Source organism: Solanum dulcamara, chromosome 12 (genome assembly GCF_947179165.1).
Source record: "Solanum dulcamara chromosome 12, daSolDulc1.2, whole genome shotgun sequence".
NCBI lineage: Eukaryota > Viridiplantae > Streptophyta > Magnoliopsida > Solanales > Solanaceae > Solanum > Solanum dulcamara.
Genome location: NC_077248.1, coordinates 27835491 through 27907579, shown reverse-complemented (window position 1 = coordinate 27907579; position 72089 = coordinate 27835491). Strand labels below are relative to the sequence as shown.

At 38.1% G+C, this 72089-nt stretch overlaps 1 protein-coding gene across 2 annotated transcripts; it reads right to left on the bottom strand.

Annotated features, from left to right (window-relative positions):
• Positions 1–14227: 14227 nt before the first annotated feature.
• Positions 14228–48400, bottom strand: LOC129877564 (dynamin-like protein ARC5). Of its 2 annotated transcripts, XM_055953084.1 has the most exons (18): positions 47878–48400; positions 47403–47567; positions 47199–47321; positions 46711–46932; positions 37699–37832; positions 37499–37591; positions 37269–37332; positions 37006–37054; positions 32917–32999; positions 32220–32377; positions 32046–32106; positions 26275–26337; positions 26052–26152; positions 24462–24519; positions 16385–16448; positions 16098–16270; positions 14760–14924; positions 14228–14671 (listed from the first exon to the last, which is right to left on the bottom strand). In XM_055953084.1, exons 1-18 carry the CDS (start codon positions 48226–48228, stop codon positions 14597–14599), a joined length of 2202 nt encoding a protein of 733 aa, XP_055809059.1. In that variant the 5' UTR covers positions 48229–48400; the 3' UTR covers positions 14228–14596. The 2 variants fall into 2 exon arrangements, with proteins under 2 accessions (XP_055809059.1, XP_055809058.1); XM_055953083.1 differs by having other exon boundaries at positions 16098–16448.
• Positions 48401–72089: the final 23689 nt, after the last annotated feature.

The window sequence follows — 72089 nt, the reverse complement described above, 5'->3', positions numbered from 1 at the left end:
AGATGGGTTTGTTATTTATTGTGATGCCGCATGTGTTGGTTTAGATTGTGTTTTGATGCAACATGGTAAACCTCACACCAATAAATAGAATATTGATTAGTACATAATCGATCGAACACTACTTAAAAATGGCTCTTCTGATCTGAAATGGACTGTTCCAAATGTTCCTGGAAATTTTTGCTCCCATTGTACCATTTGTATCTATATGCATTAAGATCTCGATTTATGGATCTCTCGGTTCGAGAAATCAAAATAAGAGGCTCGAACCATTTCTTATGACTCTTTTTTAAATTTGATTGTATATTTCATTATAGTTCTATGATTCAGATTATCCTTGTATTTTATTCCTTTGAATTCCATATTCGAATTTGCGATTGGATCTATTTATTAAAAAAAATTGATTCAATACATTTCTTATGTACCCATAGGTATTATATTGGATTTGAATCTGATTACGGATCTGACCTCTCGGGAGAATCGATGACTGCATCAAAGATATTAATGATGAGGAAGGCTTTTTTGTTATGCTACAAATACTTGCTCTACTATTTTGCCCAAGCCTGGTGGAGGAAGAGTTACAGGGTGTAAAACCAAAAATATGCCAATAAGGCATACAATTTTTAATGATTCCTCCATTCACGATAAATAAAAATATAAAAAGAAAAGCCATTCTATTTCGACAAAAGATCCACACCCATGATCCATAACTTTTGGTTCGCTATCCCGATCATGATTTTCCTACCCCAGAGGGAAAGGTACTTCCCATTTGGGCCAATTATAGGCGAGGAGGGATTCGAACCCCTAACATCGTGGTTTGTAGGCACGTGCTCTAATCCTCTGAGCTACAGACCCCACCCCATCTCCACTGGATCTATTCCCAGGAGTACCCTAAAAAAGGAACCTTTACTCTCCCTAGCCATTTCGGGTTAAGAAGATGTGTAAGAACATTTATCTCTATAAGTCTATAAGAAGGGTGCATTTCGAGGTGTGAGGTGGGAGAGAAAGGATGTCACCATTGGATTTTGAATAAAATGACCTTTTGATTTTTCATTTGTTTTTTCATTTTCATATTGAAAAAGTAATAAGAATGAGAGGTGTTAAGCTTTTTATCATCCTAGCGTTGAGCTATTTTTCCGCAGGATCTCCCGTACAGTATCGTCATCGTAGTATAATTTAACCACCAAGTTACAATGGGTATGCTAATCAGTAAGATTAATGAACTAACAATTAATACAAAAAAAAACCAATTAGTAAGCAAGAGTATGCTTTTAATCCTCCAAACTACCAACAAATGAACTATATACCATTTGATCCCTCTATAAGCCAAAAAATATTAATTGTGTTAAAATATGTCATCGAGGGATTTTACTTTATCATAAATCCACCAATTTTATATGACTTATTACTACTCCTCCTTTAGCACTTTATTCGTACATGGAGTGGGTTGGGGGAAAATGGAATTTTGTTTATTTCACAAATAGACATGCTAGATTATATATCTATACACAAATAGATAGATGGACCAGTAAATATGCACTGGAGATCTTTCTACAGATAGTGGGGGTATCCACCCCTATATCCATGTTCTATTCGGAGGAATAAAATAACAATAGTCTTTTATGGCTGAGTGGTTGATAGCCCCGGTCTTGAAAACCTGAATAGTTTTGAACAAAAAACTATCGAGGGTTCGAAACCATCTCTCTCTTTTTTTGCTAATTGAATAGATTTTTTTCTTTAGTATTTTTTCCCAATCTTCTATCCAAAGAAAAAGGGAATGGCTCGGCTATCCCACCTAGCCAAGCCAGAAAATTAGATTAGATATAAATTAGATAAAATAAATGAGCTGAAAAAAGAAGATAAAAGGAATATTTAAGTTGATTCCAAGATGGATAATTGAATAAAAGTACTTTTACTTTATTCAATCATTGAATCTCCTGTCTCATATCAATTAAAAGGGGTTAGGAAAAGAACAGGTTCTAAGTCACCATCAATTCCTTTTTAAAATCCTACTGCAGCTGCACGAGTCCTTCCTGCATGTAACAAATGACCTACAAAGAAGAAGAATCCTAGAACAAAATAAGAGGTAGCTAACTAATTTCTAAGAGAGACATAATTGATTGCATTAATCTCGATACAAGATAAATTTATGAGGGAGTGGTATCTCTTTAGGATCTACTCCTGTGTTTAGAAATTGGTTAATTGGTAAAGAGACATGTACTTGATGCCCGCTTAAGAGAGAGACCCAAGCCATAGTAGCCCTACCATATAGTGATTCACCATAGATTCTACATCTTGAAACCAAGCAAATTTTGGCATCACTTTATGATAATGAAACCAACCAGAAAAAAGCATTAATAATGCAAAGACCAATGCCCCAATTGCTGTACAATAGAGTTGTAATTCACTATTTATTCTAGATGCTCGCCAAAGCTAAAAAAAACTAGAGGTTATTAGTATTCCTTGGAAACCCCCGCCTACATCACCATTTAATATTTCTTGGACCACTATTGGCCAAACCACCTGGGCACTAGGCCCAATGTGAGTGGGATCACTTAGCCATAATTCATAATTAGAAAAAGAAACACCGTGGAAATACATGCCACTCAATCGAAGAAAGATGACAGAGAGTTGACCGAAATGTGCACTAAATACTTTTCAAGAGATCTCCTACAAATGCTATGAGCAACTTAAGGTTCATGAACAAAACTACCCAACCCATGATCTTGAACTTGATGCAGTTGTGTTTGCTTTGAAATTTGGCATCATTATAACCAATACACCTCTCTCTAATCAAGATACATCTTGGTGGATCTCGGATGAATCGAATAACGAAAACTATGGGTCTCATCCAATATCAACTCTCTTAGACCATCAACATTGGGTACATACAACCGTCCTTGATAATGAAGTACACCATCTCCCCCTTGGGAGAAAGCCTCAATGGTTTTTTCGACAACCGACTTCTTCAATTCAACCAACACAGGATCATTATCTTGCTTAGCTTTGACAACCTCCATAAGAGACAATTTCGAACCGTTTTGAAAAAGAATACCTCCATCATTGGAATCAACCAAACAAACACCTAAACGGGCCAATCTATACACATCCCTAACCAACTCTTTCTTACTTTCCTCAATGTCATGGCCCAAACTAGGGCCAACCTACGACACAGAGATCGGGATGTGAGGGACCCCAACCATAAGCCATCTTAGCATACATCGCATACATAAGGTATAGAAACATATTAAAAGTAAGCGGAAGAAATCAACTCCACAGATATCCAAGATGGACAACATGGTAAGCTGTCTAAACATGCCTCTAGTCTAGTCTTTGATGGGGGCTTATTCTCTTGTTATGTTTTGATCATTACCTATGAAAGACTAAATGAATGCTTAGAGGCTTGTTTGAATTATTTTTGGATTTCTCATTCGTCGTATCATGTCTAGGCCCTAGGCTTGAGTCGTGACACATAGACTCAGTTAAAAATCATACTTTTGGAAATATTGTAACTATTGGACGCAGAAAGAACCTATAAATTGTCACACATTTCAAAAGGGTTATGGATAAGAAAGACCAGCTGCAGATTTGCAAAATCATTCTTTCAAATACAAAAATAATCAAGGTCAATTGACGAAATATGCCATGAATGCAAATCATAATTCAATATCATTATTTAAACACATAATTGCTCAATTTAGGAAAGTAAATTACTAATTATTACAAACCAAATAGTTAGTCAAATAAGCAAACAAATCTAATGGCTAGAAGCTAATAAATCCTCAGCAGAGTTGTCATTTCTGTTTTGTGTCGTGACCTTGTAAAAAATCACTTTGAAATGTTCTAAGTACTTCTACACTTAAGAGAAAATACCTTGAAACTAGAGTCGCCAATTAATTTGTTTTTGAAGAAGTTAAGAAAACTTAATTTTTAAAGGTTTTAAAAGATAGACCTTTAAAAATTTAGAGAAAATCGGTAAGAGGTTCACATTTCCACTTTGAGAAGGTGTTAGCACTCAAAATATCCGCTAATATGTGATTTTTCAATGATTTGATAAAACATTGACTAACTTTGATAAAAATAATTAAAGAAAGTAAAGAAAGACAATCTGTGTTTTTTGAAAAAATAAAAGTTAATTTAAAATATTTAAAGCAATTTAAAAATGAATAAAACTTTGCCGAAAATGACTAAGTAAAAGAAAATAGTATCTTGTGAAGATCCTTCTTCGAATAGACTAAGGTATTAATATAAACTCCTAACCCCGAGGATCAATGGTTTGCCAAATGGTGTATACATCCTTCAAATTTAAACACATAAGTATGATCGTTCATTTAGGCCCTGGGCCGTTTTGGACTCAAGGCTTCATCTTAGGCCAATGCTCCTAAAAGAGATTTGGATTTAGCTCTATACTAGTTCACTATGAGTGGGCTTTCGAAAGACCGAAGAGTCAAGTGGACAACTACCCGAACAATAAGAAGAATTCAAAATGATAGCAACAAGAAATAAAGGCATTGTCCTCGATAAGATGAGGACTCACTAATTCTTAATATCTAATCAATTCTAGCCATGAATAGGATGGTCGTGAGTGTCGTCCTCTCCTACATTATGAGACAATGTAGTCAAACTATGAGTTGTCATATTTGAATGTACTAAGTATGTGAGGTATGCATGAAAAATTAAAGGAACGTAATCAATATTCCATAAGATGCATGACCAATCATAATGAGCATGAATAGAGCTTAAATGATTTGTAAACATATAAAACTCATGGTCAATGCATGTCATAAGACTTCATCATATAACTTATAGATCAACTTCAACTTGTGTGGGATAGAACCATTAATCGGCATCTTAAGACCATGCAAGCTATAACATGAAATCCGATGAAACCCTCAATGAGAAAGGGGAGGCTACCTTGCCAGGGTATTCTCCGTCATGTTATTCATCTCAACTCAACTCAATTGTGCTATATGTGGATACACATGATAGGCCATGAAGGCAATCATATGCAGGCAACGCAGTTTGGGACTTTAGGTTGCTACTAATTTTCCCTTGGGTAACTAACTGTATTACCAGACCGAACCCCACCTAGAAGTCCTCTCGGTGCTTAGTCAATATCCCAATGGAAACTCTTTAAAACATGATCATAACATAATAGAGAAAGATAGTAATTGCCTATCAATCCATATTTAAAACATATTAGGAGTAGCTCATTAACTTACTGATTCATAAGAATTCATAACTTCGGTGAGAATGTTACTTATCACCATATTTAACATGATTGTGTGAAAATTGGACTTATCACACCATAATAACTCCTTTGATCTTAATTATAAAATCATAAATCTCAACTTTTAATCATAGAAACTTTGATGAAAATCATTAAACTCATCATCAACTCATAAAGTCATCTTTAACTTTCATAATCATAACTTGAAAATAGCTTTATGCATGGGAATTCATAATTCATCTCAAAATCATGCAATTCATATGGAAACATGCATATAATGATCACTGATAACATCTAAAAACGGAATTGAATCAGTCTAATGCAATTCATCAAATCTAGGGTTCATAACTCATTTAAAATTGAAAGAAACTTTAAGAAAACCTTGGGACATCATGAGTGAAAGAAACCCATGAATCAATCCCCAGATACCTTGATTGATTTCACTTAGAATTGAGAAGAAACCTTAGAAGAAATATGAAACCCTAGCTTGAGCTTGAAGAAGAAGCCTTGAGAGAATTAAGAGTTCTTGCCTTAGGAAATTTAGGAGAATTAATATAATAGGAGGGAAATTTGAAGAATTGAATATACATAGACTTTGAACTTAGCCATAAAAGTGTTTAGGTTCATTGAACCGAACTTGGGAAAACACACAATTACCCATTATTTAAATCAGTAAAACGACTTTAAGAGACCCTATCTATGGGTTGTTGAAGAAATGACAAGTCATCTAAATGACTTATCCTGCAGATCTGAGGAAAAGCATGAAAATTGGAGTCTGATGTTTGAGAACGAGTCGTGTCGTAGACTACCCGTCAACTTATCTATGAGTCATCCTTGGGTCCCGTCCTGCAGTTCCAAAAACCTGCAAATTCTAAGGTTCTTTGAAGTTTCATCACGAGTCATTCTTACGACCCATAACAACTTTTACGACCCATCCTGACAAGTCATAGACTTGACCTTGAGGATCTCTGGACAAGACCTCTAAAGTCTTCCTACGGGTCATCGAAGGTATTACGGACCATAAACATGAGTCGCAAGACCTTCCTTTTAAGTTGGTCATGTTCAACTGCAAGGGTCACTCCTTGACTTGTGACTACGAGCCGTAGGACGCTCTATGAGTCATAGAGTGGCTCGTAAGGTTAGAGTCAGTCAAAATTTAGAGAATTTCTTTTGGGTTCCAACTCTCCGTCTTTTGGGGTGTTACACTCAACATGTGAAACACTATTCATGTACAACCTACTAAGTGCATCAGCAACCACATTTTCTTTACTCAAATGATACTATACACTCATATCGTACTCCTTCAAAAATTTAAGCCATCTTCTTTATCGAAAGTTCAAATTCTTTTGATTAAACACATATTGTAAACTCTTGTGATCAGTGAACACATCCACATGGAAACTGTAAAGATAGTGTCTCCAAATCTTCAAAGCAAACACAACTGGCGCTAGCTCTAAGTCATGAGTCGGATAATTTTTTTCATGCACCTTAAGTTTCCTAGAAGCATAGGCTATCACCTAACCATGTTGCATCAATACACAACCATGTCCAACCATTGAGGCATCACAATACACAACAAAACTATCGGACCCTTTCGATAAGGTCAAAATAGGAGCGATAGTAAGACGATCCTTCAACTCTTGGAAACTTTTCTCACAAGATTCCGACCATTAGAACTTCATTTTCTTTTGAGTGAACTTAGTCAAAGGCGAAGAGATTGATGAGGAACCTTCCAAAAATCTTCTATAATATCCAGCTAGGCCTAAGAAACTCCTAAAACCGAAGGAGACAATGGTCTAGGATAATTCTTCACCGCTTCCATTTTCTTTGGATCAACCTTAGTCCCATCACCGAACACCACATGACCGAGGAATGCAACTTCCCTTAGCCAAAACTTGCACTTATTGAACTTGGCAAATAATTGGCATGCTCCTCCTCGTTCCGAGAGTAAACCAAAATGTCATCAATAAACACAATTACGAACATGTCCAAATATTTCTTGAACACCCTATTCGTCAAGTTCATGAAGGCTGTGGGGGCATTGGTCAACCCAAATGACATAACTAAGAATTCATAATGGTCATACCTTGTTCGAAATGCCGTCTTGGGAATATCACACTCCCTCACCCTTATTTGGTGATAACTAGAATGAAGATCAATCTTAGAGAAGTAACTTTTCCCTTGCAATTGGTCAAACAAATTATTTATCCTCGAAATTAGATATTTATTCTTTATGGTCACTTTTTTCAATTACAAGTAGTCAATACACATACGAAGGGATTCATCCTTCTTTCTTACAAACAAAAGGGGAGCACCCCATAGGTATATACTTGGTCTAACGAAACCTTTGTCCAACATGTCTTTCAATTGGTCATTTAACTCTTTTGGTTCTACCGGATCCATTCGGTAAGGAGGAATAGAAATAGGCTGGGTGTCGGGGAGAAGGTCTATGCCAAAGTCAATTTCTCTCTTGGGAGGAACATCGGGTATATCATTGGGAAACACATCCGAAAACTCATTAAAAATGGGGACCGACTCCAGAGTAGGGGCTTCAGAATTAGTATCCCTAACCCTCACAAGATGGTAGATGCAACCCTTGAAAATCATTTTCTGAGCTTTAAGGCATGACATAAAGTAACCTTTAATTATGAAATTGCTACCCTTCCATTCTAGGATCGACTCATGAGGAAATTGAAACTTAACCACTCGGGTTCTACAATCAATAGAAGCATAACATGCATATAGCCAATCTATACCAAGGATAACATTGAAATCGGTTATATAAAGCTCAACTAGATCACATAAAAAAATTGTGGAAAACCAAAACTAGACAATTTCTATAAACCCTCTTAGCCATAACCGACTCACCTACGGGAGTATAAACGAAAAAAGGCTCCAATATTATTTTGGGGCTAACATCAACTCTCATGTCCATATCAGCAGTAACAAAAGACAAATTTGCACCCAGATCAAGTAAGGAGCCCTCGGTTCGGCAATCATGAATGGAGCATACTTTGACAAGTGGGTGAACTTGAGGGCATACTCCCTTACACTCATACTCTATTGCTCAAGGATGATGAACTCTTGTATCTTGGATTTTACACCCCGTACTTTGGTACCTTGGAACGCTTCGTAAGCTTCTTAAGTTTCTGGGAAGGCTCTTAAGTTTCTTAGAAGTTGTCATGTGAGTCGGATAATCTATAACACTATCAAATAATCCTAAGGAAAGGAGAAGGAGATACTCCATAAGAGAGAGGATTGGAAATAGGGGTACAAGAATCTGAAAGAATTTGGGGGCTAAGTAGTGAGTCGTAGGACTCGACGTACTTGTTAAAGCTATTACTTGGGACATTTTGCATACTAATCTACTTGATAACGCATCGAGCTTAAGTATCAAGGAATGCATAGGCTCTTGAAGTAAGACGAGATTACGGACCTACGGAAGGGAAATAAGGAAACGACGCACCTACTCGAAGCAAGTAGGTGATGGACCTACTTGAACAAGCAAGTGATGCACCTACTTAGGCTTAATTAGGTGATGCAGCAGCTGGGGTGGACCCCACTACCACATGGCAGCATGTGATTGGCCGTATGGGTTGAGGTGGCACTTTAGGAGGCTGTGATGTGTCACCCCTAGGGGAATGCCATGTGGCACCTTCTAAAGAGGTACATATATATGTCTTATGATTACTATTAACTCATTCTTCATCCAAAATTTCAGCAAACATATGAGAGGAAAAACATAGAGAGAAAAGAGAGCATCCACGGTTTAAGAGAAACTAAGGTAAGTTTCTAATTTTCTCTCCGTGAATTAATTATCTACGGTATTCCTCAACTACGTGGAGGTGTATATATGTATATTATGATGCCTACGGAATCATATTTTCAGTTCTACACTTGGAAAACTAAGAGAAGCTTAAAGAGAAAACCTACAGAGTCAAGGGGAGAGGGCTACGGGTTTGGCCTTGGAAGGTGAGTCTTCCGATTTTATTCTGTGAATTAATTATTTAAGGTATTCTACGGTGATATAACGGTGTTTAATAATGGAAATTTTGGATTTGGGGAAGCAAGAAGTAACGCAAACAGCCCCTTAATTTCAGCCGCGTCGAGGTGTTCCGAAGTTAATTTTCAGCAAGGTTGAAAAGCCAGTTGTTAAGGTATGGCTTGATTCTCTTCTCCCTGGTTTTGGTAAGGGTTTGTACATGCTATGAAGGTGTTATTAATGTAAATTTATGATTTGGAGCAGCACCAAAAAGATACAAACAGTCCGCTAAAGTTTCAGCATGTTAAGGAACTTTCGAGGCTAGGTTTTGGCTAGTTTTGGCCAATTTCGGGTAAGGTAAGGTTTCTCCTCTTAATTTGGAGTTTATGGTATTATTAATAAGTGCATTATATGTGGTTTAATTAGATGGAAATGTGAAAACATCATAGAGATGCTTGACGTTCGAAATAAACTAAATTGGAATCGCTATAGTTGAATTGTCGTCGAAGTAAAGTGTTGTGCTTGTGGTGTACTGCTGCTGCAGGTGTGTGGGGTTTTGTTGCAGGGCCTAAATGTGTTCTAAAAGGGGTGTGGTTGCTTCTTGTAACAGACACACGACCCCTCATTTCGTATAAATAAAGGCTTTGCGAAATAAGGACTAGAAACCCTATTTTGGTGTCGTAATTTTCAGCAAGTTGTTTGGATCTTGTGTTGCGTGATGTCGCCATGTTTTATATGTATATGCTGCAGTGTGTTGTTGTTGGTTGGCTGTAGTGATTAGGGATGTAATTGGAAATTCAGATAGGGCACTTTATAGGGGAAGTGCTGCGCAATTTTCGTTAACGCCTTAACTAATTAAAGAACTAGTCGAGGAGACGAATTAGGAAATAGGTTCCATGAATGCTAAGGTGCAACTGAGGGCACTGAAAATTTAAGATTGTTGATACTCGCATTTCTTCCATATTAAATAGGTTCGGAGGACAACGACGTGAACGTGATTAAGAGAAGTCCATACGAGGTATGTGAAGCTTTCTTTTGGCATGTTTTTGGCATAAGTATGTAAAGCTATTCCTTCTTTTGGCATGTTTTGGTATAAATATGTAAAGCCTATCTGTTCTTTCTTTTGGGCATGTCTTAGATCTAAGTGACAAGTGATATGTGTATGAATCTTGGGGTAACTCTATTCATGAGCTCTGAACATGGTTCATGATTCATAATTCATGTTCACAGTTGAATGTTAAGACTCTTAAAGTAGTTAAGCTTCCATTCCTCAAGTCTTCTATATGCTGAGAAGTAGTGTATGTAAAGTTATTCTTCCTCTCTTTTGGCATGACTTAGGTGTAAGTATTGTGTATATGAAGTTGAAGTTATTCCACTCTTAAAACTCTGAGTGTGAGTTAAGGCTCTTATTCACTTCTCGATATTAGAACTCCTGCAATAGTTGAGTTATGGACTTGTAAGTCTTCTACATAACTAACAGTAGTACACGTGAAGCCTATTCCTTCATTCTCTTGAAATGGCTTACTGTAAGTGAAACGATGTATGATATGAGTTAGAGACAGTTCCATTTATAGGCTCTGGATGTGACTCATGACTTGTACTCACTCTTGAATAATAAGGGTCTTAAAGTAGCTGAACTATGATCCTCGAGCCGTCTATAGGCTGAATAGTGAAGGAATGTGTAAGCTCCTATACCTAGGGGCTTTGGAACATATTTTATGGTGATACCTGAGGGATGTTTGACATGTTACCAAGTCTTATAGGCACATTTATGCATTGTTATGTGATATGTGGATCGGGCACATAAATTCCATGATTTTCAAGTCCATCTATCATGTATGCATGTTTTACCCTAAGTTACAAGTATAAGCTATGATCTTGAGCTCCAAGTTATATTCAACAAAAACTTTATGAATATTTGACAAGGTCTACAAATAAGTTTAAAGGTGCTTTTTGCAAAGAAGTTTTATGAATGATGATTCTATAATGTTTAGGCAAGTTAATGATAGGGTGAGTTAAGGCCCTAAAGATGTTTTACGAATAAAGATATGTAATGATGGAAGGTCTATACTCACATTACATGAAATAAAGTTAAGCAGCTATTCTATGATTATGTTCTTATGAAGAGTGGATGGGTAGTAGATATGGACCCTCCCACATGATGTTGACTTTATGCCTTATCGTTTGTCTATTCCGTTAAAGAGCTTACCTAGCACCGAGTGGACTTTGGGATAGGCATTCTCTCCCGTAGTAAAGGCAAGAGACCCGAGAAAGGTCCCATTGTCTCATAACTACATGCCACCATAGGATAAAGGATCACCCGTAGAAGAGGCTTGATTCATTTGAGGGTCACCCGTAGAAGAGGCTCGATCCTTCATATAGCTTAGTGGATCCACGTGGGCATATAGGAGTCTACCTTGGTAGGTAGTCTCCCCCTTTCCTCCAATGTATGGATAAAGATTGGGACTTCATGTTATAGCTCACGTGGTTTATGTCGGTTAACGGTTGCTCTCACAAAGGTAAAAAGTCTCTCTCACAAATGTTTAAGGTATTTCTTACTATGACTACAAATATCTTTCACATGTCCATGATCTCTCATAAGGTTAAAGGTCTTATCTCACAAGTTATATGAAATGAAGTAAGTTTTACTATGATGTTTATGATTCATTGACCACAAGTTTTAAATATGATTTCAAATGCTTTTCAAGCCTTATTCATGCTTTACATTACATTGGTCATGCATCCTATGTTCATATTGTTTATGGACTAAATCTATCGGTGGCCCCCTAAAATTGGCGCCAACTTTCACTTAGACATCTAGGCTTTATTCATTTTAGACATCTCATGTCATGCTCCACTGTGTCATTTTGACATTTTTTGCTGAGTTGGAAGAGTGCGTGTATTGCACTCATTTTGAGCGCGTGAAAAGCACTTTTTTGTGAAAAAATATATTTATTTTCCTTTTCTTCTTCTTCCATCTTTCTCCTTCCACCTTCAACCACCATTCATCAAATGACCACCACATTAATTTGGAAAAATCTTATAAAAGCATTGCAATGCTCTGATTTTGAACAAAATAAAAAAAATCACTACACTGATTTTAAAATTTCTCACAAGAATGTAAAAGAGTAAAACACAATAAACTTCACCGGAAAATTACTAACTACTCCAAATCAAATCTACAACTCGCCGAAAAAGATGGATATCCACCATTGTTGTCACTCTCTTTATCTCTTCCTTCCTCTCTTCCACCAAAACACATTTTATCTAAAATTAAAATTATTAACTCTAAAAATAAATATAAAAAGTCATTGGAGAAAAATCAGATCTAATCTAATAATTTTATCCGGTGAAACTTCATTTTTTTTCCGGTAAGGAGGAATTCCTGATGGTTGAGATGAATTTTCTAGAAAATCATTTTTTTAATTACTAAAATATTTTTAAAAAATAAGTTTAAATAGTTTTTCTTTCTTCTTCTTATAAAAAAAATGGTGAACCAAACTGACGTGCTCTCCTTTTATTAGTCAGCATGCCACGTCACCCGCAAGTGGATTACACATATTTTGTAATTTTAGCTGATTTGCAAAAATGTGTCAAAATGATACAACGGGACATGACATGAGGTGTCTAAAATGAACAAAACCTAGTTGAAGTATTTAAGTGAAAGTTGATGCCAACTTTAGGGGGGCACTGATGGATTCAGCCTTGTTTATGCCTTATTTCATTGTTCATACATATCTCACATACTTAGTACATTCAAAGTACTAACGCATACTTTTATTTGTCTACATTGTGTTATAATGTAGGGCTCGACGATCACCCTACACACTCTCGTGGCTAGATAGAAGATTTATTCACTTGATTTAGTAAATCCTCATTCTTCGGGGACTACCTATAGAGCTTTTATTTTCTTGTTACCTCTAGACTATGTTACTATTTTGAGACGTGTCTTTCTGGACTGGGAAGCTAGTAGCTTGTTCTATGCCCCCACCTATGTTAGTATGATTGAGGCATGTTTAGACATAGAGTTGATATAGTCCATTTGGATATATAAATTGAGATTTCGTTGTCATTTCTAGACTTCCATGTTTGAGATTATTCTTTCGATTGTTTTTATAATGTTTTATCTTACCTTATGAATGCGATGTATGCAAAGAGGCTTGGTTGGGATCATTCGGGTTCCCAATCACCGTGTCACAGCTAGGCCCTAGTCCGGATCGTGATATTAGCGCATCAAGTTGCCCTTTTTTTATAGGAGACATTGACAAAGTTCAGAGGACCAGATTGTCATAGCCACAGAAAAAAGAGCAATTTAGCAGAACCGGTTTGGAAGTTCTATAACATGTCCTCCTATCTTAACTAGAATACTGTAAACTACACCTTACCAGCATATTCTCATCAATAGTCTCTTAACTAGGTTTCTCTTTCCGGATAGTCTCTCAAACACCCTTAAAGTTAGGCTATGTAATGTGTCCAAGGTATGAGTGTGGTTTCCTCGAACCAAGTGTTAAAAGTAAAATTTAGAGGATTTCAGATTATAACTGAGAAAAAGATGATTACATGTTATCGATTAAGACATGATAATTGACACTGAATCTCGGCGTTTCCAGCCATTTTTTTTGCCAACTCTAGTTCATTACTTGCTTGTGACAACAATATTTAGTCAAGAGACATGACGTATGTTTCCAGCTACCTTTTGTTGGAAGCCGTTGAGTGCTCTTCCGGTCCCATTCCTCAGAGATCTCTAAGAGGTTTAATTTGCAAGAAATGATAAGAGTAACTCACAGTCGTATCAAGATAATTCAGAAACACAAGCATCGGCATCTTCTCATCTTTTATGTTTCTCCTCCCAAAGAAGATAACAAGAGCTGATACTATTGATGAAGGAGATTTTTTCCCAAGTACATACTGATAAAGAGAGCACAAGAGTTATGTTATGCTAAGAGGCTCTCACGAAAAATAGAACACGGACACAAAGAAAGTTATACATGTCAACAATAACAACAACAAATCCAGTGTAATCCCGCAAAGTAAAAGTTATGCATGTCCATTTGCTAAATTATACTGTTCAATGGATCATCATATAATATCATCTAGTGAGTAATAGATTATAGGATGAAGTCATTTTGCAGCCTTAACAAAATAAACGGCAAAAACCAATTGAAGTGCATAACTCAAGCAATTACCTAGTACATAGGTTTTGGTTAATCTAACAGTCTTCAGATGTGAATAAGGGAATCATAATAAAAGCTTCAATCGTGTACAGGATGTATTGTCATTTCTTCTTTCAATCTAATAAAATGAAGCATGCATTCAGAAGGCATAATGACAGAATATTAGTCTTGCATTTAGCACCCTTCAGGAAACATCAACATCTGATGACTTAGTTACTGCCCAAACATGGCCTGCTGTGAATTAAGTTGCTCGTGTATGTAGCGAAATTTCTCTTTAAGCTTTTGCACCTGCAAATTTTGTCAACTTTTAAAAAACCAAAAGGGAGAAAGAACTCCAAGATTGGCAATTACACAGGAAGGAGAATGGAATAGATACCCTTTTTAGCTCAATTTCAGTTTGCCGCTTGTCTTGCACTACTGAATGCTGCAGGGTCGTGATGTCAAAAACAGTATCTAAATCATCTTCAAAAGCAGATTCTAAGTCCTCACGAAGCATTGCAGGTAACTTGTCAACAACAGGCATGAGGAGAAAACAGTTGAACTGCAGATAACAACAATTTCTTAGAATACAAACAAAAGAAGAAAGTTGAAGCAACAAAACTTAATATGAAATGATTTTTGATTAAGTAAATGCTAAACACATAATTGAATTGCATTTTCTCCATACTGAAAGATGATGCAACCTCTACGGATAGGGTCCAAGCTGGTATCTGATACTTTGATTAGCAAATTAGTTATGATTCAGATTTACATATAACTACTAGAATTTTAAAAACAAGATATTATGAACAACACTTTATTTGGGATTAAGGCTTAAGGCCAGTTTTCTTTTAAAAGGATTAAATGGAGAAGGACCTAAAATGCCCCTGAAGTATGAGATTTGGTACAATATTGCCCTTTGTTTACCTTGCGGACCAAAAATACCCTTATTTCTAATGGCCCACACTCATAAGGTGGATGTAGGGCAATATTGTACCAAATCCCATAGTTCATGGGCATTTTAGGCCCTTCTCTGTTAAACTAATTCGAAATTATTTAATATGTGGCCTCATATGATTGGCCTAATTTTGAGTTCCATATTTAACATAACAACAAAAAGTTAGTCCTCTCTCTACACTCCCCCCCCCCCCCCCCCGCAGTTCTCTTTTTGCCCACCATTTACATTTTAATTTTTCTTTCAACTTACGACGAAACAGAAAAGGACGACCACATTTATATAGAAAAAATTTGTTATACATTCCCCCCATGATAATAATACAAATCAAAAGAATATGAACATGTAATGTAAGTTCATTCCGAGTTTGAGTCCCTAATATCCTTTTTTCGATAAAGGTAACTTTATATTCACATCAAAACTCAACAGCAAAACCTGGTGAGGTGGGATAGTCCCTAGTATCCTAAATAGGAAGAGATTAAAAACAAGGATGAACAAGACAATTAAACATTAGGTAACTGATAGCAAATTTTACATAAATAGAAAACAATATATTTTTTGATGGGGCAATCAGACCAAGCGGGTACGAATTTTAGTTGGATCCTGATTTATGAGTTGGGTTCTCATAAATTAGGGGTTTATTTAAAATAGACTAATAAACATTTAAGATTGTTTGTTTCCGCAACATATGAATGCATATTATTTCTATTATCATTCAGATCTCAAACCGTTAAATATCTTTGTAGCCATGAATATTTAGTTCTGCTCAGAAAAGTGTACCTTTAGTTCTGTTGATGCCAGGAAGTATTCTCTTATGCCATGAAATATTTGTTGAACCAATGCATAAACAATTCTTTCAGAAGAAGGAGCAAGCCTCCTATTCCAAAGTGTGCTATCTAAAAGGTCAGCCAATCTTGTCTCTGTTGTCTGAGTACTCATATTTGAATCATTCCCTGAAGCCAAATGACTAAGCTTTACATCTGTCCTGGGCTTAACATCCTGCTTGTTATCACTGGCTACAGATGCAGTTGACAAATCTTGAGAAAGACCAGTAGATGTGGAATTACCAATAATGGCAGACTGTTCAGATCCTCCAAATGAATCTAGGAATTGACGTAATCCGGCCCGATTCTGAAAAGATAACAGTACATATGCAGATAGATAAGACCAGTAAAGATTTATAAGAGGAAAACAACGAACGAGTTGTTACCAAAGCAAATAATGCATGTCAGCCACTAGGGACTCAGACCAGGCAGAGGGAAAAAAGAAATCAATAGACAGAGTATAATGACCCTCCAGGTCATTTTGTGTAAATGCCTTCATTTCGTCAATATATTTTGGCTTGTTTCCACTTATTCTCCTGTAATTTCTGTAAATTGTTTATTTCTGATTTAGTTTCTACCCTTAATCCCATTACTTGTAGTTTGGGGATACGGGTTGACTTACCTATTATGGGTTATAATAGGTGCCATCATGACTCGAGGGTTCGGATTGAGACAAGTTGGTATCAGAGCCCCAGGTTCACCGGTCTCACTTGTATAGAGCTAACATCTAGTAGAGTCCTGCGGATCGGTGTGGAGACGTCCATAAATTATCTTCGGAAGGCTACAGGATGTCGTTAGGAAGATTTCCTCTTTTTGTGTCGCTTTCATGCAGTGTGTGTCTAATTGGTTTCATGGAATCTCACTTGTTTTGTTCTTGCATAGGATAGCTCGCACACGTGGTGCAGGGACCGTGGGTGATGCACCCGAGCCTGCAGACAGAGCCCCAGCTAGGGGTAGAGGCCGACCTCAAGGTCGAGTGGGGGCTGCAGCACCGGCCCGAGATAGAGAGGACTCTGGAGCCGGAGGTGGAGCCTTAGGCAGCTTATGTGCCTCCACAGGCGGTGGGGCCGGGACCAGGCCACCACCCGCACCAGCTATAGCTCCCGACCTTCAGGCCGCCATTGCTCAGCTTCTGACTGTATTAAGGGGTATGCAGCAGGCTCCAGCCCCAGCTCCAGCTATGCCAGTACCGTAGGGTCAGCCTGCAATTGCAGCTCCAGAGGTTCAGCTGCCACTGACACCCGACGCCGCTTGGCCAAATATTATGGACGGAGTCACGCCTCTACAGGAGCAGAAGATGCTCAGGGTGTTTCTAAGATTGTCACCGCAGAGGTTTTCTGGGGCGATTGGGGAGGATGCCCACAAGTTTCTCACTACTTGCCGAGAGCAGCTACACAAGTTAGGTTTGGTGGAGTCATGAAGAGCCGACTTCACCTCTTATCAGCTTAATGGACCTTCCAGATAGTGGTGGCGTTCATACTTGTAGACCAGGCCAGCTGGGTCTCCACCAATGTCATAGACAGAGTTTTCGGAGGCCTTCTTGGGTCAAGTTCATCACGCAGAGCGCCTAGAGATCGGCTCCACGATCATTTCTCGAGGTTGGAGCGTGGCTCCATGGCTGTGTCTGAATACGAGGCTAGGTTCCACGAGCTCTCCCTTCATACTACTATGATTCCACCTACTAAGGAGTAGAGAGTTTGGTGCTTTGTCCGAGTCCAACTTCAGATTGAGACCCAGTCTATGGTTTTGGCAGGTCGTTCTTTTCTGGATGTAGTTGACCATGCTCGTACACTTGAGTTGCTCCGTCACGAAGCCCATGAGGGCCGCGACAAGAGGGATCAGCATGAGGGTAGCTACAGCGAGTCCCGTCCTAGGCCCAGGGACTCATATGATAGGCCCCGCCAGCGGTCTCAGCAGGGTCGGTCTAGTCGGCCTGTTCAAGACTCCCTACATGCTTCAGAGGGTTATCAGCACCATCAGGGTGGTTCTAGTGCCAACCTGAGTCAGAACTAAGGGGGTTCACAGTCGAGTGCTTTAGGTCGTGGTAGCCATTCATTTGTTATAGGCTGATCTTCATCAGGGTGCTATGATTGTGGGGTGTTGGTCCATTGATCTAGGGAGTTCCATATGTGTGGGATGTCTGCACCAGCTCCACATGGAGCTTGACCAGCCCTAATCGAAGCACCTCCAGCTATAGGCAGAGGCCAGGGTCAGCACTGTCAGGGTGGTCACCGAGGAGGCAGGTCAAGTGGTAGGGTTGATGCTCGAGGTAGAGGTGCTCAAGGCCATTTCTAAGCAGTCCGGCGAGGGCACAGGCTGAGGCATCGGACGATGTGATCACATGTATGATTCTTTTATGCCATCAGCCCGCCTTGGCTATATTTGACCTAGGCTCTACTTTTTCATATGTATATATGTATTGTGCTCCTCGGTTGGGTATGTGTTCTAAGCCATTGGCGATGTCATTGCGTGTTTCGACCCTAGTAGGTGAGTCTTTAGTAGTAGAGCAGGTATTTAGATTTTGCTTGGTGACTATTCAGGGGCGAGACACACGAGCTGACCTTATATTGCTTGATATGTTGGATTTTGATATGATTCTAGGCATGGACAGGTTATCGGCTCACCATGCGGTCTTGGATTGCTATGCTAAGACTATTACATTAGCCATGCCCAGTATTCCACCGGTAGAGTGGCACGGCTCTTGTAGTCACACACCGATTGGAGTTATCTCTTTTCTTTGAGCTCGGAGGTTAGTCGCTAGCGGATGTTTAGCTTGTTTGGCTTATGTGCAAGATGTGAGTAGGGAGGTCCCTTCTATTGATTCAATTCCTATTGTCCGCAAGTTTGGGGATGTGTTTCCTACATACCTACCAAGCCTTCCCATGGAGCATTATATTCGCTTTGCCATTGACTTAGAGCCTGACACTCACCTTATTTCAATTCCTTCTTATCGTATGGCCTTCACAAAGCTCAAGGAGCTCAGTGTTAAGCTTCGGTACCTCTTAGGTAAGGGGTTCATCTGGCCGAGTGTATCCCCCGAGGTGCTCCAGTATTGTTTGTGAAGAAGAAAGACGGTACTATGCGGATGTGTATTGACTACAAGCAATTGAACGAGGTGACGGTGAAGAATTATTATCATATGCCTCATATTGATGACCTATTTTGATCAGCTTTAAGGTGTCGTAGTGTTTATTAAGATTAACTTGAGATTCGATTACCATCAGCTGAGGATTAGGGCGGCGAACATCCCTAAGAACGCATTTAGGACTCGTTACGGCCATTATGAGCTCCAAGTGATGTCTTTTGGGTTGACTAATGCCCTTGCTGCCTTATGGATTTGATGACCCGTGTTTTCAGGCCATAACTTGATTCCTTCGTCATAGTCTTCGTTGATAACATATTGATATATACTCACGGAGCAGGAGAGAGCATGAGCAGCATTTGAGGATCGTCTAGCTTTCCTTTCTGTTTTGGAGCGACCTTTGGCTTTAGACATCCATTCTTTAGCCAACAGCATGATTCGGTTGGACATTTCAGATTCTAGATGGGTATTGGCTTATGTGGGAGTTCGATTGTCTCTTCTTGATCGGATTTGTAGTCGTCAGTTTGAGGATAAGGACTTGGTAGCTCTCTAAGAGCGGGTTTTGCGAGGTGATGCCGGGCAAGCTACCTTAGATTCAAATAGTTTGATTCATCTGATCCTTCATGAGGCTTATGATTCTAGATATTTTATCCATTCGGGCATAGCAAAGATATATCGCAATCTGAGACAGCACTTCTGGTGGAGTGGCATGAGACGAGATATAGCAGACTATGTGTCCCGTTGCCAGTGGTGCCAGCAGGTGTAAGCCGAGCACTTGAGGCTTGGTGGCGATCTTTAGAGATTACCCATTCTGAAGTGGAAGTTGGAGCGTATCACCATGGACTTCATTATGGGATTGCCTCGGACTCCTAGAGGTGTTGACAATATTTGGGTCATTGTGGATCGATTAACCAAGTCAGCACACTTCCTTTCCGTTCATACTTCCTTCAGTGTTGAGAGGCTAGCTCGTATCTACATTCGGGAGGTGGTTTGTCTTTATGATGCGCTATCTATCATCTCAGATCGAGGTTCTCAGTTCACTTCCAGATTTTGGAGGACGTTTTAGGAGGAGTTGGGCACTCGTGTCAAAGTTAGTACAGCTTTCCACCTGTAGACTGATGGCCAGTCAGAGCGCACTATGGTAGGCATTGTCGCTCTCTAGTTGGTTGGTTTGAGTCTACGGAGCATAGGCTGTGTGGTACAGACTTGCTTTAGGAGGCCCTAGATCATGTGAGGGTGATTCAGGATAGGCTCAAGACAGCTCAGAGTAGACATTAGAGTTATGCTAATCGTAGGCGTCGATTGTTGAGGTTTGCAGTTGGTGACAGAGTATTCCTCCGAGTATAGCCTATGAAGGGCGTGATAAGATTTGGGAGGCGGGGAAAGCTTAGCCCAGGTATATAGGGCCTTTTGAGATTTTGAGGATAGTCGGATATGTCGCTTATGAGTTAGCCCTACCTCCAATATTTTCATCTATCCATTCGATTTTCCATGTTTTGATGCTATGTCGGTATGTTTTAGATGAGTCTCATGTGCTCCAGTATGATTCAGTTGAGTTGGATGATCGTCTAATCTTTGTGGAGGAGCCAGTTGTCATTCTAATCAAAGATGTGAGACGGTTGCGTTCTAGTGCCATTCTTATGGTTAAGATCCGTTGGAGGCATCGTCCAAGTCGAGAAGGCTACCTAGGAGACCGAGCAGGAGATGCAGGAGCAGTTCCCCAACTTATTTGAGCCTCAGGTACTTCTTGACTCTTACTTTCGTGGTCGAAAGTTGTCCTTTTAAGTAGTGGTTATTGTGATAACCCTTCAAGTCATTTTTGTGTAAATGCCTTCTTTTCGTCGTTTAGAGCGTTCCTATAGAGACCCCAAGTCATTTATGACTTGCTGGCACTGATTGTTGGGTCGTCTGGTCGTTCGTTTGGGTTTTATGTCTGTTTATGTGTTCTGGAGCTTTTGAAACTTCAATAGACGACTTCGGCCAAAATGTTAGGTAAACAGCCTTAGAATGGAATTTTGACTGTTCCATCAGAGCCAGAAGAGTCATTTTAGGCTAGAGGAATGGTCGGGTCGAGTGAGACGCTTTTGGTGCAATTTTGAGCCATTAGGCTTTTTAGCCTTTAAGATTTGGCCTAAGTTTGACATTGGTCAATATTCTTGAAAAACGTGCTTGAATGACAATTTCATCAGCGCAGTTAGCTCTGAAATGTCGAGCTTGGTCTAGAAAGACCCTTCGTGGGCTTCTGAGGCTTTCGGTCTAATCTCGAGGCCACTTGTGGAATTGGCTAAATCCGACACTTAGGTGTGGGACCCACTTTTTGTCGGAACGACCTCGATTGGAAATTATGACATCATCGTTGAGTCTGGAACGTCAAATTTGATAGGGTAGCATAATTCATTTGCGCGCACGGGATTTTGAACAAATCCCGAGAACACTGTCAGAGAGTTTTGAGACGGCCAAATTTTGGAGCCTGGTGTTGGTGCCGGTGCCGCCGCTTTAGCGGCCCTCGCTTAAGTGGCGCTTAAGCGAGGCTGGCCAGCTTAGGGCCAGCCGCTTTAGCAGCCAGGGGCTCGCTTTAGCGAGGCACACCCTTTGACCCCCGTCGATTTAGCGACATTAGTCATTGCTTTTGCAACACTTGGGGTCTGTTAAGACCCATTTATGGGAGTCTTTTTCTCTAAGTTTGGGAATCAGTTTGAGAGATTTGGAGCCTATTTCTAGAGGGATTTTGCTTGTTGCTGGAAATTCTTGGAGAATTGTGTGGGTACCCTTGGGGAAGCATTGTAGCATTGTTTTGAAGGTAATCCTCTTCCCCCTAGACCTCTCTTTGGCCTTTAATAGTGTTCTTAAGTTAGTTTCCTTGCATGTCTGATGTGGGCTGTTCCGAGCTCCAAATTGTGTTCCATTTTGGGACACAAGCTCGGCGAGCTAATAAGGACCTTTTAATGGAGTTAGTTCCAGAATTTCCGGCGCAGGTTCCAAATTCCCGTTTTAGGCTCCAAAATTGGTCTATCTCTATTGTATGTGATTTTAGAGTCTAAACAACTGTATTAACGTTGTGGTCCAATTTTTGATAACTGGCAGCGTTCAAAGGCTGTACGGAAGGAAAAATCTTTGGAGACGTGATTTGGAGTGCGCGCGTTCAACCTAGAGGTAGGCTACGGCTTCCCGACCTTTAGATTGAGCTTGAATGTTTAAATGTATGTTGATTTGTGTGAATTTGGGGTCGGTATCAAGCTACTCATGTCTAGCTTCTTAGAATCCATGCTTTAGACATATTTTGGGTATTCCGGGATCGTTGACATGTTGGTTTCATTATCTTGATCATCCTTACCTTGTGGTGTGTTTGACATGTGTTTATTGGTTAATGTTGAGCATGTTTGGTCTTAGTCTAGGCTTAGACTAGTGTTTGCCATAGACTTGCGTAGTTTAGAGCCGATAGATCTTAAAATCTCTCCAATGTTGCTTCGGATGGCTTAGCTCCCCGTAGACTAATATAGCAGACTTGGATCTGATAGTCTGAGCATTAGCTATGCAGTAACCCAGCATTGGAGACCTTTTATCCATAATCCCCTCCTTCCGTTGGCTATTGTGTGCTTGGTTCTTGTTCCAAGGTCGCTCGTTGATACAGGTTGGATTTGGTTAGGGCTAGGAGTGATTTATTGATGGCACGTGGTTTGGGACTCTCCCTTTAACATTCGTCTAGCCGCTGATCCTAAATCTAGCCGACTCGTCTCTACTCTTGGTTAAAGTCCCTGATTCACTCCACCGAGTTACGATTAAAGTCCCTGCTTTGGCTCTCAGCCTTGGTTAGAATCCTCGGCTTATCTTCAGCCTTGGTTAGAGTCCTTGGCATATCTTTCGCCTCGGTTAGAGTCCTTGGCGTATCTTTTGCCTTGATTAGAGTCCTTGGCGTACCTTTCGCCTTGGTTAGAGTGCTCGACATATCTTCCGCCTTGGTTAGAGTCTTTGGCATATCTTTCGCCTCGGTTAGAGTCCTTGGCGTACCTCCAACCTTGGTTAGAGTCCTTGGCTCATTCTTCACCTTGGTTAAAGTCTTTGGCTCCTATTCTGGCGTGGTTGAAGTCCCTGGCACTCAGTTGACTCAGTTCAAGTTCGTGAATGATCGTGGTAATCTTGGAAGTACCTTTGGTTCTTTTATGGTTCGTAGCTCTTCTGTGCACCTATCGGGCTTATGGGGGCCCGTTTGGGCTTTACTTAACTTGTGCACGAGTGTACCCTGTGGGCTTATGTGGGCCAGCTGGGTTTAGTTAGTTCTACCTTCTTTCTTTCTGTTCTTAGTACACTCGTGTGCATTCCTGTTTGTTTCTAGCCCTTTTATCTCTATTGTGTTTAAATTCTAACATTTCATATTACTTTTACTTTTCATGTTTAGTCAGCCTATGATGCCTATTGAGTACCTGTTGTTTTGGTATTCATACTCCACTCTACATGTGGGTCCGAGCACCAGCTACCAGTGTTGAGATCAAGCTTGTACCAATCTAATTCGAAGACGAGGGTGAGCACATTGCATCCTGGATCTTACCCGTCTCCTTCGGTATATAATGACTAGTCTTTTATTTTTTGAGACAAGTCTTGTTTCTATGGTCCACTTTTGGTACTTGTATTCGTTTTGTAGTAACTCTGTACACGTGACTTCAATTCTGTGAGGGATCTTGTATTTATATATATTTTTTGGCTTGTTTACGCTTATTCTCCTATAATTTCTGTAAATTGTTTATTTCTGATTTAGTTTCTACCCTTAATCTCATTACTTGCAGTTTCGGGATTCAAGTTGGCTTACTTACTGGTGGGTTATAGTAGGTGTCATCATGACTCGAGGGATCAGATTGTGATGCAGAGGACCAACTTTATTTTTTAGATGACTGTGGTGTCCGAGCCAGCTTTCGCTCACCTCGACTATTTCCACGGGATACCTGTCACCTCCCACCAGCAACAAGTACCAGATAACTCTGTCCACCAAGGCTAGGATAGATGGGAAGAATCAGCTAGTGTCTTTTTGTCTCCACTGAGTTTTGAACCTGAGATCTCAGGGTTTTCAACCACTTCATTAATCACTAGGCCACACCATTGGGTGCACAGAGGACCATTAGATGCCACTATGTTTTACCTCATCTAAAGATCGATAAAAGATATAGTTCAATTTTTGATAAAGATAAAAGATATAGTTCATGGGTCGACAACCATTAAATTCTAATTTACATGCAGTAAGTTGACCTTATTGTGGAGGGACCATGTCACATAGCGAGTGGTGCTCACTAAATCTTCCATGCACCTGGAACACATATAAACAACAAAAGACGATATTAATCAAATGCTGAACTGAACGCAATTTTCTTGGCATATCTGAAATGCACATGAGAAGTATCCTCTGTGAGCATGAGAAATGAATTTTGAGTTCATGCTGCAAAAAGGTGAGGAAATACAAAACCAAGAAAGCATAATTGGAATCACATCCACTTAGGTTAATCTAAAATTGCAAGGATAGAGATTTTGAAGTCACTCTAATAAACTGCTAAGCTCGCTGGGATATCTGGAAACACAAAAGTTAGTAATGACAAGGATTGAAATTTAGATCCTGGTGATATCAAAAAAGAAAACAGAGATAACAAGCTTACCAAGATAGAAGTCACTTTATTCAAACACAAAGTTTACACCACTTTATGTTTAACATAAAAGTTACAATAAAACTAATAGAAAGAAGGGGAAGGGGGAGGGGGGCAAGGAAATCATTTTCACTATTGCCAATTATTAAAAGGCATTTTGAGGTGAGCCTCAGGGCAGAGCACACTAAGAATGCATAGGGGAGATCTGTGGGGGCAAAAAGTACTGTAAGGCGTAAGCCCCATCAACCTGGGTGTACACTTAGGCATACAGCGAATTTTTGTTTTGGGGCGTCAGCCCAGAAAACCTCTCCTAACTAAAATTAAAATTGTTAAACAAGTCCTTAAATTAATACCAAAAAACACAAAATTCAACTTGTTATTAAATTTGAAGACGATAAAAAACTTTAAAATATAAATATTTTTTATTCTTAGCCCTATTTTTTGTTCTTTCTCTTCGTCCTTCACCGGGTAAAGGTGAAAAATGGTCAATGTGCAAACTACAAAGCAAAAACACATTATCCTTCATCACTTGCTATGGTTCGATGCTTCTGACTGCATGTTCCTTCTTCGCCTTTTTTTTCAAGTTAATTTATAAACTTCTACTTATTTTTAAAAAAAGTCGGATTAGTTTACGAGATGACCAATTTTTACTATATTTTTAGTCAATTATTGATTGTGATTAATGTTTTAAGATGTAGCACTTCTATGTACATTTTCATTTATTTTTGTATTTTCTTAAAATTTCTATAATTTATATGCAATTTTATCTTTTTCAATATTATTTATTTTATTATATTAATTTATAAAATATTAGGAATTAAAGAATCACGGGCTTGCGCCTCGCTGTGTATCAGGTAAAACACCTCACCTCAAGCTCGCACCTTTTAAAACATTTACGATAACCATCCAATAAAAGAAAAAAGGGCAGCCCGGTGCACTAAAGCTCCCGCTATGCGCGGGGTCCGGGGAAGGGCCTGACCACAAGGGTCTATTGTACGCAGCCTTGCCTTGCATTTCTGCCAGAGGCTGTTTCCAAGGCTTGAACCCGTGACCTCCTGGTCACATGACAGCAACTTTACCAGTTACTTGTGTTTCGACAGTTAAGCAGAATAACCTTATGAACACCCACAAGCTATTCTACACAACGATAATTGGGAAAAGTAATTTGAACATGAGAGTATAAATGGAGAAAAGCATTTACTTTTCACGGCATGATTTTTCAGTGGATTCTGCAAAATTGTTGAAGGCATCTGCTACACGCCTCAAAAATACATCATGGCCACTCAGGTACTCCCCTTCTTTCTATGGAAACAAGTCAAACATCAAAGTATTAGTTTTCAGAGGAACATTATGACATTAATTGCATGAATCTTCAAATATTACAAGGGAAGAACAGCAAACAAGCAATACAAAGTAATTTGTACCTGAAGAAGATAAACAGCAATTGGAAGTAACCGTTTCAGAATGTGTGATAGTCTGCAACCCAACTGTAAGCAAACGGTGGCAGACTTGGTTAGGTTACATAAATATAGGAGAGTAATAAGAAGAATGAAATGATAATAGAAAAGCAAGAAAAATTAGAATATTATAGATTTGTATCATGCCAAAAGAAGAGTATTTTAATTCCTAACGAATTTTCTCCAGCGAACTTCATCAAATCATTTTGCAACATATCAGAACTAATGCACAGCTCTTGATATCTCCAATTAAAAATGAATCTTTCATATTGGGGAATTACATGTTTGTTACAAGCTATAATAAAGACGGACAATTAAAAATTTGCGACACCATTCTCTTTTTTTCCCTAACTAAGCTCAGTTTCAGCCCATATTACAAATCCCAACTTCTTTTGGGTACATGCACAATTTGAGAAACTGACTCCCATAGTTAATATATGGATCTATTTCTCACAGACTCTATCCATATGGGATGTTTTGGAAAAAGAGGTGGCTTAGCAGGTGGTGATGATTGATATTCAAGTATCCACTGCAAATATGAACGCGGTGTAGTTACCCTTTACTCAAAAAAAAATATGAATGCAGTGAAGATTTTATATCGCTAACCTGCATAATCTAACTTACCTGCAAGGTGTATATGGTATTTTATTTCATTAGATATAACATTGATATAATTGTTAGAATATGAATAGGTATATACAATCCTACTTAGAATAGGAATAGGAATAATGAATAGTATACTACTTGGTAAAGGATCGTATTGTAGTGTCTCTAAATAGGGTCTCAATGTAATAATGTAGAGACCCAATTTAATAAATATTCCTCTCCAATATTTCTCACATGGTATCAGAGCCTCTACGATCTTGGTAGAGAATCAAAGAGCTTCTGCCGCTAGCGGAGGCTATTACCCATATATGCCGCCCATCTGACGAATGGTTATTTTAATAAAAGTAGGGTCAATGATATATGCATGAACCCCATATTCCGGGGAAGAAAACTCAGACAGACAAGTCATCGTGCGTCAATTTTCGGTGACTTTCTAGGGTTGTTTTGTGTCCACCCCATATCCGTCAATGTTTGTGTAGCACTATGCCATCGTTCCGGTGACTACTTTCTTATATCTAATTTGTGTAGCACCATGCCATCTTTTCGTTGACTGCTTTTTCATATTTAATTTGTGCAGTATGTGCCATCTTTCTGGTGACTAGTTTCTCATATCCGATTTGCATAGTACTGTGCATCTTTCTGGTGACTACTTTCTCATATCTGATTTGCATAGCACCGTGCATCTCTCCGGACTACTTCTCATATTTAATTTGCGTAGTACCGTGGATTTTTCCGAACTACTTTCTCATATCTGAGTTGCATAGCAGCGTGTCTTTCCGATGAATCCTCAGATTTGATTGGGGTAGTTCCATGCGTCTTTCCGGCGATTCCTCAAATCTGATTTGTGTAGGGTCGTACCATCATTTCGATCCTACCCATATAATTCTCTTTCTCAATAGGGTCATGCCATCATTTCGATCCCACTCATATAATTCTTTCTCAGTAGAGTCGTACTATCACTTCGACCCTACCCATATTATTTTATTGCTCAAATTATGGCCACTTTCAGCCATCAAATCTAATAATCTGGCACATGAGAATGTTCCGGTCAGTTTTACGGTGACTTTCTTATTTAAGATCTACTCATCTATAGATTTCGAGATGATATATATATATTTTACCAGATTTCAAGCACTTTCCAGCAACCATTGCATTGTTTCAGAGAGATTTCAGTTTTAAATTTACTTTTGCCAAAAAAAAAGGTATACTCAAATATTTGGGATGAATTAAAATGATACTTTCTCTCCTGTGGCAAAAATAGCATATGTCCGCGGTTTTCTATGTATGGTTGCCGTTCTTCATTGGCCTCTTAATCAACTAGACATTAAGAATGTTTGTCTCCATGATGATCTCGAGGAAGAAGTCTATATGGAGAAACCACCTAGTTTTGTTGCTCGGGGGTCTAGTAGCCTTTTATGTTGATTGTGTAAGTCTCTCTATGATCTGAAATAGTATTCTCAAGCTTCGTTTAGGAAGTTCAACACTGTAATTTAATCACTCTGTGTTTTATCGACGTTATGCATCAAATTTAGTATTTCATGAAAAGACTAAGCACATTGATATTGACTGGCATTATGCATCAAATCTAGTATTTAACGAGAAGACTGAACATATTGAGATTGACTGTCAATTTTGTGAAGTCAGGTGATCAACTTGCAAATATCTCACCAAACCCCTCATCAGTCCTCGTATTAATTATAATTGTAACAAGCTAGGTACATATGATTTGTATGCACTAGCTTGAGGAGAAGTGTTAGAATAGGTATATATACAATCCTACTTAGAATAGGAATAGGACTAATAAATAGTATCCTACTTGGTAAAGGATCGTATTGTAGTGTCTATTTATAGACACTAATGTAGACACAATTCAATAATATTTGTCTCCAATATTTCTCACAGTAACCCGTATGGTCGTTTTGTGCTTTAGACTTCTTTTCCCCAATTTGACCCTCTCCACAACTTTCTTTTGTTGTTTATGACTTGCAGGGATGTGTAGCATGGCTCCCAATGTGATCGAATGCATCTCGGAGAATTCTAGTTGTGGAAATTTGGAATTTGAGAAGTTTTGACCAAAGTCAATATTTTGGGTTAGCGAGGTTAGATTTGAATTTTGACGATTCCATTAATTTCAGAGAATGATTTATCACTTGGTCGGATGTTTTGCATGGATCCCGAGGTGCTTAGAAGTGGTTTTGGCTATTGGTGAGGTTTCTAGTTCATTTGTTTAGAATTGACCTCAGTCAACATTTGGTCAAGACGACCTCGAATCAGTGTTAATAATTCCAACAGGTTCGGAATGTGTTGTAGAAGTGATTTGCTTTGGTTTGTGCTTGGGGAATCCCAAATGAGTTTCGATGTCAATTCCAAATCCTTGGACAAGGTTGGTTCCCACTCAGCCGATATCTGGTGTGATCGCAATTGTGATGCTTTTTATCGCAATTGCAATATGTGGACTTTTCTGTCTTGTCGCAATTGCGAGGGTTTACTGGTCTTGGGTTCCGCAATTGCGACGCGGGTGTTGCATTTGCAAGGTCCACATTTGTGAAGGGTGGGATCAGCATTTGCGTCAATGGGATGGGGCCAGCTAGTTCACATTTGCGATGGTGTTAATGCATTTGAGAGGGTCGCAATGGCGATGTTAGTGGTCAAAATTGCGAAGGGCCCCTGGTAGATATTGTTTTCTCCATTTCGATTTCATTGTTCCTAACATGATTTTAGGAGCTCTTGAGCACAGTTTTAGGCTATTTCAAGGGGGATCTTCACGATTTGTCTTGGGGTAAGATTCTAACTTTGATTTTGGTATTTTCCAACCATTAAATTGATTATTAATCTTTATAATTGTGTTTGGATATTAGAAATGGGAGATTTTCATCCTAGATCTAAAAATTGTATTTCGTTGATTTGGAGGTTGATTCCAACTCAGTTTTATATGAAATTTGAGATTTGAGACCCTTGTGTTATGGGTAAATTGATTTTGAAGTAAAATTACAATGTTGACTTCAGGGTTGACATTTTGGGTCAGGGATGGTAGTATATCAATGGGGTGTCTAGGGATTCGCATACTTACATAGATTGCGTATTTGAGCAGATCGAAGTAATTCAGAGGCTTTGAGGAAGGACAAGGCTGTAATTTGATCATTTGTGCTTCGTACTTGAGGCAAGTTGAGACTTTCTTGACTCTTATGAAGTGTTTGTTGGGGATTATTTGATTGCGGGGAAATGGGTAAAGGGGGTCCCGTATAAGTGAGATGACGAGCACTTATGCAAGAACCAGTGTCATGATATAGCCAAAAGACAGATTCTTGATTGACTTTGACTGATTTATGGTGTCAGTAGGTGTTATGAACTTGATTAATTGAGCTCTTTAGTTGATTTATGACTTGCTGAATTGATTGTTACTCATCACTCCTTATTATTTATAAATTGAAGTAATGAACTGGTTGAAAGGCATTTTACGTATATTGTTCATGTATTCTGTATCTCTAGCATTTTATCATTCTTTCATATGCTGTCTCATGCATAATATACTTTGGTTATTGTCCAATGAGTCTAGAAGATTGGATTCCATAAGGAAAGATGATATGGTGATTATCCGATGGGTCTGGGAGACCGGATTCTAGATGGAGTGATGATACTATTTTACCGGATGGATCTACAGACCGGATTTTGGGGGCAGTACATGGATCGCATGAGTCCCCCATGGGCTGGGAGACCGGATTCTGGATGGAGTGATGATACTATTTTACCCGATGGATCTACAGACTGGATTTCGGGGGCAGTACATGGACTGCGCTAGTCCCCCATGGGTCACAACTACCTACAGAAGGATCGTGTGTGTACTGGTGCATTGGACCTTGCATCTCATCTCATATTACTTGTATTCCACAGCATTTCAGTGGATTGGTTACCTTACTTGATATCGTTTTTTGCCTGTTTGGTTGAGGTCATTTGAATATACTTGCTTAACTTGCTGATTTCCGATTATTTCTGAGAATTGTGACTATCTTGTTCATTTACCGGTTGAATTATCCATATCTATGATTGATATGATTGTTGAGAAGCGTGGAGGTAAGCATGGTAAGACCAACCCTCACCATCGCTTAATTTAGGGTCGGTCGACGATGTTGCTGAGCACACGTGTTTTTCCTACTCACCCTTGTTTCCTGCACCTTTTGTGTGCAGAATCTGTCCTAAATACAAGTGGTAGGTTATCTTGCATCCATTTGGTGATAGTCTGGAGTATTCGGTGTGAGCTGCTTGGTTATTCCGCAGCACCGAACTCCATCCCTTTTTTGTTTTATCTCTATCTTTTCTTATCAGACAATTGTATTGAGAGTGTAATCCTATTTAGAGGCTCTTGCACTGGTGACATCAGGTTTTAGATAGCGTTCGTTTATTTCTGCACTTTCTATATTATGAATGTCTTGTATTGACTCTACTATCGGCTTTTATCTTACTTCCATTTTTACAGTTTCTAAAAATGGACTTAGTAGTGTAACTGATGCGACTACGAAGTTTGGGTTGGTGTCATCACGGCTTGGGATTTTGGGTCATGACATTTGGACACGTTGACAGTTTTCATTGTACCCGCAAATATTCTCACCAATCCTACCCACAAGTTTGGGATAACATGGTGGATAGGAGGAGGATTACATTAAGAGTTTAGTACCTAACATTGGTATGGGTAGCATAAGCATAGACAGCTTTTAAAAGTGGAATATGGATCTTTTAAGACTCAACCCATGCCCTACCCATTTCCATCTGTGCCAACATACAACTAAAGGTCAGTAATTGGTAGAGGTGTTATGTTGGTGCAAGCTTTTCACCCTTGTACTATAATCATAAGACTCATACCTGCCACATCTTGAGTTCTAGAAGGAACAACTAATCTTTGTCACTCTCTTTGAGATACGGATTCTCTCACCAAAACTTAGAATACTTGTCCAGCCCTACCCCTAAGAAACTTAGAATACTTGTCTAGCCCTACCCCTACAAAACTTAGCTGAGAGTTGAATCAATTCACCACCTAGAATATATGAATTACAGATGATTTAACTCCATAACAGATGACAATTAGAAATTACAGACTATTCAGAAAATAATAATAAACGAAAATAGCACCAAGTTACCTGATGAAGGAAAGGTTCAAATGTATCACGAGCCTTGGCAACAGCAATTACACAGGCTGTTCTAAATGCTCAATGTTTCAAGCAAGGAAAACAAGAATTAGCAAACAGGACTCAGAAAATAAGAAGCAACCCTAGACATAAATGTAAAATCATGAACTCCAATTGTATAGGCACCTGGAATAATTAGTTCCATCATGAATGTCTTCAACTCCACATGCATTCACTATTTCTTCCCGTGTAATTGGAGGGCATTTAATTCCTCCAACGACAAAACGAAACTCAGCCATTGCACGATGATATTGAGCACCTCCATAAAGACGCATACCGGCATTCTGCAAGGGATAATAATAACTTCAGTAATTGCAATTTGATGAAACTCCTGGTACAACCTTTTGAGTTTTGCCAGAAGACTAGATAGACTTGTCTTAGACGATAAACATAGCTAATAAGCAGATAATTAAGACATTCTGAAAGTGATTCACTCTCCTCTTTCGCCTCCAATTTAAACAAATACTCCTAGTAAACAGCTTTGAAGATGAAAAGTTCAAATATACCAGCATAGGAACCAGCATCTGCTATTAGTAGGGAACTGCTAAACGAGTGTTTCAATCTTGTACCAACACCTACAGAACATACGAAGTGGTCTAACGTATGCAATTTGCTTTCCATCAGAATTAATTTAAAACCAATTAAATGACCCAATATCCCCTCAGGGATATAAGAACCATTGGTAGGACAATATATGTTGTGCCTCGAGCAGCTGTCACATCTGCATTGCATGACTAAGTATCGACTTCCAAATTTTTCATTTTATTAAATCTAACCAAGGGATCAAAAACTAATCAAAATTTACAGATAAATAAATGCTTACAGGTATCAGTTTGTGTGGGAACTGAAGACCATCAGATCCAATAAATGCCCCTCCATTGACCCTCTCATCTTGTAGGGTTTCTCCTGCACCCATACACAGAGTTGAGTTAGCTGAAAGCCTGAAACCCAAACATATATTAAGTAGGCTTCTGCTTCCAAAAATGTTAGAAGTGTGTAGTTTTACTTTATCATAAAAATTAACTTTTGCAGTTGGGTTAATTAGGTCAGTTTTGCTCTGTTGTTACAATTCACTTTCCATCTTTTTAAATAACCAAAATACCAGACACCCCAATTAAAATATTACTCTTTATGTCCCAATTATGTGGCACACTTTCCTTTTTAGTTTGTCCCCAAATAGAATGGCACCTTTCTGCAATTAGAAACACCTTAACTTTAGAATTCCCCTTTTACCCTTAATATTATAGCTGTTAGAATAGGAATAGAAACAAGAATAGTATATACAACCCTACTTAGAATAGGAATAGGAATAGGAATATAAATAGGAATAATATATAGAATCCTACTAGGAAAACAATTATAATATAGTGTCCTAGTTGGGAAAGGAGTCTAATGTAGTGTCTATAAATAGGGTCTCAATGTAATAATGTAAAGACACAATTCAATAATATTTTTCTCCTATATTTTTCACATGGTATCAGAGCTTCTACAATCCTGATAGAGAATCAAAGAGCGGGCGGCTATGACCCATATATGCCGTCTGTCTGGCCAATGGTTATGTTAATAAAAGTAGGGCCAATGATATATGCATGAACCCCATATTCAGGAGAACAAAACTCAGTTAGAGGTCACCGTGTGTCAATTTCCGGTGACTTTCTAGGGTTGTTTTGTGTCAACATAGTATCCGTTAGTGTTTGTGTAACACCGTGCTATCTTTCCGGTGACTACTTTCTCATATTTGATTTGTGTAGCACTGTGTCATCTTTTTGGTGACTACTTTCTCATATTTGATTCGTGTGGCACCGTGCCATCTTTCCGGTGATTACTTTCTATTTATACAAGGTCGTGCCATCATTCTGATCCTACCCATATAATTTCTCTTTTTCAGTAGGATAGTGCAGCAATCCATTTCTATTTTTCAGTAGGGTCGTGTCATCATTCCGACCCTACCCATATAATTTTATTTCTCAGATTGAGACCACTTTCATCCATCAAATCTAATACTCCGACGCATGAGCATGTTCTAGCTAGTTTTCGGTGACTTTTTTGTATAATGTTGATCGTCTATTGATTCCAAGACAATCCATATATTTTATACTAGATTTTGATCACTTTTCGACGACCATTTCACAGTGAAGAAGTCTACATGGAGCAACCACCTAGTTTTGTTGCTTAGGGGGAGTTTAGTAGCCTTGTATGTCGAATATACAGGTCACTCTATGGACTAAAACAGCCTTCTCGAGCTTGGTTTGAAAAGTTCAGCATAGTAATTCAGGAGTTTGGTATGACTCATAGTGGAGCTGATCATTATGTGTTTTATCACATTATGCATCAAATCCAGTATTTCATGAGAAGACTAAGCACAATGAGATTGACTTTCAATTTCACGAGTTTGGCATAACTCATAGTGGAGTTGATCATTATGTGTTTATCACATTCTGCATCAAATCCAGTATTTCATGAGAAACTTAGCACAATGAGATTGGCTTTCAATTTTGTGAAGTCAAGTGATCAACTTGCAAATATCTTCACCAAGCCCCTCACCGGTCCTCGTGTTAATTGCATTTGTAACAAGCTAGGTACGAATGACTTATATGCACCAACTTGAGAGGAAGTGTTAGAATAGGAATAGAAACAAGAATGGTAGATACAACCCTACTTAAAATAGGAATAGGAATATGAATAGGAATAATATATAGAATCCTACTTGGAAAAGGATTATAATGTAGTGTCCTAGTTGGGAATGAAGTCTAATGAAGTGTCTACAAATAGGGTCTCAATGTAATAATGTAGAGACACAATTCAATAATATTTTTCTCCTATATTTCTCACAATAGCCACACAAATATCTAAGGTTTATTTTAGACCACAAATTTCAAAAGACTTCCTTTCTTAAACTTTGTGTCAAGTCAAACGGTACCACATAAATTGGGACGGAGGGAGGACAAGATAGAACAATACATTTATACAAACACAAGCACATGCATAGAATATACACTGAGCCTACAGGCCACAGCCAGTAGGGTTTCTGATTTCCTACTCCACTTCTTTCTTTGGTTTCCTATTCCAAAGTTCCATTTCATTTTCACTCTTTAATGTCACTCTGCCTCTTTAACTTGTTTCGCTAGTCTTTCAGACTTTCAGTCTTTTGACTTCTTAGTTTCAGTCTTTGTTTCATGCTGCTGCCCATGCACTCTCAGCTGAGTGCTCACCCTCATGTGCCTTGATCCTAGTGTCATAGCCATCAGCTATGGAGCAATGCTAGAAGTCCAGCAGCCCAGTCATGCTTATTTTACGCATGTTTTTTATTTCTTTTTCAGTGACATATTCAGTATTATTGCAAAAAAATGGAAAGAAAATGAATCTTGGGCTTAACTTAGCCCGGAAGTTAGCTCATGATGTGAGAATTGTCCGAGACCATATAAAGATACTATGGCCCATGCCTTCAACCAATGTGGAACTCTAACACCCTTTCGTTTACCCTCCACCCCTCACGATCACTTAGACATCTCACACGAGGATAACATAATATGGGGATCCAACTTTGGGTAACTCAACACTAGGGATGGATCTGACTCTAATATGATGGTTCTCATCTCATGAGTTACTTTTTGAGGTTAAGTCTAAGATCCTTTTTTATTTCCATGATTTCAAAGCAGGCAGAGGTAATTCAAACTGTCACCCATTAGTCAAAATGAACATCTAAATACTTTCTTATAAGGTAAAACAAACTTCTAAGTACTTAACCCAAGAAAAAGAATTATGCCCGCATGTGATGGAACGTGTTGCACATCTAACAAAAATAAATATAATATGTCCCCTCTCTCTAACAGCTTAAAATTTGCTAAGGTAGACACACCAATTAAGCAAAACTTAAGTCATAGCTTAATTTATAGAACTTTTAATTGCTTATACTAAGTAAAAGAGGAAAATTGTGACTGCTCCCTGTTACTGCACTTTGTTACTGCTTTCTGTTAGATCTTCCCTAGTTTTCTGGGATCTTTTATTTGTTTACCAGCCTTAGGATTCTACGTGTTTTACTGTTCCAGATTAGGGATTATAGTTGGGATATCATTCTTTAAATACCCTTCACATTAATGTATTGCATACACTTTTCATCAGTAAAATCAGCCTTCACCTTTTACTAAGTAGGGCTCCTCAGAATTAAATATTGTGCTTTGTTTGCTTGTTCAGTTCTTTAAGACCTTAATCGATGGAACACAAACTTTTCGAAATTTGTGATTACTTTTTGACATGCTAGTCTATTCTGGTGTAGAATTAGTTGATCTTCAAGCTGGTAAAGTTATTACACAAATTTTTCTTGTTTATTGAATACGAATTATTAGTTGGTTGTAGAAACAAAAGTGAGAAGACAGTAGAATCTTCAAACATATGAATTACAAAAGGAAATTTGAGACAACAAAATAAAGCCAGAGAAAGAGACCCAAATCCAAACTAAATGGAACCTAGCTAATAGGGTTAAGTTATGGATTTTTGAAAACTAGAATCTTAGTACTAGACTGAATAAAGTGGGACAGAAACAAACAGCATGACTTCTAAAATTTAAACTTCACATAGTTTAATTTCGCATTTCCAACCTTCTCGTTGCTGAAAGTCTGCACATCTAAAATCTTCAATTTTATGAAAATGGCATTCCAAGATGCAAAATTGTAGACAAACTACTTTGCAGAAAATGATTTAAACTTCCAATTAACTCCAGATTAAAGAATCATCTCCATAGAAAGACAAATGATCATTGGAGAGGAGAAGAAAAGGTAAAGAACATATGGTCACTCTTGGTTTATGTCAAGAAAGAAAATTTCATTTGCTAAAACTGAAACAAACATCAGGTGACGCTTTTAAAAGATACAGCCTTTATAGATCAGAATACCAAGCTGGGACATAATTTTACCGAATTTGTCTGGTGGTGCAATAACTGTTCCTTTCAACAGCAGTGACAACTGAGAAACAATCAAACTTCAGTTAGAGTGGCTTATCTACCAAAACGACACCACTTAACTTTTAAGAATGAGCTAATGGTAAGACCATCATGAACAGTAAGAAACATGATGCGGACCACTTGAAGGATGGTCTTTCCCCTCAATATAATGAAAAAAGATATAATGTGATGAAGATAGAATTTAGGCATATATTGGTTTGGGGCAAATTTCACACCTTGGTCAGAAATAGATCATGGAAAGTTCTTCCTTTCTCCTTCAGTTTTGCTTCATTCAAAGAGCTGGAACAAAGGAATAAATATCAAATTGGAAAAGTATATAAAGATAACAGCGATACATCATATATTCTTGCCAGGAAAAATGTCAATACATCCCTCTATGAACAGTTAAAATGCAATATGCAATTGTTTCTTCTGGGTTATCCAGCCTAAGAGAGTAGCTGCAAACCTGAGTTGTTGATCTAATTCACTCAGCTTTCTAGTGCTGCTCCGGTACTCTTTCTCGAGGAGGGGAATTATTGATGGCACACTATCCATGTACCTGGATAACATTACATTTTGAAGGTTAAAATTTGGGAATGTAATGAGAAATCAAAATGAAAGACTAGAGGCTTACCAAAAAAGAAGGGAAAAAAAAAAGAAATGTACCTTTTCAGGAGCAACTCCTCCAAGAACAGCCTAAGGCTGTTAATACCTATCCTGCTTCTTTCCTGCTTTGAAAGTGCTCTGCCCAACTTCTCCTCCAACGCTACTAAATCTTCCATCTCCCTTGATGAAATAGCCTGTCAATCACAGAAATAATGATGTATTCAACAGGACATTGTAACCTAGTTCTACTCATCTATATTCAACATGGAATCATAATGGTATAAAGTATACCTGTCAAACAGATTCTTATAATTTTTTTATTTTTAATAGTAAAGGTACATCTCAAGTAAATAGCTTATCAGATCTTGTTATAGTTGATTCAGGCTCATCTACAATTTTCAACCATTTTGAACTGCAGCTAACAAGATCTAAATAGCTCCTATAATAAGGTAATACATTTGAAGCGATACAATAATCCTGAATTTGCTGGTAATCTAGAAGAAGGGAAGACGCAGGGCCAGGGACGTTGCTTTTCTAGCCATCATGCTTTGGTCTTGTGGAAAGAGAAATAAAAGAGCTTTTAAGGGGATGATAAATGACTTTGTACACTTGAGAAATAAACTTTTATTCTTACTAGTTTTTGGTGCACCCATGAAATTCCTATTCATATAGAAGATTGGGTGTCATTTTTAAACTACCATGGTGTAGGTTCTTTAATTTTCAGCATACAGTTGTAACGGGATTTATCCCATATTAATTAAATTTACTTTATCAACAAAAAAAAATAGAAGAAGACCACCAATCAAAAGGGAAGCTCGATGCACGAAGCTTCATGCGTTCATGCAGGGTCCAGAGATGGGGACGCAAACATCAGTGGCTCGAATCCGTGACCTATATAGGTCACAGGGAGATAACTTTACTTTTTCCAAGGATCCCCTTCAGAAGACTACTAATAAAAAGAGATTGCAGAAAAACTTTTCCTGATAACATGCATTGTGATATCAGTACTATGTTATACAGAACCAATGGGAAGAGACTTTCTCAGAATGCAATATAACATGCATTCTATGTAGATATTCTCAAGTTATTGCACCACAGAATGGAAATCCCACCAACGTGGATGCAGATAATGTTGGGTTTTGTGTAAGGTGTGAATTGGGAAATGTGGGTGTAATGTGAATTGGGAAATACAGAGGGAGAGAAATGAAGGGAAAATGAAAAGTTATTTCTCCTTCATTGGTAGAATAGAAGAAAAGTATTGTCCTTTTATTATGAACCAATTCCTTTAGCTCTTAAAGGGTTAAGAAGAGAGTGTCCCCTCATGCCGTGGTCGTGCTCGCTTGGCTCGACTTCGGCTTCAGCTATTGATTGATTGATTGATAATTTTTAGGACAAAATTCATTTATCACTCTCATTAATTAATTTCCTTTTTCCTAATATTAATTCATAAAATTATTTATTAATTAATTTGCAGATTATTAAATAATTAATTCGCAAAATTAATGTAAAATTAGTGGAATCTTTCCGGAAAGGGCATGTTCCTTCTGATCCGACATCTCCTTCATCAAAAGATATCATGCATGTTCTGAACAGATGAGTTTGTTCTGAACAAGTGAGTTTGTTCTGAACAGGTGAGTTCGCACTTATTCAACCCATATCGTTGGCTATAAATAGAGAGGATTATCTCATTTTTCAAATATCGAATTTTCTTCTTCTTCTGCATATATTTTCTTACAAACAAAATCGAGTCTTTGTGTGATTTCGTTGTTGACTTTTGAATTCGCTAAAGTTATTGAAGTTTGAGGTGCCGCTACTTCTTTAAGAGGTATATCTGTTATATCCTCGAAGGAAATAATCTACAACCTCAGGTTTAGTGAGGGGATTAAATTCCTTGAGGACACATAGAGCATGTTTGGAAAGACACCATGTAATTGGAATTTGGTGTAATTGGGTGTAATTACTCTCTTTGGCATGTTTGGTAGTCCAAGTAATTATTTGGTAAGAGAGGAATTGGGTGTAATTGAAGGGAAGTAATTACACTCTTCAATTCCCAAGGAAGGGTAAGTAATTGGTGTAATTACATCATGTAATTACAAGAAGCTTTTTAAAATTCTTCTTTTATTTATAGTTATATTTTTTCATTTTAATTTATTTTTTATTTCTACTATTTTTTTAAAAAATATTTTTATTATTCTAATATGTTCTAAATATATTTTTTATTTTTTTATTATATTTCATTTCATTCTCATTCTCAACCTTTACTTTTTCATTCCATGCAATTTTTCATATTATTTATTTATTATTCTATTTATTTTTAAAAATAATTTTGTTTGTATTCTAATTTTTAAAATCATATTTATGTACGTTGTGTTAAAATTTAATGTAAGAGCACTATGTTAAATTTTTTGTTTTGAATTTAGGATTTATGTCATATTTTCAATTTCATTTGTTTTAGTACTATTGACTTGATATTTCACATTGCAAAACATTTATTTTTTAGTTAAACTTGATAGATTATTTTTTTGTCAAATGTTTTAATAATTTTATGACATTATATTTATAATATTAACATTTTTGTCAAACATACATTTCATGATGTTCATAAAAATCTTATACTTTTAGTTTATTTGATTAAATTATTTAAAATATACTAATTTAAAAAATATAAATAAATTATTTTTTTATAATATTAGTTAAGAACATATGTTTATTAATTAATATTTAATTTAATATAATTTATAAAGATACTTATTAGTCTAATATAAATTTTAAATTTAGAAAATTAACTTTTGTTTTTAAAATTTAATATAACCTTGTAATTACACTTGTGCAACCAAACAAAACAATTGTAATTATACTGGATTACACAATGGCAAACAAACAGGTCATCGTAATTACTAGACTGTGTAATTACTAAGCTAGTAATTACTACCCACTTAATCACACCAATTCCAATTACCAAGTGGCTTTCCAAACAGATCCATAGTGAATTCTGTGGCCTCGAATATTTACTTGATACACTTAGTATTTTCTGGTTCCCAGCTTTCTTTGTTCTTTTGATATTCTTGTTGAACATAGTGCACATCAAGCTTAAGGAATTTAATTTTACTCTTTCAAGTGTTCATCTATTTTCTAAATTTGGAGACTAAAAACCTTTATGGTTTTTCTACTCTGGTTCAATATTCGATTCGAATAATATAAAAACTTCATCAAATAATAAATCTGTTTCAAAAAAGAAAAAGAAAAGTCTACTTGGTTTGAAGAAATAAAATCTTCATCAATTGATAAATCTGTTCCAGAAAAAGAAAAGTTTATTTGGTTTGACGAAATAAAATCTTCACCACTAGATAAATTTTTTTGGGTTGTTGTTATCAGAGAAAGAAAATAATGACAGGAACAAAAAGAATGACCTAGTTTGATTTAGCATGGAGTTTAAGAAAATAAAAAATATTTTTCAATCTTGTGGTCCTAACTTAAAATTATGTGAAATGTACCTAAATGTCTTTTAATCTTGTGGCCTTGAACATGCCACGTGGAAAGTTAAGGGAAGAGGTCATTCTTTTTGAAACAGACTAAAAAGTAGAGTAGGTCATTCTTTTTGAAACGGAGGGAGTACCATATTTTGAGCATTTTCCAACGACCGCTGCACAATGAAGAAGTCTATATAGAGCAACCACCTAATTTTATTGCTCAAGAGGAGTTTAGTAGCCTTATATGTTGATTACGTAAGTCAGTCTATGGTCTGAAGCAGTCTTCTCAAGCTTGGTTTTGGAAGTTCAACAGTGTAATTCAGGAACTTATCACTCCGTTATTTATCGACATTATGCATCAAATTCAGTATTTCATTAGATACCAAGCACATTGAGATTAACTGTCGATTTTGTGAAGTCGAGTGATCAACTTCCAGATATCTTACCAAGTCCCAGTCCTCATATTAATTACATTTGTAACAAGCTAGGCACATGTGACTCGTATGCACCAGCTTGAAGGGGGTGTTAGAATAGAAATAAGAACAAGAATAATATATACGAACCTACTTAGAATAGGAATAAGAATAGTATATAGAATCCTACTTGGAAAAAGATTGTAATGTAGTGTCCTAGTTGGAAAAGGAGTCTAATGTAGACACAATTCAATAAAAAAATTCTGCTATATTTCTCACAAAAAGCAAACTATCAAAATGTCAAATTTGTGTTGAATATAGGTATGTTAAACATCCTTATAAGTCAATTAAAAGGAATTCAAATTCCTTAGACTTAATTCACACGAATATTTGTGACATGAAGTTAGTATCATCTCGCGGTGGAAAGAATTATTTCATAACTTTTATTGATGATAGTACGCGATACTGCAATGTCTATTTACTTAGTAGTAGAGATGAGGAAATTGATGCATTCAAACAATACAAAAGTGAAGTTAAAACACAACTTAACAAAAAGATCAAAATGATAAAGGAGTGATAGCGAATATGAATCTCATTTTGAAGAAATGTGTTTGGAATATGGCATTATTCATCAAACAACTGCCCCTTACTTGCCACAATCAAATGGAATAGCGGAAGAAAAATAGAACACTTAAAGAGATGATGAATGCATTGTTGATAAGTTTTGTTTACCCCAGAACTTGTGGGGGGTAAGTTATCCTTACAGCTAGTCGAATACTCAATCGAATTTTTCATAGTAAAACACAATCTATCCCATATGAAAAATGGAAAGGACGAAAGACTAACCTTGAATACTTGAAAGTGTAGGAGTGTTTGGTTAAGATGCAAGTTTCTAAACCTAAAAGGGTAAAAATAGGACCAAAAGTTGTTGATTGTGCGTTCATAGGATATGCTACGAATAGTAAAGCATATCGATTTCTGGTTAATAAATCAGAAAATCCCGGCATTCATAGTAATATGGTAATTGAATCAGATAATGCTGAATTTTTCGAAACCATATATCCATATAAAAGAGAATGCGAATCGTCTAACGAAGGACATAACGATCTCGAAAAGAAACAACGAAAAATGATCATAATGAGAAAATTCCAATACGCAACAAACGTCAAAGGACTTCTACTTCCTTTGGACCAGAATTTCTAACATTTTTATTAGAAAATGAGTCTCAAACTTTTAGAAAAGCTATGACTTCTTGGAAACACAATATTGGAATGAGGCAGTCAATAGTGAGATTGAAACATAATGAATAATCATACATGAGAATTGGTTGATCTTCCTCCCAAAAATAAACCCTTAGGTTCCAAATGAATTTTCAAAAGAAAAATGAAAGATGATAGCACTATTGACAAATATAAAGCAAGATTTATCACCAAAGAATTTAGACAACGTGAGGGCCTTGATTACTTTGATACGTACTCACCAATAATTAGAATTACATCAATTCAAGTGTTAATAGAGTTAGTCGTCGTGTACGGTCTTAAATCCATTAAATGAATGTGAAAATAGCCTTCTTAAATGGAGATTTAGAGGGGAAAATCTACATGGAACAACCTGAAGGGTTCATGGTTCCTGGAAATGAAAAGAAGGTGTGTCAAATTGTTAGATCTTTGTATGGACTAAAACAAGCACCTAAACAATGGCATGCAAAATTTGACCATACAATATTGTCAAATGGTTTCAAAATTAATGAGTGACAAATGTGTTTACATTAAGAACACTCCAAATCAAGTCGTCATTATTTGTTTATATGTGGATGATATGCTAATAATGAGTAGCGACATTGCCAACATAAATGCTATTAAGCATATGCTTTCTAGTAAGTTTGATATGAAAGATCAAGGAGTTGCCGGTTTGATATTGGGAATTAAGATTTACAAAAATCCTCAAGGCCTAGCATTGTCTCAATCTCATTATATCTGAATAGTACCTGAAAGATTCAAGTAATTAAATTCCAAAAGTGCAAAACCACCAATTAATGTGAACCATGATCTTGCTAAGAATAAATGTGAAAGTCAGTCTCAATTGAATTATGTCAGGGTGTTGGGAAGCTTGATGTACATCATGAACTGTACACGACCAAACATAGCTTGCGTCATAAGTAAAGTAAGTTGATACACAAGTAATCCCAACCAAAATCATTGGATGGCAATGAAATGAGTTCTGGAGTATTTAGAACATACTCAAAACTTTGCTTTGCATTACAACAAGTATCGAGCAGTTATTGAAGGATATAGTGATGCAAATTGGATCAGTGGGTCAACTAAAACTAAGTCCACAAGTGGATATGTTTTCACCATTGGCAGAGGAGCAGTGTCTTAGAAATAATCCGAACAAACATGTATGACCCACTCTACAATGGAATCTGAGTTCATAGCTTTAGACAAGGCTGGTAAAGAAGTTGAATGGGTCCAGAATTTTCTAGAAGACATTCCATTTTGGCCTAAGTCGTTGGCTCCTATATGCATACATTGTAATAGCCAAGCGGCAATAGGAAAAGCTAGGAGCATATGTATAACAGAAAATCTCGTCACATACGACAAAGACATAATACCACTAGACAACTACTCTCTAGTGGAATTATCACAATTGACTATGTAAAGTCAAGAGATAATGTGTCGGATCTACTTACAAAAAGCCTAACTAGAGAGGTAGTTGAAAGATCATTGACGGGTGGGACTATGGCCGAGGACAAATCATCATGGCAGTAACTCTACCTAGAAGATTGGAGATCCCAAGATCTAGGTTCAAGGAGATCAAACAAAGTCATTGATGACGGTTCAACATAGTCAAAACAAGTTTTATGGTTCATTCTCGTAATGAGACAATGTTCAGAAACAAGGATAAGGCATTAAGACCTTTTAATGATTTCTAATTTTGATATAGGATAACATATTTAGGAATCACCTATGTAAGTGTCAAGTGTAAGCCACTTCAAGAAGAATCTTGTAAGGCCAGTTCTCTATGTCACTGGCAGACCCAGGATTTTTACCAAGTGTGTTCAAGATATAAAAAAGAAAAAAGGCTTAGGTGTTGATAGCCAGTTTCAAACTCGGAACCTTTAGGAAAGTTTGAACCGTCTTCACCATTGGGCTAAGGTTATACTTGTCTAAGTGGAGTAAAAATTTAATATATAGCTATAAATTTTCAAAAACTGATCAAATATATATATATATATAGTGTTATTTTTCACCAAAGTGAGTTCATGAACCCTTTTGATCCTCTGTAGGTCTGCCCCTGCTCTATACACTTATGAACCAGAAAGTGTTCATGGCTGAAACAAACAAAACAGTGAGAACCAAAAACAGTTAAAGCATTAATTGTATAACTTATGTTGTCTAGGTATACACCAAAGCTCGACGGTTCAAAAATATCAAATTTACCGATTAACTGAATATATATGATGTATGTTCACTACGAAAAGTTCAAAGAAAAACCTACTTATCCAGATGCAATTAATCATTTCTTACGAATCACACAGTGTTTTCATATTTATGTTTTAACAATAGTCATTCCCCATTCATGTGTGGATTGTTGGGTTTTGTGTAAGGTGTGAATTCAGAAATGTGGGTGTAATGTGAATTGAAAAATATGGAGGAACTAAATGAAGGAAAAATTATAAGTCATACCTCCCTCATTGGTAGAATAGAGGGCAAAGAATTGTCCTTATATTAAGAAATACTTCTTTTAGCTTTTAAAGGGTTAAGAAGAGAGCGTCGTCGTCGTCGTTGCTCGGCTCGGCTTCAGCTACGGCTTCAGTTTTGACTTTGGCTTTGGCAAATGATTGATTGATAATTTTTTTGACAATTTATTTATCATTCTCATTAATTAATTTTGTTTTTCCTAATATTAATTCGCAAGATTATTTATTAATTAATTTGCGGATTATTAATTAATTAATTCACGAAATTAATTTAAAATTTGCGGAATCTTTTCGAAAGGACATCTTCCTTCCCAACAGACATCTCCTTCCCCAAAAGACACCATGTCTGTTCTGAATAGGTAAGTTCGCACCTACTCGACCCATTCATTAGCTATAAATATAGAGGATTATCTCATTTTTCAAATATCGAATTTTCTTCTTCTTTTGCATATATTTTCTTACAAACAAAGTCGAGTCTTTGTGTGATTTCGTTGTTGAGTTTTGAGTTTGCTGAAGTTACTGATGTTTGAGGTTCCATTACTTTTTAACAGGTATATTTGTTTTATCCTAAGAGGAAATAATCCACAACCTCGGGTACAGTGAGGAGATTAAATTCCTTAAGGACACACAGTAAATTATATGGTCTTGAATATTTATTTAATATGTTTAGTATTTTCTAGTTTCTAGTTTTTTTTTGTTCTTCTAATATTCTTGTTGACCACAATACCCATCAGATAACATACCTAGCTGCAAGAATCTCTTCAAAGGCACACAAGCGACATCACAGGTTTAACATAAATGGTTGTTGTATTCCTGAAGAAACAGTTGGGACTGCATATTTAAGAGCAGCTGATTGGAACCAATACGATTGCCCAGAGGAGCTTTCTAAGTATCCAGAGTCCGCACAAGGAGCAGTTGAGAAAGATGTATTAGATAATCAAGCTCAGTTTCCATCTTCTTTTTCTTAAAGTTCTTCTCATTGAAAGTACCCCCCTCTTATTGACCAGGTAAACTTTTTGTGCTCTTTACAATTGGATTAGTTAATTGACCAACGGCATGCTCACCAATTCCTTGATGTGCACTATGTTTTGTGTTCTTCTACAAACAATGTTATTGATAAAATGACGGAACTGAAAGTCAATTTTGCTCTCTTTTGGGCATTGTTTTTGTGAAGAGCCGAAAAACAAAATCAAATGGCATAAGGTAGAGCATCACAACTTTCTACTGGATATGTAATGAATTTTTACTTAGTCAACATGGATTTTTCACCCTTAGCACTCCCAACCACACGACAAGGAGTTAACTTGAAGAAAGCCCGGTCACACTCAGTAATTCTATGAAATGCCAAAATGAATCCAGATTGAAATACACATTGTTCTTCACTGAAAGATGCAGCACAAATTTCAAGTAAAATTCCCCATTATCCTAACTTTCTCATAGAAAAGGAAAGGCATGTGCCATATGGAGCTTCAGAGGTCAGAAATTGAACCTGTTTGAACTCATCATTGGATCTGAAAACTGATTCAGGTCCAAAACCAACTCTCCCGGAAGGGACAGATGTAAAAAAGGGAGAATCACCCAACATAAATCCATCAAGTGTACTTGCTGGTGGCGAAAGGAAAACTTCCACATCAGAAGCTCGTGCAAACTGAGGTATTTTGGTATCAAGCTTTGTTGCGACAACCACAGTCCTTGAAAGCTCTGGATCAATCTGTATACGGTTCCACACATGAAAAAAGTAAAGCTGTTGCAGAGAACACTCAAGAGCACACAAACATTTGAACATGCTGTGTTTTACGTGGTGACATGGAAAGCATCGATCTACATAGATTCATTTTTAACCATTTCGGCATATATAAAGGGTTTTTACCTTCATTTTTGCCAGCACATCTCATATTGAAGTCAAAATATTGTGCAAAATTCAGGCTATAACTTATCAGGTGCACCTTTACCAAATTAGGATTAAACAGGCACTACCTGCATTACTACCCTCCTCGTAGTTGCATTGCTCCAATCATTACAATCTTCAAGGCACAATATAATGAATTCTCTGTGCTGCATTTTGACTCGCACCAACGTCTCCACTGCACGAGCTTGAGCCTGCAATGTATATGGTCTCAAGCTTCAACTAATTGTGTTTTCATATTACACAATTATCAAAATCGTGGATAATAATGGGACCTGTAAAGCCCGATTTTTCCGACTAGGTGCTGGAGCAACTAGTCCTGGAGTGTCAATAATAGTAAGATTGGGGCAATATTTGTATTCTATCCTGATGATTATCTCTTTTGCAGAAAACTGACATGTTTCCTTCTCCAATCTCATGTTTTCAGCTTCAATATATGCCTACAAGAGACAATATAATCAGGAAAAGTTAACTCCCTAGTGTAAGGAAAAACTTTTGACACATTAACCAAATAATAATAGCACTAATATGCAAACCTACTACTTACCATTAAATACCTTTCATATTTCTCTCCAACTTTTATATTCCACTACTTCTAACAAGTTGAACTAAAATGGGAATGATAAGATTAAATAGTTTTCAAATATACAATTGTGACTATCTTTTTTAGACAGAGTGTACAAATGACCCATAAAATGGTTATTAACTAACAAATGGAAATATACCGAGCAACACATATAAGGTTGATACCTGAATATCTTGGAGAGATTTTTCATGAGAAACAGAGGGGTCAGAGTCAGACAAGAGATGGCAGAGTGGAGTGTCACAGTCGGGGTTGTATTTCATGTGAAGAGTAATGGGTCTGCGAGTCTTGGTTCCACCACCGACGTGATTGAATTGGAAGCCCATTAGAGCCTCCACCAATGCGCTTTTCCCGTCAGTCTGGTGCCCCACTACCAGAACTGCTGGTGCGTCAAATGGAGTGTCGAACTCTTGAGCCAAACCGTGCAGCTCATTGTAGGCCTCATATAGCCTCCATTGCCCCTCCAATTCGTCCATCTTTTTGATACCGGAATCTGGTGAACTTTCTTCGCCCGCCATTTTCAAAGATCCAGACTAGTGAGTTGTGTGTGTTTGTGTGTGACTGACTATTTGTGAAGCTTTTATCTCAATTTCTTTTCTTTGGGTTTCTTGTTGAATTTTGGAACCACCCAAATAATTTCGAATGGATTGGGAAAAAGGAGATGCTTGGGCTGTGCTTTCGTTTTCTTCATTTGGGCCAAGAAAAAAAAGTTTGTTTTGCATCTTTCCCTTCCTCTTCTTTTCAAATTTCAAATGATTTTGGTTTCTTTAATGAAAAAAATAAATAAAATAAGAATAATTCAATAGAGCAAACCAAGTTTTTTTTTTCCTTTTTTGTCTTCTTTTTCTTTTCTTTTTTACTTTTGGGAAGTTTAATGAGGAGATGGGCCATTACGAATATAGAGACTGAAATGAGGAAAGTAAGATTTGAATCATATATTTAGGTGATATGTACTGTGGAGTGTGAAGTTGTCACCACCCAAGTTAGGCCCTACGAGTGACACGGCGATGAGAATTTTCGAAGAAATCTCAACCAAGCCTTTTAGCATATCATAAGTGTACATAAGGCAACAATAAGCGGAAACTCATAAGAAATCCAAGAACGTAGCATAACTAGAATGAAGTAAGACAACATAATAGGCTTCATACACATATTCAACATGCCTCTACATGAACTAACATAGGCGGGGACTAGGACATGTTCCTAGTTCACCCTCAAAGAATAGAAATGACATAACATGGAATAGTCTCAATGTACCAACATAGTCTAAAAATGACAAAAAGGGAAAGATAGACTCAACTTGCCCTCGAAGCATGAGAACTCACCACACAATCTTCGACAATCGCCAACTAGCTACGAGAAGAAGATGGAGCGTCTGTCCCTACATTTTGATATAACGTAGGCAATGAAATATGCGTTAGTACGTTTGAATGTACTAAGTATGTAGACAATGTAATGTATAATAAAACCATATTGTGCAAATGACCATTTCAAATAGCATGATAGAAGAGGTAGTAAAATCATGAGTAAACATGAGAAGAGTCAATGCTCAATAAGCCATAAGAATATCATGTAAAAGTAAAGGATAGGATTAGTTAAGTAAATCATCATAAGGACCATACATATGCGGGATATAATCTTAACCGACAATAAGACCATGCGAGCTATAAAATGGAATCCCGATGTAACTCTCACATCGAGAAGAGAGAGTCTACTTGCCAAGATAGATTCCGTATCATCATCATTATGTGCTATATGTGGATCCACTAGCTAGGCCATAAAGGCAGACCTACGGTGGCAACGTAGTTAAGGGACAAAAGATTGCTACTAAGGACCCCTTACGTCGAGCCCCTACCTCAAAGTCCTCTCGATGCTAAGTCAACATCCCACGGAATACATTTCATTATCATAAATCATACATGTCATAAATCATAAGCTTTTCATAAATTATAATTCATAAAACTTGTTCATAAGAATAGCTCATTATCATGTGATTCATGTAATGTGGTGTAGACCTTCCATCATTACTAATCTTATTTCATAAAAATTATCATCAAGGTCTTAAGTCACCTTTTTTATATATAAAACTTGCTTCAACGCTTGAAATTCCATGATCATGGCTTATACTTGAAATTAAGGCAAAAACATGACTTATAATCAATTGACTTGGAAATCATGAAATCTAATTGAAAACATGCATGATCATATAATTTATATCAAATTATACATAATTTATGAAAATAATATCAATTTAAAGTATAATTAAAAAAAACCTCATTCATGTCATGAACCCTAAAGAGTAATGTAGGAAATTCATAGAAAACTCTTTAATTCCATGCAATAATCATTAATTCATATTGAAATAGATTCATAATTATAATTTAAATCATAATTCATGTGATTGGAATTGAGATCACAAAACCCATAAAAATACATAATTGAATTGATGAAAAAGTTGAGAATTTATTGGGATCCATGGGTGAAAGGTACCATTGGATGAATGCCCACATACCTTGAATGAGAATCTAGAACAAGTTTGAAGAAATATGGAATTTTGGTGAAGATATTGAGAGAATTGCTTGATTTTCTTCAATGGTGATTTGAGAACCTTTGTAGAGAGAAAATTATTTAAAATAGATGAATTGTGAAAGAATTAGGGGAAATAGGGATTTAGGGTAGCTAATGTTACACCCCACATTCTTGAACTCGAAAGGTTCCTACAGTTACTTAGAAGCTATCATGTAAGCCGCCTAAGTTACGACGCTATTAAACAACTCCAAGGAGGGAGAGTGTGACACCCCACAGTAGGGAAGATTGGAAATAAGGTCAAGAGAAGTCGGAGGAAGTTGGAGGCCAAGCGATGAGTCGTAGGACTTGATTTGCTTACGTACGACTCTAACTTAGAAGTTTTACTTACCTAAGCTATTTGAGTACATACCAAGCTTTTATAGCATGAATGACATAGGCTCTTAAACTAAGACGAGATTACAAACCCACGAGGAAGAGAAAATTTTTTTTCTAGGGCAAGCAATAGGAGGGTGACACGTGGCAGCCCTAAGCAAGCAGGTGACCCACCTACTTGGGGTCAAGTAGGTGACCCACCTGCTTGGGGGAGATGGACCCCGCTGCCACGTGGCAGCACCCCATTGGCCGCATGGTTGAGGTGGTCCAATGAGGGCCTGACACGTGTCACCTCATATATATATGAATATGTAATACTTCAGTTGTTAATTTATCCAAAACAGTAGCTAAACTTAGAGAAAAAAATGTGAAAAGAGAGAAAAGAGAGGCAGCCTTGGTTCTTGAAGATTAAAGGTGAGTTTCTCAACTTTCTTCCGTGAATTAATTATATACGGTGTATCTTAAGTACGTGGATACGTATATATTTGTTTTAAGACGTTCATGGAACCAAAACTCTAGCATTGCAACTGAAATTTGGAAGGAAAAAGGGAGAGAAAACGTGAAAAGGGGCAAGGGAGAGGGCTACGGATTTGACCCTTTTTGGGTAAGCTTCCGGGTTTCATTCCGTGAATTAATTAATTGACGTATCCCTAAGTTGTATATTGGTGTTTTATAACCTAAAAATTCAATTTGTGGCAGCGAGGGAGTACCACAAGCAGCCCGCTCAATTTCAGCACGTTGAAGAAGTTCCGAGGCACAATTTCGGCTAATTTTAGCCAATTTCGGGAAAGGTAAGTTCTTCCACTCTAATTTGAAGTTTATGATGTTAACTTAGGGTGTATTATACACCTTAGGAGATGCTGGAAGTTGGGGAGAAGGCTTCAAAAGTTCGACGTTCGAAATAAGCGAAATTGGAATTGCTATAGTTAATTGTAATCGAATAATGCCTCGCGCTTGTGGTGTGTGACTGCTGGTCGTGTGGTGAGTTGTTAGGGTGCTGGAATGTGTGTTTCTAAGGGCGTGGGGGGCTTCTGGTTGCATCCACATGACCCTCCGCTTTGCAATTAAAGAATTCGCGAAAGAAAGATTAAAAACTCTAGTTTTGGTATCTTAGTTTCGAGTGAATTGTTGAGGGTTTATATTGTGTAATGTTGTCGTAATATGTATATGTATGGGCTTCTAGTTGTATTTTTGGTTAGCTGAAGGTGCTAGGGACATGGTTGTGGATTCGGATAGGGCACGTTATAGGGGAGGTGCTGTCCGATTTTCGTTAACTTCTTAACTAGTTAAGGAATTAGTCGAGGATGCGAGCGAGGGGACGAGCTCAATGAATACTCGTAGGTAGTTTAAGTTGATGAAAAGTATAAGGTTGTTAATACTTGCCTTACTTCCGTGTTAAATAGGTTTCGAGGACAACGACGTGGACACGATTACGGGGAATCCATAAGAGGTATGTAAAGCCTATTCTTTCTCTTTTTTTGGCATGTCGTAGAGGTAAGTAAACAATGATGCGATCTCTAAAGTAATTCCATTCCTAAGTGTCTCTTATTCACTTCTGGGTAATGAACTTTTATAACAGTTAAGCTACTTTCCTTGAACCTTATCTATACTAAGGACTTAATGAATATACGGGCTCCTAGTTGTAAGGACTATATGAAAACATGTATTCTTGAGTCCTTAAGTGGTTAACATTACCTTAGTACGTGTCTAAGGACCCCGAGACACTAACTAGTATAGCCGTAATGGCATTTAGAGGACATTTAAGGTGATTACATTATAACCCTGATGCTCAGACGATAGCTTAATTTGCTTCTACGGTCGAGTCTTCGATAATGATTTAAATTACATATAGTTTCTCATTACTCTACTCGTGTATACAGTGACACATCTTTCACCGAGTCCCAGGCCGGGGTATGTTCTCGTGCGCAGTTCACTGCCTTATTCCTCGAGTCCCTCACTAGAGGGCCGGGATACGTGTGTATATATTTATATGATGATGTATGGTAATAAGATGATGATGGCATGGGGTTGGGATAATATTACAGATGTATCCACCGGACCCCTAATAGGGCCGGCTACATGATATAATTTGAACATGCATGCTTTTATGATTCACAAAGTACAGGTTTCTCATATGATATGTTATCCCCTGCTTCGCGGTTTCAGATATGGTTTCGGTTATGTTATATTATGTTTTACATAGTCAGTACATATATCGTACTGACCCCCTTCTCCGGGGGGGGGGGGGCTGCGTTCATGCCCGCAGGTACAGGTATACAGTTTGGGGATCCGCTAGTGTAGGAGTTCCACTCAGCAGTCCGGAAGTGCTTCATAGTGCTGGAGCCTGACTTTTGGGTACTACACCTTATTGTACATATTTGTTTTTTTCACGAGTACGGCGGGGGCTCTGTCCCGCCTTATGTTACAGTTTTCTTACTCTTAGAGGTCTGTGGATGCATAGGTGGGTTGTATACATATGTGGGTGGTATACGTATGTGGGTTGTATGTGTATATGAGTTGTGTATGATCTGTATATGTATGTGTGTACAGCTGTACTGATATGACTTAGGATTTGGGGCGTTCCCTATATTGTGGTGGCCTTGTCGGCTCGCATATGTATGTAGTATAGAACGACCCTATATGTTACTACAGCCTTTTCGGCTTGTATGTTTCTTAAATGTTGATGCATTTGGGGTATAAACAGGAGGCAAGTTAGGTATAGTTAGAAGGGGTACATGTGTATGCCCAGTTTGGGGGCCCCGTCACGCCCTACGGGGTTAGGTCATGACAGAAGTGGTATTAGAGCAGTTCTTCCTTGGAGTGTCCACAGACCGTGTTTAGTAGAGGCTTGTTTATCGGTGTGTTGTGCACGACATCTATAAACAGGAGGCTATAGGACATTTAGGATATTACTTTTTTTCTTATCATAGATCGTGCGATAGAGTTATGTTTTAGGATGATCCTTCACCAACCTACCTTTATGTTTATAGTGATGCCTCCACGGAAAGTAACCACTGCCCAGAAGGGCAAGTCAGCAGCTGGGAAAACTAGTCAAACCCCAAGAATTACCAGGGCTCGTGCCCAGTCTATGCTGAGGATTGTACTTTAGTGGCGAGCTCTACTACGCCGCCACCCTCAGAGGAGTTTAGGGCAGCAGCAGCTGCAGATCCTGAACCTCCAGTACAGGAGCCTCCAGTCCCACATCAGAGGGCGGAAGACAGAGCTATGCGAGAGGCAGTGCAGTTGCTGACTGGACTGATGGCAGGACAAGCCCGGAGGCATGGCCCAGATGATGCAAATAGACAAGATAGCTTGAGGGTTCGTGACTTCCTAGCCTGCAATCCCACAGAATTTCATGGATCGAGACCTGCAGAGGACCCACAGGAGTTCACTAGACAGATGCAGCATACACTGCGAATCATTAGGGCCTCAGAGACTAAGTCGGTGGAATTAGCCTCCTATCGGCTGCGTGATGTGGCCGCTAACTGGCACGAGTCTTGGAAGTTATCGAGGGGAGAGGGTTCTCCTCCAGGTGAATGGGATGAATTTGTAGAAGCCTTTCTTAGCCACTTCCTACCTCCAGAAATGAAATGAGCCAGGGTTGATAAATTTTTGCAGTTAAAGCAGAACGACAGGAGTATTCGCGACTATAGCCTCGAGTTTGACTCATTGGCGAGGCATGCCCCCACAGTTGTAGCAGACATGGAAGACAGGGTGCATCGGTACATTATGGGCTTGGACCTTTATTTGGTTGATAGCTGCATGGCTATGGCTTCTCAGCCAGGCATGGATATTGCCCGGGTGCAAGCCTATGCCCAAGGGGTAGAAGAGCGACATAGAAGGCGACAGCCCGACAGAGGTTTTGATAGAAGTCAGCCAAAAAGGGCTAGGTCAGCTGGTTATCCAGGAGAATTTCGCATCGGGCGATTCCAACAATCTGGTAGGTATCCCTCCCAGCCAGCTCGGAGTGTACCTCCACAGTTTCCAGGTGGAAGAGTTGAGAGCACCAGATATTTGGGGCCTGGTCAAAGCTCCAGAGCTTCAGGTACACAGGTGGACTAGAGTTCTCGACAGTCAAGACCACTAGTACCACAGTGTCCCCATTGTAATAGACTTCATTTTGGGGAATGTCGCCGAAGTACAGGTGCCTGTTTTTCTTGTGGACGCCAAGGCCATATTGCGAGGGAATGTCCGTTTAAAAGTACTCTAGGTGGTATAGCTCAGCCAACTGGGTCGGTTGCGGGTTCTTCTTCTTCTGTGGCTATGCGCTCGATGGGGCAGGGTATGCAGATACCGGCAGGCCGTGGTAGAGGTCGTGGTGGAGCTTCTAGTTCTGGCAGCCCTTCTAATCGTATATATGCTTTGGCTAGTAGACAAGATCAGGAAGCATCGCCAAAGGTAGTCACAGGTACATTATCAATCTTCGTTCGGGACGTATATGCGTTGATGGATCCCGGCTTTACTTTATCATATATATCTCCTTTTGTTGCTAATAGAATTAGGATTAAGCCTGAATTAATAGAAGCATTTGAGGTGGCCACACTAGTAGGAGACTCTCTTGTGGTGAAACAAGTATATATAAATTGCCCGGTTAATGTATATAGTCATCGTACCTTGGCTGATTTGATAGAATTGGATATTGTGAAATTTGATGTTATTATGGGTATGGATTGGTTAGCTTCTTGTCATGCCAACATAGACTGTAGAAATAAAGTAGTTCGGTTCCAGTTTCCAAGTGAATCAATTGTTGAGTGGGCAGGAAACACGGCATCGCCGAAGGGTAAGTTTATTTCATACCTTAAGGCAAGGAAAATGATCAGGAAGGGGTGTATTTATCATTTAGTCCGCGTGCACGATTTGGAAGCAGAGGTTCCAACTCTTCAGTTGGTACCCATGGTTAATGAATATCCGGATGTGTTTCCAGATGAACTTCCAGGTCTTCCTCCCGAACGGGAGATAGAGTTCATGATAGACATGCCACTAGATACTCAGCCTATTTCTATTCCCCCATATAGAATGGCACCCGCAGAATTAAAGGAGCTAAAGGAGCAACTGAAGGACTTGCTGGAAAAAGGTTTCATTAGGCCCAGTACATCCCCATGGGGAGCGCCGGTATTATTTGTTAAAAAGAAAGATGGATCGCTGCGAATGTGCATTGACTATAGGCAGCTGAACAAGGTAACAATTAAGAACATGTATCCCCTCCCCAGGATTGATGATTTGTTTGACCAGTTGCAGGGTGCTAAATGCTTTTCGAAGATAGTCTTGTGGTCAGGCTACCATCAGGTACGGGTAAGAGAAGCGGATATCCCAAAGACCGCATTCAGAACCCGATACGGACATTATGAGTTCAAAGTGATGTCTTTTGGGTTGACAAATGCTCCAGCGGTGTTTATGGACTTGATGAACCGAGTGTTCAAACCATTTCTAGATTTGTTCGTGATCGTATTTATTGATGATATTTTGGTCTATTCACGATCAGAAAAGGAACATGCGGATCATTTGTGGGCAATACTAGGAATACTCCAACACCAGAAATTATATGCTAAATTTTCTAAATGTGAATTTTGGTTAACTTCAGTGGCTTTTCTGGGGTATATTATTGGGAACGATGGTATTCGCGTAGATACACAAAAGATTGAGGCTGTGAAGGCATGGCTAAGACCTACAACTCCTATGGAGGTACGTAGCTTTTTGGGGTTAGCAGGATATTACAGAAGGTTCGTAGAAGGGTTTGCTTCCATTTCGGCGCCTTTAACAAGGCTGACTCAAAAAGCGGCTAAGTTCCAGTGGACTGATGTTTGTGAATGGAGCTTTCAGTTGTTAAAAGAAAAATTGACTACGGCTCCTATTCTAACCCTTCCCGAAGGACCCAATGGTCTTGTTATTTATTGTGATGCTTCCGGTATCGGACTTGGATGTGTGTTGATGCAACAGGGTAAAGGTATAGCTTATGCCTCCCGGCAGCTCAGGAAACATGAAAAGAATTATCCAACTCATGACTTGGAATTAGCAGCGGTGATTCATGCCTTGAAAATATGGAGGCACTATTTATATGGTGTACATGTGGATATCTATACAGATCACAAAAGCCTCCAATAAATCTTCAAACAGAAGGAATTGAACTTATGGCAGAGAAGGTGGTTGGAATTGCTGAAAGATTATGATGTCGACATCTTATACCACCCTGGGAAAGCGAATGTGGTGGCAGATGCGCTCAGCCGTAAATCAATGGGTAGCTTAGCAGAGGTACGACCGGGACGGAAGGAAATGATCCATGAGATCTACCAGCTTGCCAGTCTTGGATTCCGCTTAGTTGATTCGGGTGATGACGGGGTTTCTGTTCGAAGAATTGTTGAATCCTCCATTATGGAGGAAGTAAAACGATGTCAATACCAGGACCCTGTTCTAGCGAAGTATAGAGATGAAACTCTCCAAAAGGAAAAGACTCCATTTGACCTTATGAACGGTGGGGTATTACGATACCAAGGCAGAGTCTGTGTACCGGAGGTTGCAGGACTACGACAGCAAGTACTGGGAGAGGCACATTACGCTCGCTATTCTATTCATCCAGGGTCAACCAAGATGTATCACGACCTCAGATATCTGTATTGGTAGGACGGTATGAAAAGGGATATAGTAGAGTTCGTAGCCCAATGCCCAAACTGCCAACAAGTTAAAGTTGAACATCAGAAACTGGGTGGGCTACTATAGGAGATGGAGATTCCAACTTGGAAATGGGAAGCGATTAATATGGACTTTATTACAGGTTTGCCTCGGACTCTTCGAAAGCAGGATTCCATATGGGTTATCGTAGATAGGCTGACAAAATCAGCCCACTTCCTTCCAGTCCGGACCACTTACTCAGCCGAAGACTATGCAAAATTGTACATTAAGGAAATAGTACGACTTCATGGAGTTCCCACATCTATTATTTCAGACAGAGGAGCTCAGTTCACAGCCCACTTTTGGAAGTCATTCCAGGAAGGCTTGGGGACACAGGTAAGCCTTAGTACAACATTTCATCCTCAAACTGATGGGCAAGCGGAGCGTACAATTCAAACGTTAGAGGATATGTTGCGGGCCCGCATAATTGACTTCAAAGATAGCTGGGATGATCATGTACCACTTATTGAATTTGCCTACAATAACAGTTATCACTCTAGCATCCAGATGGCGCCGTATGAGGCTTTATACGGCAGGAAGTACAAGTCGCCTATCAGTTGGTTTGAGGTTGGCGAAACACAACTAATAGACCCAGACATGGTCCAACAGGCGGTAGATAAAATAAGGCTTATTAGGGAAAGATTATTAGCAGCCCAGAGTCGACAAAAATCATATGTAGATAATCGACGTCGACCCTTGGAATTTCAAGTAGGTGATTGGGTATTCTTAAAAGTATCGCCCATGAAAGGGGTAATGAGGTTCGGCAAGAAAGGGAAGCTGAGTCCGAGATACATTGGCCCTTACTTGATTCTTCGCCGAATAGGTAAAGTGGCGTACGAACTAAACTTACCAGCGGATCTAGAAGCTGTACATCCAGTCTTTCACGTGTAAATGCTTCGTAAATGTGTGGGTGATCCATCCCGGGTACATCTCGTAGACGATATCCAGGTCATAGAGGAGTTAGCCTATGAAGAACAACCTATCGCCATCCTGGATCAGCAAATCAGAAGACTGCGGACTAAGGACATAGCTTCTGTCAAGGTGTTGTGGCGAAATAGGAATCGGGAAGAAATGACCTGGGAAGCTGAAAAGGACATGAAAAATAAATATCCGTACTTGTTCTCGACATCCACAGGTAACCCTAACTCTTAGAACTGGTATATTAATTATTTAGATGAAAATGTATGTTATCATAGTAGAAGGAAACCGCCCAATAATCAGCATAAAGTCTTAAGAGAAGTTTTATTCAACATTCGGGGACGAATGTTCTAAAGGGGGAAAGGATGTTACACCCCACATTCTTGAACTCGAAAGGTTCCTACAGTTACTTAGAAGCTATCATGTAAGCCGCCTAAGTTACGACGCTATTAAACAACTCCAAGGAGGGAGAGTGTGACACCCCACAGTAGGGAAGATTGGAAATAAGGTCAAGAGAAGTCGAAGGAAGTTGGAGGCCAAGCGATGAGTCGTAGGACTTGATTTGCTTACGTACGACTCCAACTTAGAAGTTTTACTTACCTAAGCTATTTGAGTACATACCAAGCTTTTATAGCATGAATGACATAGGCTCTTAAACTAAGACGAGATTATGAACCCACGAGGAAGAGAAAAAATTTTTGCAAGGCAAGCAATAGGAGGGTGACACATGGCAGCCCTAAGCAAGCAGGTGACCCACCTACTTGGGGTCAAGTAGGTGACCCACCTGCTTGGGGGAGGTGGACCCCACTGCCACGTGGCAGCACCCCATTGGCCGCATGGTTGAGGTGGTCCAATGAGGGCCTGACACGTGTCACCTCATATATATATGAATATGTAATACTTCAGTTGTTAATTTATCCAAAACAGTAGCTAAACTTAGAGAAAAAATGTGAAAAGAGAGAAAAGAGAGGCAGCCTTGGTTCTTGAAGATTAAAGGTGAGTTTCTCAACTTTCTTCTGTAAATTAATTATATACGGTGTATCTTAAGTACGTGGATACGTATATATTTGTTTTAAGATGTTCATGGAACCAAAACTCCAGCGTTGTAACTGAAATTTGGAAGGAAAAAGGGAGAGAAAACGTGAAAAGGGGCAAGGGAGAGGGCTACGGATTTGACCCTTTTTGGGTAAGCTTCCGGGTTTCGTTCCGTGAATTAATTAATTGACGTGTACTTAAGTTGTATATTGGTGTTTTATAACCTAAAAATTCAATTTGGGGCAGCGAGGGAGTACCACAAGCAGCCCGCTCAATTTCAGCACGTTGAAGAAGTTCCGAGGCACAATTTCGGCTAATTTTAGCCAATTTCGGGAAAGGTAAGTTCTTCCCCTCTAATTTGAAGTTTATGATATTAAATTAGGGTGTATTATACACCTTAGGAGATGCTGGAAGTTGGGGAGAAGGCTTCAAAAGTTTGACGTTCGAAATAAGCGAAATTGGAATTGCTATAGTTAATTGTAATCGAATAATGCCTCGCGCTTGTGGTGTGTGACTTCTGGTCGTGTGGTGAGTTGTTAGGGTGCTGGAATGTGTGTTTATAAGGGTGTGGGGGGCTTCTGGTTGCATCCACACGACCCTCCGCTTTGCAATTAAAGAATTCACGAAAGAAAGATTAAAAACTCTAGTTTTGGTATCTTAGTTTCGAGTGAATTGTTGAGGGTTTATATTGTGTAATGTTGTCGTAATATGTATATGTATGGGCTGATAGTTGTATTGTTGGTTAGCTGAAGGTTCTAGGGACATGGTTGTGGATTCGGATAGGGCACGTTATAAGGGAGGTGCTGTCCGATTTTCGTTAACTTCTTAACTGGTTAAGGAATTAGTCGAGGATGCGAGTGAGGGGACGAGCTCGATGAATACTCATAGGTAGTTTAAGTTGATGAAAAGTCTAAGGTTGTTAATACTTGCCTTACTTCCGTGTTAAATAGGTTTCGAGGACAACAACGTGGACACGATTACGGGGAATCCATAAGAGGTATGTAAAGCCTATTCTTTCTCTTCTTTTGGCATATCGTAGAGGTAAGTAAACAATGATGCGATCTCTAAAGTAATTCCATTCCTAAGTGTCTCTTATTCACTTCTGGGTAATGAACTTTTATAACAGTTAAGCTACTTTCCTTGAACCTTATCTATACTAAGGACTTAATGAATATGTGGGCTCCTAGTTGTAAGAACTATATGAAAACATGTATTCTTGAGTCCTTAAGTGGTTAACATTACCTTAGTACGTGTCTAAGGACCCCGAGAAACTAACTAGTATAGCCCTAATGGCATTTAGAGGACATTTAAGGTGATTACATTATAACCCTGATGCTCAGACGATAGCTTAATTTGCTTCTACGGTCGAGTCTTCGATAATGATTTAAATTACATATAGTTTCTCATTACTCTACTCGTGTATACAGTGACACATCTTTCACCGAGTCCCAGGCCGGGGTATGTTCTCGTGCGCAGTTCACTGCCTTATTCCTCGAGTCCCTCACTAGAGGGCCGGGATACGTGTGTATATATTTATATGACGATGTATGGTAATAAGATGATGATGGCACGGGGTTGGGATGATATTACAGATGTATCCACCGGACCCCTAATAGGGCCGGCTATATGATATAATTTGAACATGCATGCTTTTATGATTCACAAAGTACAGGTTTCTCATATGATATGTTATCCCCTGCTTCGCGGTTTCAGATATGGTTTCAGTTATGTTATATTATGTTTTACATACTCAGTACATATGTCGTACTAACCCCCTTCTCTGGGGGGGGCTGCATTCATGCCCGCAGGTACAGGTATACAGTTTGGGGATCCGCCAGTGTAGGAGTTCCACTCAGCAGTCCGGAAGTGCTTTATAGTGCTGGAGCCTGACTTTTGGGTACTACACCTTATTGTACATATTTGTTTTTTTCACGGGTACGGCGGGGGCCCTGTCCCGCCTTATGTTACAGTTTTCTTACTCTTAGAGGTCTGTGGATGCATAAGTGGGTTGTATACATATGTGGGTGGTATACGTATGTGGGTTGTATGTGTATATGAGTTGTGTATGATCTATATATGTATGTGTGTACAGCTGTACTGATATGACTTAGGATTTGGGGCGTTCCCTATATTGTGGTGGCCTTGTCGGCTCGCATATGTATGTAGTATGGAACGACCCTATACGTTACTACAGCCTTGTCGGCTTGTATGTTTCTTACATGTTGATGCATTTGGGGTATAAACAGGAGGCAAGTTAGGTATAGTTAGAAGGGGTACACGTGTATGCCCGGTTTGGGGCCCCCGTCATGCCCTACGGGGTTAGGTTATGACAGCTAATAGGGTCGAATTTAGTCCTAAAACATTCAAGTTCATTAACTAATAAGTAGAGAAATGTCTAAAGTGCCCTTACTTAAAAATTGAATTCGGATAAAAATAAAACTCCATGTCCGCAACGCGAACCTTCTCCCTAGATTGGATTTTCAAAACTTTGCGATGCAGGGACATCGCAGACTCTACTATCTCAAAATTTACCCGAATCAAAATTATGCTCTCGACGCGGACTTGCTCCCATGTCCATTTTTCATAAATTTTCTTGTTTCATGAAATAATCTAAGTTAGAATTCTATGGGGTATTAAATTATCTCCCACTTGGGAACATTCGTCCTCGAATGAGGTAAAACTAGCTTTAAGTAGAGTAGAATGTACAACTAACAACCCAACATGAATTCAATAATGTAATTTAAACATTATTTAAAATTGAGTTCATGAGTCTGCATACATGTAATAAGACATAGAGAGATTAGAATGTAGGAGTTTGGAGAATTCGAGAATGAATAGCTAAATACCTTAGTCCAGAATGGAAGGATAGAGATAAGGATATCGTTTTATCATGTCCGCTTTCGCTTCCCAAGTAGCACTTTCAACTTCTTGGTTCCTCCACAAGACTTTAACGGATGCAATTTCCTTGTTTCTCAACCCCTTAATTTGACGGTCCAAAATTTCAATCGGAACCTCCTCATAAGTCAAGTTTTCTTCAACACTCACACTACCCAAAGGTCAATGCCATAGGGATCACCAAGACATTTCCTCAACATTCATACATGGAATACCGGATGAACCGATGATAATTCTAATGGTAAATCAAGTTCATAGGCCACCTTATCAATATGCCTTAGGATCCTATACGAGCACCGAGGACTAAGCTTCCCCTTCTTTCCAAAATTCATTACCCCTTTCATAAGTAAAATCTTCAAGTAAACCCAATCTTTCACATAAAATTCAAGTTCTCTCCTTCTAACATCTAAATAGGACTTTTGACTACTTTGAGCAATCCTTAATCTTTCTCGAATAAGTTTGACCTTTTCAAAGGCCTCAAATACTAACTCGGGCCCTAGCAAGACACCCTCTCTTATTTCAAATCATCCAATAGGTGATAGACACATTCTTCCATACAAGGCTTCAAATGATATCATCCTAATACTCGAATGGTAACTATTATTGTATGCAAATTCAACTAATGGTATGTGATCATCCCAACTTTCTTTGAAATCAACCACACAATCCCTTAACATGTCTTCTAGAGTTTGGATTGTTCTTTTGGCTTGTCCATCGGTTTGTGGGTGAAATGCGGTACTTAGCTTAAATTTGGTGTCAAGACCCTTTTTGAAAGGATTTCCAAAAGTGAGAAGTAAATTGAGTACCATGATCCGAAATGATGGACAATGGGACACCATTTAACTTTACCACTTCTCAAATATACATCTTGGCATAATCTTCAGTACGATAAAAAGTCTTAATTGTTAGAAAATAAGCTGACTTGGTCATTCTATCCACTACCACTCAAATTAAATCATGTTGCTTTCGGGTACGGGGCAAACCCGTTATAAAGTCCATGTTCACATTCTCACACTTTCAAGTAACTTGGGCAAGAATTCCAGTCTTTGATGTTCAACTTTCACTTGTTAGCAATGTAGAAATTCCGCCACAAACTTTGTTATGTCTTTCTTTATACTCTGACACCAATACACTTCCCTCAAATCTCTATACATTTTAGTGGATCCCGAATGTATAGAATATCATAGTACTCTATCTCCCCTTTGTGAGAAAACCTCAATCTTCTTATCACTCACCAATTTCTTCAACTCAACTAAGGTCAGATCCATGTCTTTCTTTGCCTTTACATCCGCTACCAATGATGATTTCGAACTATTTTGAACAAGAATACCACCCTGATTAGAGTCACTCAAACTTACCCTAAGCTGGCCAATCGGTGCACATATTTAAACAACTTCTTCTTGTTGTCATCAACATGAGAAACACTATTTATGAACAACCGACTAAGAGTATCGGCAACAATATTTGCTTTACCCAGATGGTACAACACACTCATATCATAATCCTTTAATGGTTCAAGATACCTCCTTTGCCTAAGGTTCAAGTCCCTTTGTGTAAACATATATTGTAAGCTTTTGTGATCGGCAAATATGTCAACATGCACCCCATAAAGATAGTGACGCCAAAATTTTAAGGCAAAAACAACTACCACCAATTCAAGATCATGAGTTGGATAGTTTAGTTCATGCACTTTTAGTTGTCGAGTGGCAAATGCTTGACCTTGCTATGTTGCATCAAAACACAACGTAATCCAACTCGTGAGGTATCACAATATACAACAAACCTATACAAACCTTTTGACAATATCAAAATAGGAGCCAACATATGAGGATCCTTCAATGTTTGGAAACTTCTTTCACACTTATTCGACCATTGGAACTTCACTTTCTTTTGGGTCAACTTAGTTAAAGGTGTTGCAATAAATAAAAATCCTTCTACAAACCTTTTATAATACCCGACCAAGCCTAAGAAGCTACGAATATCCGAAGGAGACAATGGTCTAGGCCAATTCTTTACCGCCTCTGTTTTCTTTAGATCAACCCTGAAAACAATGTGACAAGAAATTCTGCGGACCTCAACCAAAATTCACATTTACTAAACTTAGCAAATAACTGTTTGTCCCTCAAAATTTGCAACATAATTCTCAAGTGAGCCATATGCTCTTCTTCATATTAGGAATAAATCAATATATCATCAATAAAGACCACCTCAAATATGTCTAGGTACGGTTTTAAAATCCGATTCATCAGGTCCATAAAAATAGCGGGAGCATTAGTTAAACCAAACAACATAACCAAAAACTAAAAATGGTCATAACTTGTTTGAAATGTCATCTTGAGAATGTCACATTTTCTCAACATCAATTGGTGATAATCATACCAGAGATCAATTTTGGAGAAGTGACTTGCACCTTGGAGTTGATTAAACAAGTCATCTATTCTCCGAATGGGATACCTTTTCTTAATGGTGACCTTATTCAATTATCGGTAGTCTATACACATGCAAAGTGACCCATCCTTCTTTCTAACAAACAACACGGGAGTACCCCATGGTGAAATATTTAGCCTTATGAAGCCTTTATCTAACAAATCTTTAAATTGTTCCTTCAACTCCTTAAGTTTCGTCAGGGACATACGGTAAGAAAGGATTGAGATAGGTTGGGTGTCGGAAAAAATATCTATACCGAAATTAATTTCTCCTTTGGGAGGAATACCGGAAAAATCATCGAGAACCACATCGGAGAATTCATTTACTATAGGAATTGACTCAATAGTAGAACCTTCAAAATTTATATCCTAACCCGTACTAAATGATAAATACACTCTTTATAATTCATTTTTCGGGCTTTTAGGCATGATATGAACCAACCCTTAAATACCGAATATCTACCTTTCACTCAAGAACCGACTCATTAAAAAATTGGAATTTGACCACACAGGTTCTACAATCAATAGATACATAAGAAGCATGTAGCCAATCCATGCCAAGAATGACATCAAAGTCGGTCATGTTGAGTTCAACAAGATACATGGGATTATTTTATGCAAGACTGACATGGGGCAATTTCTATAGATTTTTTTGGCTAGAACCGAATCATCAAGGAGGGTATAAATCGAAAAAGGCTCTAGCAAGATTTTGGGACATATATCAAATCTTATAGCAATGTAAGGAGTAATAAAAGATAATATGTCCCCCGAATCAAGTAAAGCATAAAAATCAAAGTCAAAGACCCGCAATATACCCGTAAGCACATTGAAAGATTCCTCAACATCTTGTCCAGCTTGGAGTACATAGAACATATTTTGGCATGGGCGACCACCTTGTTGAAATTTTCCATCTTTGTTAGTTTGACCTTGAGGAGGTCCTTCTCTCCCCTTTTTTGAATATTAGGGCATTCAAAGACCGTGTGCCACACCTAACCATATCTAAAACAAGCACCTATATCAAATAAATATTTGCCTCCATGGTTTTTTCTTCACTTGGAACACTTGGGAGAAGTAGACCCACTAATTCTACCACTTTAGGCCTTAGGGTTGGTCACCCTATCTTTGTCAAATTTTCGGCCCGAGGTTTGTGAATAACCTTGTCCTTGAAACCTTTGGCCATGTTGAAAATGGTCATTACCACCACTAGATTTGGATTGAGAAAACCCACCTTCAAATTGAGCCCTCTTGGACTCCCTCACATTCTTCTACTTACTCTTTTCCCCTTCTATTTGTTCGACATATGTCATGAGCCTAGAAATATCCATATCTTTGATAAGTAATGCGGTTTAACATTATTTCATCACCAAGTCCGACACTCTCAAAATAAACTTACTCATTCAGGCACGGGAGTCAGCTACCAAAGTAGGAGAATACTTGGACAACTTTGTGAACTTAGGGGCATATTCCCTCAAACTCATATTACCTTGCTTTAAATTGATAAAATCCAACACTTTTACCTCTCTCAATTCAAGTGGGAAGAAGAGGTCAAGAAATGCAACCTTGAAGTTTTCCCTACCTATGAGACCTCCTTCAACCCTTTTGGACTTCCATTGATTGAACCACACTTGAGCAACACCCTTGAGTTAGTAGGCCGCCTTCTCCTTCGAAGACACCCCCATGATAGCAACAATCTTATGCACCTTATCAACAAAATCTTAGGGATCCTCATCAACCTTGGACCCATGAAACTTGGGAGGGTTCAACCTTGTAAAGTCTCTAACCCTTGAAGCCAGTGTAACATATTTGGAGGAGCCACCACTCCTTGGTTCACTTAAGTATTCATGGCTTGGGCTAGTATAAAGATGGCAGTCCAAAATTCGGGATGAGTAAATTGATCGGCTAAAGGATCCTTAGGAGCTTAAGTGGCTTGTCCCTCATTAGTATCAACCCCTCTTCGGATTAAAACTCTTCTTGGAGGCATTTTCTAAAAATTACAAAGAACAATTGTTAGAGGGAAAAGACTTAGAATACACTCTATCGCACGACATAGATTATGAAAGAAGTGAAGATTTCTTGAGATGCCTCATAGCCTCCTACTTAGAGATGTGGCGTATTTCACACCCATGAATAAGACTCTACTTGATGCGGCATGTTAGACTCCCTAGAATACTTCAAAACCTTATGCTCTGATGCCAAGTTTATCACCACCCAAGCTAGGCCCTAGGAATGATATAGCGATGAAAATTTCCAAAAATATCTTAACCAAGCCTCTTAGCATATCATAAGTGTACATAAGGTAACAATAAGAAAAAACTCATAAGAAATCCAAGAACGTACCATAGCTAGAATGAAGTAAGAAAAATAATAGGCTTCATACACATATTCAACATGCCTCTACATGAACTAACATAGGTGGGAACTAGGACATGTTCCTAGTTCACCCTCAAAGAATAGAAATGACATAACATGGAATAGTCTCAATGTACCAACATAGTCTAAAAATGACAAAAAGGGAAAGATAGACTCAACTTGCCCTCGAAGCATGAGAACTCACCACACAATCTTCGACAATCGCCAACTAGCTACGAGAAGAAGATGGAGCATCCGTCCCTACATTTTGATATAACGTAGGCAATAAAATATGCGTTAGTACGTTTGAATGTACTAAGTATGTAGACAATGTAATGTATAATAAAACTATATTGTGCAAATGAACATTTCAAATAACATGATAAAAGAGGTAGTAAAATCATGAGAAAACATGAGAAGAGTCAATGCTCAATAAGCCATAAGAATATCATGTAAAAGTAAAGGATAAGATTAGTTAAGTAAATCATCATAAGGACCATACATATGTGGGATATAATCTTAACTGGCAATAAGATCATGCGAGCTATAACATGGAATCTCATGTAACTCCCTGTCATAACCCAAAACCAAGGTCATAATGGCACACATCCCAAAATCCAACTTGATGTGTAAGCCTAAAAGTAAAACTCATACGAGACTCCCAAAGGGAAAGTCATGGCACGATTTAAATCAAAAGAAAGACAATGAAGAAATTATCCCAAAATCTGATGTCATAAGTATAAAGATCATCTAATACAATGTTCGAGTCTGAAGATACAACATAAATATCTGAATAATACAAAAGACTGAGAAATACAGATAGACTAGTGACGATCCAAATCTTGGGACCTCACCACTAATCTGAGAATACACAATCCACTAGAATATCATCTGCCACATGAGGTACCCTGACTAGTATCTACATAAAAAAGGCACACAGAAGTAGGGGTTAGTATAATTCATATGTACTCAGTAGGTTTTAACTGACTGAGTATAAAAAATTAATCAAACCTATGAAATAAACTAAGTAACACTTTCACCTACATACAGAATAGTCTCACTTCAGCATCGGTGCTACCAGTTTATATATAATGGCGTGAGTAAAGTAAATCCATAATATCAAATCTTTATCACAATTAACTAGATAAGTCAAATAGTACATATATTGATACAATGCAATGTAATATAATAATGCAATAATGTGGTCATATAGTGAAATCAAGACTGTCGCACAGCCTGTCATTTACACTTGTTGAGCTGTGATATCAAGCAAGACCCATGGGGGTCTCGCAGACCATAGACCTCAATCACAATAGCTCATCATCCTTGCCACATCCTCGTGTTCAAGGGATCACAATGTATCTACTACCCTTCCATAAAACTGTCTCGATCAGGAACTCAGGATACAAAGGATTAAAGGTGTTTTATTTACTTTCTCAAAAAGAATTTCCATATTTCTCAACTTCCCATGTTTTATGATATGATGAATGAGGATAAATGTATTAAAATACATATGGCGGGGAAGCAATATTCAACTCAAAATGTAGTACAAGGTTCAAAGTTCTCAAAACTTAACATATACACGATACTCACCCTCAATAAATAGTAATGGAAAGGAAATATTTCAATATAAGTATTCATCTCTTTCTCAACAATATTTCAATACTTAGGCATGTTCAAAACCCCCAACTCAACCCCTCAGGTAGGCATTACAAGTCAAATAATATCATCAAGCCTCTCTCATAGGCAAATCATGAATCACATTCTCTCAAAGCAAATAAGATAACAAATAAGGCCCCCACACGGGCTATGTAATACAAATAATCCCCTACATGGAAACACATTAATAATAAGCCTCATATGGTCATCATATTATATATAACATTCTCAAATCATACTACAACCCAATCTCAAAGTCTATAACATATGAATGACTAATTATTCCATCTCAGTCTCAAAGAAAAATAGCTAAACCTGCCTTAATTGCCAAAAGCGCACTCAAACACTTCCACCGGATAAGAAACTCTCTAATTCGATGCCCAGAGTAACAACCTATTATCAACAATAAAACATACACATTACAAGAAGTTCAATGACACCCATATTAATAGGTTTTGGAACTGGGGTAAAATAGTCCAAAAATTAATTATTTTCAAAAAAATGTCAAATTTGGAATTTTATATGAAAATTATGTTCTACACATTGAGTAGAGTTTGTTTCTGAAAAATCTATCAAAATCGAGCAAGAATTGAGTCCAAATCATTAATATACAATTTTTCAACTTGGAAGAAAACTCCATAACCCACCTTTGAAATCTTGATTTAAAGATGTTTTGGAAGATAATAATTGCAAAAACTAGTAAAGAATAATCTCACCACAATGTGTTTTATGGAAAAACTCATAATTTAGACCCAGAAATTATTAAAAACGGAGCTAAGATGACCAAGAAACAATTCTCCAAAATCCATTAAAATTCCAACTCAAAAATGATAAAGGTAGCAGTTAGATTAGCGAATTTACCTCATATGAAGCTCCTAATTAAGTTTCTGAGCTCACCACTAGATTGCTTCTAAACAAATACACAATTTAGAACTTTGAATCACTGAATTCAGATCTAAGATGACTAAGAAATTATTTTCCAAAGTTTACAAAAATTTGAATCCAAAAATGGTCAAGAGACAGCAACTTTAAATAGTGATTTACCAGAAATGAAGTCTCTACAGCTAAAAACAATCACACCAAAATGATCCTTACAAAACAATCAGCAATTTTGCCTCAAAATGCTCAATATATCAAATCTCAAAATTCATCAAAAATCTAATTCCAAAATAGAAAGGGCAGCTGCTATAACATGAATCTTACCTCAAATAGAGAGTACCCAGCAATCTCCAAGCACTCCAATGCGTAGCCACGAACTTTCTGAACACACTGGCCTTTGAATCACCCAAAATGGAGCTCTAGAACTCAAGTTATGGAATTTTAAAGTTAAGAGAAAAGCCCCAAAAGGGGCTTGCCTTTGCACCAGATTTTTACTGCAACTTTTGATTTTGGAAAAATCCAAAATCTCCCACGGGGTGCTCGAGATTCGTTAGAAACTCAATAAAAATAAATTATATATTCTACCCCACTAAATTCGACTTTCCAGACTCGATAGCACATTCAAAATTACCATGCAAGGTCATTTTATTGAAAAATGGGTTCCACACCAAAGTATCATTTTAAGCCAAATTCCATAACAGGCCTCGGGATTAAACAAAAAACTTCGAAAAGTAAATGAAGGGTTGTTCTAGACCAAAATCAATATTTCAGAACTAACCGCACTGTTAAACTTTTCATCCAAGCGCATTTTCCAAGAATGTTGACTAAAATCAATCATAGGCGAACTTTCAAAGTCAAAAGCGCCAAATGGCTCTAAACTCGTATCAATTGCCATGATAGTCATGACGACAATACTACTAGCCTAATTTGGCCATTTTGGAGCTGATGAAATCATTAGAACTTGAATTTGAGGTCTCCTTGACCCAAAACTCAAAAAGTCACAACTAAACCAACTTAGGCCTTCAAAATACCAAAATGAGTTTGGGACCTATAAAAATTCAGCTAACACTTCTTCTAGACCAAAAATTATCCCTCAAATCCAACGGAGTCATCGGAATTCGATTCCGAGTATTAAAACTCTAAAAGTTGACCAAAGTCAAACTTTGGCCTAAAATTTCCCAAATTCCCAACTCAAGACCTTAAATCTTTGTTACAGCTTCAAAACTAATTCCATAAACTCTCCCAGACCAATTTCTACATTCTGAAGCTATTGGAATAAATGGAATTCCGTTCCGAGACCCGTAGCTCTGGTTGGTATGAAAAATCACTTTTTCACCTCTTAACTCTATAAAACTCAAGAATTTGCACAATTTACAACCATTAAGATTTTGACACTTTCAACTACACAAACCGATCAAATAATACTGAAGAAAACTAATAATAGGGGTAAAATAGTAATTTCACATAAATATTTAAAAATGTTATAGCTTGTATGGTCTTATTGCCGGTTATGGTTCCCATCCCATATATGGATATAATTATTATGTTATTTTACGATCTCCAACTATGTTCCTTAAATGCTTTGATCATTTTGGTTTTCCTCATGGTTTTACTTATCCTCTTTATCATGTATATTCTTGATCATTTCACCTTATGATTTATATTGCATGTCATGCCCACATACTTAGTACATTCAAACATACTAATGCATTTTGTTGCCTAAATTATCTCATAATTTTGGGTTGAGGTTGAGGATCATACCCACATACATGGGTAGTTGAGTTCATATGGCGAAGTCTTGGTGAGTCCTCATTCTTCGAGGGTGATTCATGAGTTATTTCTTCTTTCAAAGACTTTTAGTTATAATTTATTTTGAGGGTGAGTTTTGGAAATGTCTTAGCCCCCGCCCATATTCATGATTAGAGGCATTAGTTGGACAAGTGTTGAGTCTATGTTGTCAAGTTCCATTCTTATTTATGAATCATGATTTAGACTCTCTTATGATATTTTCACATTTACTTTAACTTATGCATGCTTTATGATATGTCAAGAGGCTTGGTTGGAGCCCTTTGGGTTTTCAATCACCGTGTTACAACTAGGCCCTAGATCAAGTCATGAAAAACTTGCTATTAGAGCCCAAGGTTTTAGATGTCCTAGGGTGTCCAACATGAAGCGTCACGTAGAGTCTTATTCATGGATGTGAAGTGCGCCATATCTATGAATTAGAGGCTATAAGGCATTTTAGGAATTTTCACTTCTTTAATGGTGTATGTCATGCTATAGAGTTTACCCTAAGACCTCATTTTCCTAACATTTGTCCTTTGCGATTTTTAGAAAATACCTCCTAGAAGATCACTGTTTCCAAGGGGGAATAATGTTAACGAAGTCCAAGATCTACTGGCTCCTTAAGGAAAAGGCCCTTTGCTCGAGAAAGTGACACATGCGGAGTTACAGACTGTCGTTACCATGCTAGCCAAAGTAGTGGCCGACCATGGGATTGCGGCTTCTCCTAATGTTCCTACTCCAGCCTCTAGAGTAAGGGAGTTTGCAAGAATGAACCCTCTTGAGTTCCATGGTTCAAAATTTGATGAGGATCCCCAAGAGTTCATTGATGAGGTCTACAAAATAGTGAGTATAATGGGGGTGACTTC

Excerpts from the sequence above, each read along its gene's own strand:
- LOC129877564 (XM_055953083.1), bottom strand. The coding sequence starts at position 48,228 with ATGGCGGGCGAAGAAAGTTCACCAGATTCCGGTATCAAAAAGATGGAC. Across the intron at positions 37,592-37,698 it reads GAGGAGTTGCTCCTGAAAAG|GTACATGGATAGTGTGCCAT; the intron begins GTACATTTCTTT and ends AATGTTATCCAG. Across the intron at positions 16,449-24,461 it reads CATGGTCCCTCCACAATAAG|AATCGGGCCGGATTACGTCA; the intron begins GTCAACTTACTG and ends TTATCTTTTCAG.